We start from the raw sequence: 51,625 nt of genomic DNA, 5'->3' as shown, positions 1-51,625 counted from the left end.
GTTCACTTATATTGCCATATTTGGAATACTGTGTGGAAATCTGGGGAAATACATACAAAACTTCACTTCAACCACTATGTAAAATTCAGAAAAAAGCAATCAGGATGATTACTAAAGCAGGATTTAGAGACCATACTAACATCATGTTCTTGAAATTAAAAATTCTGAAATTTATGGATCTTGTAAAATATAAAACTGCAAAAATTATGTACAAAGCCAGATACAATATGTTACCAGGAAATTTACAGACGATGTTTTTTGACAGAGAAGGGGACTATGAATTGAGGGGAAAATTTAATCTGAAGACTCTTAAAGCCCGGACAAAGGTTAAAACCTTTTGTTACTATTTATGCGGTAAAACTGTGGAACAGTTTTACTGTGGACCTACAGCAATGTTCAGGCATTAGTCCGTTCATAAAGATGTTTCGAAAACTGCTTTTGGAAGAATATGAAACTGATAAAGTTGATCACCCATTGTATATATAACTATGCTAAATTGTATCTAAATTATATCTATCACTGTAGCTATGTTTATACATGTTCTCCTTGTTTATTGTGTGGGGTAAGTGATGATGGGAATTAGGTGAATAGTGGGATTCAATAGAATGTTGAGCATGGGGTAGGGATTATTAAGTATGTTATACTTCTTCCTACTCCATTTCAGACCTAATAATTGTCATTTCATATCATTTAGACTTTGTTTTATTTTATTTATTTTATTTTTTTGTTTTATCTGAGCACATACGTGTGTGTATTTACATATATATTCGTATTTGTAAATGCAAGTATGTGTACTTGTGTATATATTGTTTTTTTCCTGTATGTGTCTGAAATAAAGATACAATACAATACAAAATGGTTGTGCCCTTGTTAACATTTTCCAAAAACATCCAGTGAGCTGGACTGGAGTCTTTGCTGTGCCGATTCTGGCCCCGGGCCTTATGTTTGACACCCCTGTTTTAGAGTCTAAAATTATGCTCAAAAATGACTAGCTAGCCACTATAGTAAGTAAACAGCTGTAAAAATAGGGATTACAGAGAAGAGGTGAGTGTATCGCATATAATAATTTTCACTTGAGCTATGACCTCTCTTGTTGTGCTCTACACAAATAAATTATAGTTTAACAGCTTTTAGTGAGGCTGAATTGTTCTTAGTTGCATTCAAGCCTGTAAAGCAGCCAACTCCCCTAAGCACCAGCCCTGGTACTGGTAATGTTACCATCTCTGTGAATAGCAAATGGTGCCACAGCAACAATAGCTCTATTCACAGCAAGTCTAGGGCCTCTGTTCTTTCAAGGAAATGAAGATGATATTTGTAAAGTTTGACCATTTCTAATGTACAATGCACTTTTGGTGCTGAGCCAAAGTACCCCTCCTTGAGCCACTGCCCTGCCTCCCTCTCACCCACACCTCCCCCCTTTCTCTTCCCCTATTTCACTTGCTTCTTCTGCCCCTGTCTTTCCAAATCACAGACACAAGCGCCAGCTGCCCAACTGGTTTGTCTCACTGTCAGTCAAAGCACGGGGATACTTACAGTATGTCCTTACCTGCTTCTGCTGGAGAAAACCCCCTGCTTATTCCCTAATTCACGTCCTTCACTCAGCCTTTATTTAAGTATCGGCATGAAAAAAAGCTAATTTGATAATTCTGCAGACATTTGTGCTACAGCTATGATACTAAAAATGGAAAATGAGAAATAAAAATGACACTAGTTGAATGAGGCCCCCGTGTATTTGGCCATACACCATGATCAGCCAATTGGATACACCAGAGGTAATTCAGAGTTCACAGCCTACATGCTCAGAGTGGTACTAGCACATCTGTCATTAGCAAAAAGGAATTACAGAGAATAAGGAGAGGAATGTGTGGTTTTATGTGGAGAACAAGGAAGCAATAAATTAACCAGCTGAATCCAAAAGCAATGAAGTGCAAATTAGAAGAAATTGATGGAAATCTTGGGAGTGTGGAAGAACTTTGGTCACAAATCAAAGTTTTACTTGAAATTGAGCTTGCTAAGGTAGACCAGTGCATGCCAAGTCAATGTTTGACTTGGAAGCTGCTGCAGCTCAGAGCAGATTCTTAGCATTATTAATAAATGCCAGTATTTTAATAAAAGCCATGGGAGTGAAGAGGAGTGTGACAGAGCAGAGCATTATCCCTGAGTAAAACAAAAGGCTGTTGTATTCCTTTTACTGTTGAATAACTCCTCATTTGTACAAACTAAAAACACACCTATAAAAATGTCAGTTTGTCAAAAGTGCCAGTATCCTTAACCCAGGCACGTCCAATTGAAAACAGCATCAACAGGCCCTCCAGCCATTGTGATTCTTGATTACACTCGGAGGGGTCACAGGCATGCATTTTTGTGCACTGCAGAGACAAGTTTTCCTGCGTCAAGAGCCGCAAAGACAGATACAATCAATACCAGACCAGTAGAGTCTGATAGAGTCTTGTCAGTCGACGGATTAGCACTTTATTATTCAACGCAGACTTAAGTTGGCTACGCTTACAAAGAGGTAAAGCTTACTTAGTATAGCTTAAAGGGTCAACTGGCGGTCACTGCCAAATGTGAGAGCCTTATGAAAACATCAAGTACACCAAACTAGCTGCTGCTAACAGCTGGGCATGCGAGAAGTTGTGTTTTTCTTTTAAAACTTTGGGAGGAAAAAAATCCCCCAAAAAAAATAAAAATCAAGAAATCTCTACACTGTGAGGCTAATGAAGGAGCACCATGTTTGTGTGTCTCCCCCTGGTCTTTGTCCCAGTTTTCCTGCCTTCTCCCCGCTGTCTTATCAAATAAAGACCAAAAAGCTCCCCACCTCAAAAAACAAAAACAAATGCCGCTCAAATTTACCACACATCTCTTAAAAGGTAAAAGGGTGCAAAATAAACAAACTATTATTTAGCAAATTTCTGCATCAATATTTTCTGCACATTCAAGGCCAACTAACAAGCTAACACCAACTAACTAATTGTCTAGACATTTAAACAACAAAAAATGAGACTAGCTGACTAAGAGGCAGAAAACCCTCAGCAAAACACTTAAAACTACTTTAAATGGACACATTTAAATTCAGGCCCAAAAAATTCTATATTTTAGGAGCTTAATGACACCATTTATCATTTCCTCGGTAATTAAATCATATTTTAAATGTCGCCAAATTGTGCGCCCAACATACAGCCACTCGTTTTTACATCAAACTACAGCAGAACAGCGCTCGGTAGCATCATTCCACCTTTACTCGTTCACATCTTCTATTCAGAGAGCGTGCAGGATGCAGCAATAACTGTCAGGGTGGAGGTCAGCAGCATTGTAACATCTTTGAAACAGTGGCTGTTGTACACTAATAAAATAAGAATAATTTATTTAGTCAGCTAGCATGTCTGGCACGTACGAGTAAGGGGATCAATGATTAAACGCCTACCCGACTAGTCGCTCACATCCCCATATGTGCAAGTTAAATTATTCTGATATTTAAAAAATGCCACAAAGTAAAATTTAATGATATCTCACTCTTTTCTCATTGTTATTATGTTATCTTTTTTACTTTAAAGGCCACCTTTAGTTTACAGTAGTGATGTGCCGTAAGCGTCTCACCACTGGCTGCTAAAAACAAACAAAAGAAAACAAACAAAAAACAGAAAAAAAAGAAAATGATCTAAATAGTGCCCCCTACCTTGAGTTGACTCTGGTTTGGGAGCTGCAGGCAGGGGTCGCTGGGACCTTGGCTGACTCGATGGGAGTGCCATCTTGATGGGGCCCACATACTCAACATACGTCCCTGGGAAGTCGCCTCTCTGCTTAGTGCGCTCGTTGTACCCGAGGAGCCAGCCCAGACGCTCGGGGTGCTCCACGCAGCCCTCCTGGTAGTTTTCCATGGACATCAGAGAGGCCTTGCTGACTGTAAGAAGGTCTCCAGGCTGCAGATCCAAGTCCTCGTCCTGGTCCTTGGTGAACGTGTAGAGGGCACGGTACTGGAAACCTTCCGCCGCCATTTTGTGACAGAGGCAAAAAGTAAAATGGCCACCGCTTCGAGGATTTAGGATCGGCCTGAGTCCCGCTGTAACAACAGGGTTAGGCTAGACAGAAATCCACCTCTGAAACCAAAATTGTGGCTGAGTTACTCGAGTCTGGTGTTGGTACAGTGGCTTAGAGGGTCGGGGGGGATGAAAGGAGGGGAAGTCAGCCGAAGCTCAGCAGCATTTTTAAAAGTTAATAACGAGGAGCTCTGCTGCTTTTGTGTCTGCAGTGTCAGCGGCTTTACACCTGACCGGTGTTGGTGGACTGGTGCACTTTCCTCAGCTTGATACCCCGGTTGAGCCAGATGATGGAGCACAGGGAGATCGTTGGCAACATGCTTTTTCAAGCAGCAAAAACCTGCTGGCTGGGTGCTACTGGAACAGCCTGGAAAAGGGTTTTCCCAGTGACAGGCCCCGTGTCGTTGGCTCTCCACGGTTAAATCAAGTGGCCTGATTGGCGGACGAGTGCCAGGGTGGGAAGGTCTCTAATCCTCTCTGGCTCTTTCAGATATCCCACATGTTTGGGGCAGGAATAATGACCGACCTGTAGGAAATAAAAAGTGCATAAATTAAGAAAAAAAATTAGGAAAAAGATTTAAAAATATAGTCGAAAAAATTAAAGTAAAAAAAAACTATTTTTAAAAAAAAAAACAATAAAAAAAAAAGGATTAAAGGTCAAATCTATTCGATAAATGGCAATAATTAACGCGACTTATATCTATGTGAAACGAAGCCTAAAGCGGCACATGAAAATGGCGAACTGCGACAGCTCCATGCATTTGTGCAGTCTTCGGTTAGGACAGAGAGCTCGGATGATGCTGCTGCGTCATAACCAACAGCAGACTGGGTCCCTGGACAGGAGCCTCCATTCCCTCCACTCTACATTCACACACTCACAGCCTTAACTGACTCGTCACAGTTTCCACAGGAACAATAAGTTTTCCTGTGAAATGAACGTCTCTTCAACTCGCACAACAGCACGTACGATTAACAGAACCCCAAAAAAGGGGTTTTAGCTGAACTGGCATGCAAAGGAAAATAAGGACTGCACCTCGACTGTAGGGCGACCAGAATTTTCTAAGACGTGCAGAACCCTCTGCAACAGTTCACTCTCCATCAGAGAGAAAAAAGGTAGCTCTGTGTTGCCTAAGAAATATTTTGACTTCTGTCAAATTTACTGTACCAAGCCTGCTTCAGATGGGAACGTTGAATGGACAGCCAACTGAGAAACCACAGTGAACCATCACCATTCATATTACACCCCTTGAAGTCACTTATCTCATAGCTTCCACATATAGCAAAAAGGTCAGTCCATGGAAATGTAACGAACGTCCTCTGATAAAGCCGATTGCAAGGCCCAATTAAATGCCAAGTGCAAGTGCGCAATATATATCCTATAAAAGCGACACAACAGTCTGAAAATGCTAAATATTATCAGTATTAAAGGTTTGACTAAAGTAAATAAATGAAATCTGTCGGTCAATCGACCAAAAATTAAAAAAAAAAATCTACATTTTTTGGGAGTACATGTTGGAAACACTTGATTATAAAATCCACAGTAAATCGTGGAAAAATTAATGGGCAATTTTGGCCGAGTTTCGAGCGGCTGAAATTTAAAAATGCTAAATGCTAAACTGCAACTATGCTGGGAAATGAGACGGGGTGGGCGAGAAAGAGAGATTATGGTTTCCAGATTAAGTACGACATCTGTGGTCTGTGGACCAATCAAGGACAATGGTCCTACTAACCTCCCTGGACGTGATGTCAAAGAGGAAAAGAAGCAGGTGGAGAGTGAAGGTGAAAGTGGCACAATGACTGATAGAAGTTTCATCGTGGTATGGCAGTAACAAGGCATTTGGGGCAATTTTCCAAAACGTCCAAATCTCAATAACCACAGGCCTGGTTTGCGAGGCCCGACGCTGTACCAGCGTTTCATAAATGTCCATAAATGGACAGCATTTTGAATAATGTACTGCAGACGCTTAAATACAGTTGGGTAAAAGCATAAAAAATTCACCGAAACGTCCAGTTTGCAGCCGTGAATGCCAAAGTGCATGCTTTTGAACCTTAGTCTAGATTATCCTCTCCACCCCCCTCGACATTCCGAAAGCGAACGCACATTCACTGCAAAGCTTTGTGAATAAGGACGTTGTCTTTTTAATAAAAAAGGTTCAAGAGTTACTGTGATAACAGAACGCTGCACAGTGCAAAACTCACCCCACTTTAGGTTCAGAGGGAAGCCGGACAGGCTCAGCCAGACTCTCGGTCCAACATCCTTCGAGTCGAGAAGCAAGAGGTGCCAGGCTAGACACGTGGCACTGGCATACCCAACCACAGCCCGCAATCCTCACACCACCATTACCCCTAAACTCCCTCCCTCTTCTCTCCACCTGCTCTCCACTCCCCCCCCCAAACACACAGAGTCCTGCCTCCAACTGACCCCCCCTCCCGATCCTCAGCCAGCGAAAAAGTCCAGCCGTTTTTCCAGTTGCTGTAATAATTTAGTTCTTTATAGTCCGAGTCCGGCTGCAGTAAAGCAGCAAAAACAAGAAGAAACGGAGGCAGAGGAAAAGGCAGAGCGCTCTTATTCACCAGTCCTCTTTTAGTATTTAGTTCCAGAGAAGAAAAAGTCGCACAAGGTGAGAGAGGAGTCATCTCTGTTCCTGTCCTACTCTGGCAGTGTTGTAGTAGCTCACAGTTCAGCACAGCAGCTGGAAAGCTCAGTGTCTGTGGATCCATTCGTTTTTTTAAGACTCTGCGTTCAGTCTGAGCAGACAGCGGCAAAAAGCAGCGAGAAAAGAGAGTGAGAGACGGAGCAGTTTGCTATCAGCAGAGTCCAAACGGCTGAGGAAGACCACAGGAAAATAATTAATGAATAGGCAGCGAGTAACTCACTGTTGCTAGAGAGAGGGAAAGCTAATCCCGGCCTCTGATTGGCTGCTGCTCTGGCCATGTGCTCCCCAGTCACCAGAGAAACCGGGCAAATCAAGGAAATGTTCTAATATTAGAAAATGTATCTAGGCAGTGATAAAACATCTGACCTAAACAACTCCACCTTTTCCAGCACCTTTGACTTTTTTTCATCTTTGCAACTGTGATGACTGTTTGTAATATTTATTGAAGTGATGATTTAAATCAAGTGCAGCTACCCTGGGAGAAAGATGTAAAAGAAAACATGGAAAAACTCCAGACTAAGTGTGATTGGAGAAAACTCCATGAGTCACAGTGAAGCTGTGCAATGGGATGAAAGGAGATGATGTTTGTTTTTCTGAGTTCACAGGGAGAGGGATACAGTTAAAAAAAATACAATAAATAATACAAAATAAAATACTTATTAAAAACATGTCACTAATAATTTATTAGTCTTTCACTGTGTGGGTTTTTTTGGTAACCGACATTTTATGGCATTTATTATTGGTGTGATTAAATCGAGACCTACAAACTGAAGTCTGCTTTCTAAAGAAAACAAATGATGTGTTTAGTCAGCCAGCACAGTGCTGACCTGTTTGTTGCACCAGCATGCGTATATAAAATGCCAAATAAGCTATTAAAGGCATCACTGACACTGCTCGAGGATCAAAATGCCACACATCTTACATCATCATTACTTGTAAAATCGGTTTGTGTAACTGAATCAGTGGATTTTAAACAGATGTAATCTTTTATTTATTTACTGGTTGTTTTTCTAATTTTTCTAATGTTTATATACAAGTGCAGAGGCATGTGCTAAAACTCAAATGTGAACAAATATTTATCTTTTTCATGTTATTATCATTGTTTTGGGTTTGGTCATCAGTTTTAACAAAAGTAAACAAACTTGATGTTCATGATGACTAATTTGCCAATTAAGAGAAAGCGATTTCGAGGATGACATTTAAAATAGAAATGTTCATGTAGAGTATCGCTGTAGCCAATTTTTCCTTAGGACCGATCCATGATGGTGATTTAAATATATATAATAATTGTTAGATCATTAGTAATTACACTGTTTGTAACTGGTAGATTAGTTTCTATGTAGATCTAGATGCTGGTGAGCTTCTTTACACTCAAAATGCAAATTTTGATCACTTCAATCATAGCGAAGAAAAATGATGATTTCATGATGATTAAGAACTTTTTTATTTAACACAGTAAATAAATATATATAATAGGTAATCAGGTTATTTTAGTTGTGGTAAATAACAGACATGAGGCTAACATTGCCATATGCCATTTTTAGTTTACTACTTTCACCTGAACAGCTCAGTGGTCATGTCTGAGAAAGTTTATTACATTCAAGAAGCTTAACTTTGAGGAGGTCCATCTTTTTGAACATTTAAACACTTCCACGGTGGACACTGCTTTAGTACTGGATGTGCACATGTCCATGTCCCTTAGCTGGTTTAGTCCCCCTCAAACAGTGGTGCAGTGTAAGCTGTTACACCAGATGTATAACACCATGTTGCTGATTATGATTTTTTGCGGTATTAATCTTCTTGAGAGAATGAAAACAAAAAGGAAATTTAATGAGCAGTGCAATAAAAGCTCCTCAAAAATTAACAACACATCTAAAACTACTAGAGAGATTGTGCGTGAACAAACAGTTGCTAACTGGCAAGATCCCTCACGTCTCCATGTCACCAAAATTCGGAAACACTGATTACATCCATGTAGGCCAGAAAGAAAGTAGTTACTACTGCATCTGAAAGTGGCAAGAGAAACCTGTCTGACCAAATAATAATTTTTTAAAAACAGCTGAGGAGTTTAGGATTTTAGGAATGCACCCTAAGCTTAAAAAAAACAAAACAAAAGATTAACACGTCACATTACAGATCACTCCCTGTTCCACAGACAAAGTTCTGGGATTTTTTTTATTCATAAGCATTACTATCATTTCTTCTCTTTAAAACTTTCATAATCACAACAATGCAACCAAAAGTTCAGACATTTATGTGGGCACAAACAGTGTATTTGTGTATGCATGTTTTGGTACTTCACGGCCCTGCTGGGGAAGTACTGACTACAGAACCACCATGCATGCAGTCTGGCCGCAGGCCATCTGTCCACATGGATCTGAAAAATCTGCTGCGCCACAGGCAGATAGGGCGGGCCAAAAACACTGGAGCCTGCAAAGACTAACTTTCCAGACTAAAATTGGTTCTTACGAATTTTATGATTCCAGTTTCGTTCACCTGAATTCTATCTGTCGCAAATGAAGCCGAAAAGCTCACTTTGCTAAATAGAAACATCTGCTAGATTATTTAGCACCAAGACTGCACTGTTCAGGAAAGTCAACTATGCTGCAAGGCTCTAAAGTTAAAGAGGACTCGGTCTATTTATCAGAAGCGATAACTTCAATCCATCTGGTCAAGATTATGGATTTAAACATTTCCACTTCACCAAAGAAATCAAATCTGATAAACCTGCAAAGTCTGCATCACTTGAAAACACCAGACACAAACAAGATAATGTGTGCCTTTATCTCCTCCTCAACTCCTCAAAGAAAGAAAGAAAAAAAAAAAATCTCCCAAACCCTTTCATAACCAACTACATTTGACCGAAAATTGGTAATATGCAGGTAGCATACTGCAGCCTGCATCTATAACACATTTATGACAACAAATCTAATCAAATTCTAAAAGGAATCTGTTTAATCTGATACAATAAAGACGTTTTAATAATGCAAGTTATTCCTGGATTGCAGGAAAAAGAAAAAGACAAGTCCCAGATAATTGCAAGTGACCAATAAGATTTGTGTCCAGAGTGTTGTGGTTGGGAGGGTAATCGATTAGGACTTTAAATAGACTCATGATTGTCTCTGGGAAGTTAGAAAAAAAAAAATCACAACCCCACAAAGCACAGAATATGCAGTATTTCCAGGCGAGACATGACTAAACCGTCCTTAAAGACTAACTCTGCTGCTATTTTGATCAAACAGGACCATTTCAGTTTAACTTCGACATCAAACAAAAATAACCACAGCTTTAGTGCCTCTGCTGGAACTTGAGGCTAGTTTAGGTTTTCTTCACCCCCTCTGAGAGGTGTCACTCGGCATTTCAAGAAGCACCACTATTTCCTCTCTTTTTAGTGTGTGTGTGTGTGTGTGTGTGGGGGGGGGCATTTAAATACAACAGCCCTGCCAGTCACTCGGAGCATCTCAAGACATTTGAGAGAAGAATGAAAGCTTTGCCACAAGTCATGCATCACACCGATAAAGCATATAATGGAGGACTGACATTTGGTTGCATAATGCTCGATTCATAATTACAAGACAGGGGGGTGCGGGGTCTCAGCACAGTTGAGTGGCTTGTCTCATTATGCAAGTGGCACAATTTCCATTAACTCCTCGATGGATGCCAAATCCTTAAACCAGGGATGTAAGAGACGCATCTAGTCAGGCCTTCAGCTACTTTAGGCCTCCCATAGTCTGCAGCCAAGGTAAAGACACTAGTAACACATACTAGCAATGGTATACACAGGGAGTACACTGCAAATATATTGCAAATGGGTCTTTTTAGTAGCGTTAAAATACAACTAAACAGTACTAATGAGACACTGACATTACAGAATATTTTAGCACTAATTCTGGCAAACTTGACAAGTCATTTTTAATCGTTTTCACGTCAACAAATAAGCCAGGGAAAACGGTTTAAACTTTGAAGCAGCTTAAAAAAAACTTGCTCGGCATTTGTACGTCAGCGAGCGTGAGCACCGAGCAGCGCGGCGCGAGGGCGAATTAAAGTTAACATTTCACCATAAAGAGCACAGAAACGCACACGAGCGCGACAAAAAAAAAAGTAGGTCTCCTTTAAACTTTAAAAGTAGGACACAAGTCACCAACGTGAAGCTGCGTGCGCGGAGCACACTTGCAGCGCTTCCACCATTTTCCAGTACAGTGGCTGCCGTACTGGAAATGTGCAATAACTTGGAAAAACTCACCGCGGATATTTCTTGACTCTTCGCACTTTTGGGTTCGGAGCAAAAGTCGCACACAAGATTCCGAGTGGTGGCTTGTCTGCAGACGACGGCTTCTCTGTGAGCTCTAAACTTCCAGCAAGCCTTTGGTTCACTTCTTAATTCCGCGTCTTTCTTTTCGCTCTTTCTTTCTTTTCCCGTTCATAACTCCCTGCTCCAACACACAGCCATTTTCCAGCTCAGCACGGTGCAGGGAAGGAGGGCGCGTGGGAACTATATAAGAGTGCGCGGAAAGTGACGAACGTGAGCGGAAACGTCCGAACCATCAGTGAGGGGGTCACCGAATAGACTCGGAGACGAAAAAAGAAACAAACAAAAAACAAAACGGAAATTTGAAGCAGACAGTCTCCAAATCGTGTGTCTTGAGCTGCATTTAAACTAAAGAAATGTGTTCATGTGAAAAAAGAAAGCGGTGAACCACGCGCTAAATCCATGTGCTGTAATGTGTCAATTAGCGTAAAATACTTGATCATCATCAAATATAGATTATTCTTCAGCACAGCCTTGACTCTCTTGAGCTGCTTTCTCGTAAGTTCTTGAAGTAGTCTTTAGGAATAGTTCTCCAGGATTCAGAGCTCTTCTTTGGATGTTGGCTGTCTAGATGATCCCACACTGCTTCAATGATTTTGAGGTCCGGGCTCTGGGGAGACCAATCCATGACTGATTTGCTTTTCTTCCCAGGGATACTTTCACTTTGCATTGGCAGTAGGGGTGGAGGAAAAATATATACAGTATGGTATTGCAATATCTTGCATACAGGAACACCAGATATTGATATTAAATAAATAAAAATACTCTGGAAATTTTATGAACAAGAGGGCTCATCTCACCTTATTGAAGGCAACCTTTCCACAAAGACTTGCTGTCTGGCTTGGACGGACTGCAATCACTAAATGAAGGTTGTTGGAGGCTTGCAAAAAACTTCTAATTTATAAATACAGGCAGAATTCCAACATGCTGCCATGACTGTGAAGGAGTCTTTATAGATTAGCGCAATTCAAGCTCGCTGGCAGCTGTTGCATACTGGTGATTCCTACCTGTAATTGGCAGGATGTTTGGGATCATTGTCATGCTTGAAAACGAAGCTGTTGCTCATTAGATGCATTCCAAATGGTTGATTAAAATCTGAGGCTCCTTTTTGCATTCATAATTCCATCACTTTGATCTCAAACACAGCCTCTGATGAGGTTTCAGTGAACAGTGATGGATCAACTAAAGGGGATAGAGGTATCCGAGTCCTGTGTCAGGTCTTTGAGGATCTTTTCCCCATTTTTAAGGACATGATTTTCAGGTTCATCTGCTGTAGTTTTTAGATTTGCTGCTTCCTATTTTGTCTCCCACTGTCCAGTTTCCTCAAATGTTTTAAGGACCTGCTGCATACCATGCTAAGATGTTCAAAGTTTTCAGCTACACAACACTGCGTCTTTTTTTTTTTTTTTTTTTAAATTGTAAAAAGAAAAAAATCCTTTTAAAATGGTCGGGTACAAGGACTGGACTGAAAATGATTTTTTAAAAAAGGAGCCAACGCCCCCCCAAAAACTTTGAAAAGACCTTCGGAAATCATGGAGAACTATTGCTCCAGAGCACTTAAAGAATTACAAGAAAGTTTGTCTCCTTGGAAGCAAATAATTAAGAAATGGGTGCACGAAGTAAGAAAAACTATAATTTTTTATACTGTAAATGTGCAAATATTATTATAGGAGGACAAATGACAAGGTCAACGTCTTGTAGTCTTGGACTTTCCAGTCCTCTGGAAATTCATTTATTTCAAGCACTGTTGAGACAAGAGAATAACAGACAATGTCACACCAGTCTGCACCAGATACCCACATGGTAGGCATTGCACAAAGGGCAGTTTGCCACGTAGAGACAAGGGGGTTGAGTGGTGATGTTGGTGAGGCACACCAATACAAAAACACAAGTGAAAAATGTGAAGGGTGGGGGCTGTTACAGTGAATTTGTCATACACATGAACGCACAAGCCGATCAGAGACAAGGAGTTCACTCTGACGCTTCATTTGATGCAAAATGGGCTGCTGCTCAGACCTGTGCCTGATTTATAAAAGTTTAACAGGGTGACCCAACAAAAGTCATGGGATACTACAATGAAAAATAAAGCAATTCAACACTAAGAACATATTAAAATGTATATTGCATCAGAAATTTAGTGATAAAACGCACATACACACATTTCTCCCTAAAGTACAGTGAAAAAAGGTCTACGTTTTCATTCACACAACATAACCTTTATCCAAGGTTCAATATGCTGAAATTCTTTGAGAAATCCCTTATTTAAATCTCCCTTGACTGCAAAACATAGATGTGAGCCTTCACAAAAAGAGGAACAATCAACAAATTCCTCTTCTCTAACCACTTTGTTTGATTTTTTTAGTTGCTAATCCAAACAGTTCTTGGAGTAAAACAATACTACTAATAAAAAAAAAACCCCCAAAAAAAACAAAAACAAGAACAGGATTAGAAGTTGTTTTTTTTTTTAAAGTAAAAACTAGTTAAAGAGTACATAATGGAAAACCAAATACCATTTGTTTATATCTCACCGTAAAAAACAAATTTTAAAGCTGAAAGCCTCAAATTCAAGAATTCAAGGCCTATCCAACAAAACTTCCAAGCTCTCAAACAGAGTAAAACCGTGGAGATTTACTGGGATGTAAAAGATGCACAACTCTTTACAGTCAATCGCAACTTGGGATTAAAGCCATGCCACTTAACTCACATCTTACACAAGTCCGTCCACCCTTACATTTCACTGATAGCTGTTATAAGGTCCACCATTGTTTATATGATATACAACAGCATAGGTAATTAGTACTGCAACAAGACTGTTTCCATATCAAAATATACAAAAAGGAGATTACCACTGAATCATTCCTTCATCCACCCAGGGCCTCAGGTCTGCCTCTCCTGCGCCTTCCCTCTCTTTTTCCCCATACAATAATTTAACAGATTCCACTGAAGTCCACCCACATATTTGCATTGAAATGTAAACATTCATCCATAAAACGCATAAAAAAACAAAACAAAAAAACAGCCAAGTGAGCCAGATTTGTTTGTTGCATCCACTGTACAATTTCTGAATCCCACAGAGAAAGAGATCACCCTGAAATATAAATGTACTCTCACTGTTACACGGCAGCTACGACTTGTGCAAACACTTCTGCTAGACTACGCTTGTAAGGAGCTGGACGGAGGTTAGGTTCACAAAGGTATCGGAGGTCGGATGCAGCAGCCGGGAAGGTAGCCACTAAGCTTTATCTACACACCTGTGTGTTGATCAGGTTATAATTTAAACAACTTACAGACAGGTGGCAGCACGGATACAAAAACAAAACAAAAAAACAGCCAGTGGCGGTAGACCCAAGCATACATGAGGCTTCTTATGTACAACTACAGTACCTATTATTAAGCTAAACCATGCTTTGGCGCCACAGCTTAGCTGACAACTGTTGCAATGTTGTTATTTTTCTTTTGTCCCGATTTGTACATGCCCTGCGTCGAAAAACAATGACTCCGAATCGTCACGATCACAATCCGCATGATAGATTTCTTCAGAGAGGCAGCAAAAAACGTGTTATGGAACTTTTTAGCATATACAGTGCAGGATGAGCACTACAGTCTGTATATGAAACAACATCCCGTTACACACATACATACATACATACATACACGCACACACACCAGTATAAAAAAAAGAATCATATGAATATTGCAATATTGACTAATATTATCTTTGTTTTCCCTCCACACCTACTAAGACCACACTGAGAAGTTGTTGCCTGGCTTTTCTCCTGTGCACTTCCTAAAATTAGAACAGCTGAAGCGTCCGAGGCATTTATAGCAACTTAAAAAACAAACAATAAACAAACAAATTAAAAAAACAACAAAACAAAAACAAATAATCATTAAAAAGTCATAAATAAGTTTCTTCGTTTAAAACAACAAATATTTACAATTACATCCGTTAGAGGCGCCACAGTGATTTGAGAACTGAGAGAGAAATCGAGCAACTCTGAAGTAAACTTCGTTTGGCAGTCATTAATCTGTTAACAGTGTTGGAGGATGCGTGTGGTACTGAGAAATGCAGACTCTTCTTTGTTTCTGTGATGATGTGGGACTTGGTCACAGTTTTCTGGACACATGCAAGGCCTTTAAATGCAAATACGATAGCAGGTCAAAGCCTCATCTTCTCTGACCTGTGATCCCTGCAAAATAGAACTGAACAACTAACGCCCTTCTTTGTCTTTTGACTTGGTTTTCTGCGGTGTGGTACCCTGTGATCCCAGCTTGCTGCTGGGTTCCGACTGTGACGAGTTGATCCAGGATGCCTTGAACGCCTTTGACTGTGTGACAGGAAGCGTGGGGCTTAGAGCCGCCTCCTCCAAGTCGTCAAAGTTCACTTCCTGGACCGCCTCCTGTTTCTTGAAGGAGTCTCTGCGCTCTGATAGAGCCAGCTTCCTCATCACCACCATCTCTTTTGAGTGGTTGTTGGTGCTGCGGTGTTGTGGCAAGGCAGCAGAGCGGTGGTGATCGCTGCCTCCGCTGGCTGTGTCCTGGTGGCCTCTCTGCCCTCCAATGTGTAGGCCCTGGCGGCCGTGCTCGCCTACGCAAACAAACCCTGTAGCTTTGTCTCCCTCTAGGTCCTCCAGCCCCTCTCCCTCAGACAAGGGCACCTCCATAGTGTGACGTCGGGTGCTGTAAGCCTTCCTATCTCCGTGGTAACCCCCAGTCATCTTGTCACCAGTCAGTTTCTCTGCTGACTGAACTCTCTTGAGCAGTGGTGAGCGCGGCGGTTCTGCACTGCGAGGACGCACAGAATGACGAGCGATTGTAGGAGGTGACAAAGTCTTGCCGTGAAAACTGTGCAGGGACTTGGGGTGACTTGGGAGGCTAGATGGCGAGCATTGAGGAGAAAGAGATTGGGGTGGTGGGATACAGGCCAGAGGCGAAGGAGGGATGCTGCTGGTGGACTTGCAACGACCAGCTTTTGTGTAGCGACCCAAGACGTGAAGAGAACTGGGACGAGCCTGCGGTACGGGCGAGTTTGGAGAGCTGGAGCAAGGAGAAGAACTTGAATCTAACAAAAAAAAAAAAAAAGAGTTTAGATTTAGTGGATACACTTCCTCCAGAAAGAGACAACTACATCACTATAAGAACGATCGTCCTCTTCTCTCACCTCCAGAGTGGTCAGGGGCTGGGGAGCGACAAGGTGTTGAAGGCCCAGGAGAGAGGCTTTGTGTTGGTGAGCCAGAGAGGCTGTCGCTAGATGATTGGTGGAACCCCGAAGAGAAGCTACGACTGCTCTGCATGGGTGGAGGCGGTGTATGCTTAGACAGCTTCTTCAAGATGCTGCGTCGTCTGCTACAAAAGTAAATTAATAAAAAAAAAAAAAATTGTAAAAAAGCAAATTTACATCATTTACATCTGAGACAAGGAGCCAACTCGTGTTACTGTAATGCTAATCAAAGCTTCTCTAGGAGCATCACTCCGTCTCTCTTACAAAAAGCTTTTGGGAGGCTTTAAGGTTTTTAATGCACGAATCAGACTTGCAGAATGAAAAAAAAAATCTTTTTTTTTTTCCATTTGCCGACTTTATAATTGCAAAATCAGCAAATAGGAACTCTGCTATTTATCTGAGATCTAACATGAGGCTTCAAGCAGGAGTAAAACGTCCAATTCTTCAGTATGATTTCATTCTCGCCCGTGTACCTGTCTTGTCCGTCCTTCCTCTTGCTCTTTTTGCTCCGCCGGGCCATCTTGGCCTTGTAGCTTGCTTTTCTAGCAGGTCCAACCTTGATAGACGTGTTCTCCAGAGCAGTGGTTTGGAGGGTCACCTTGTTGCCACTCTGTCGCAAAAAAATAAAATAAAATAAAAAATTGAAATTTCTATTTAAATTCTTTCTTTAATTTGACAGTTTTAATCTTCCATACATTATAATGATCATTTTAAAAAAGCAACAAAAAACCCCCGAAACAAAACACGTTATCCGCATACCTTAAGCAAAAGCTCCACCACCTCAGTGTGTACGAGACCCTGGACCGACTCTCCGTTGACGTGAGTGATGAGGTCACCTGCCCTCAATCCTGCCTCGTGTGCAGGACTGCCCTCCTCAACACACTAGATCCAAACAGACACAACCTCACAATTACTGGTAAAGCAACCATCTAAATGGCTGTTGCTGCGTTTCACCTATGCAATTAGTAAAACTAGTGTTTTTGGTTTACTTAGTTTAAACTTGTTGTGTGAAAAAAATGCCATGTATAGCAACAAAGTATCACGGCAGCATAAAGGTTTCATAAATAAAGGTATGCTTCTTGAAGAAATTTAAGAGAGGTCGCTGAGTCTGCTGACTTGATTGCATCAGGCAGCTTGTCCTACAGCTTCAGGGCTCTGACAGTGAGTGCACAATTAAAATTTTCAACCCCACCTCAGGACCAGATGAGAGTCAAGCGTTTGTGAATGTTAAGGTATATACAGACTCATATGAAACTAATTAGAGCATCTCTGAACCTTGAAGCAGACCATAGTGGGTGCCACTCCTGTTCCTGAACAGAAAACTGAGGCTACAATTCACACAGGTTTACCAAAACTGGCCAACAGAAGATTGGAAAAATGTTGGGAGATGAGTCTCAATTTCTGCTGCAACGTTCAGATGGTTGACAAAGCATCGATCCATCATGCCTTATAATAACGGTTCAGTGTGGTGTAATGGTGTGGGGAATATTTTTTTGGCTGCTTGGGCCTCTTAGTACTGACTAAGCATCGTTTACATGCAGCAGCCTGTCTGAGTATTGTTGTTGACCATGTCCATCATATTATGACCACAGAGTTCTCCTATAAAGTGAAAGGCTATGAAGAAGCTTTTATAAAGGCTTTTTTTTTAAAAAGAGTGAGGAGGGTCAATTTTTGGGGTTCTATGAGTCTGACTATTGGCTTTCTGGTTGAGTGAAGCAGCTGTTGTCAAATCACGAGAATGTAAAACGAATCATACCAAATTGCATAAGCTTTGTTTAAAACCTCAGTTCAGTAAAAGAAAAAGTTTGACATGTTCCAACAGGAAACCAGCAGATGGCACAATTTCTTTGCCATGTGCTGGAAACTATTTTCAGTCATTTGGTTTTAAATTATACCTACGCATACCTAAAAACTAGCAAACAGTCTCTCAGTGTTTGCAGGTTGCTGAGCTTGGTGATGCTGATTTCACTCATTTTTAGGGCCAGCGCAGAAAAAGAGGCCATAAAGTTATTTAAACATCTATGCTTTTGATTCCCAATATAGTATAAATCTAGTCAGTACCAGATAAGATCACATACCCAGACCATGTGATGAACGGTGTAGACGTCACTGTCTCCCATGTAGACTCTGATGGCTCGCAGCGCAAACCCGAACCTTTTCCCAGAGCTGTGGATAACCACCGGAGGCCTGAGGCAGCTGACATTGACGGACAGATCGCGGCTGGGAGACGAGTCTCTGGACGAGGGGTTGGATGATAAGGACAAAGAAGATTTGGGGCTCGTAGGAGGACCTCCTGAGTCATCTAGTTAGGAGCAAAAGAGAAGCAGGAAGAAACACAGCTGAGTCTTTATAAAGTGTAAGCACTACTGTTTTTAAAATGCTGCATCCAGTAATTAAAACCAAACAAACACTGTTCTAATCTTGACTTCAATATAAATAATGTGTTTTACAATATTAACAATAATTACACAATATTAGGCTGTAGAGGGCACTGTGAATACATGAACACTCGTTTCTTGTCACCATTTTCTTTTAATTCCAAACACTTTCTATAATGCATTCATCCTGCAAAGATACCTGGGGTAATGATGAGTGAAAGGCCAGAGACTGATGCAGACTTGGGGACTTTTCCAGAGGGGGACCTGGGTTTCTCTGGGGTCTCTAACTGATGTGCGATGCGTCGAGATGCCCCCCTCCTGAAGGATGGCCTCGTACCTGTGCTGTTGCTCCGGAGACGGATGCGGCGCAGGTTGGAAACCATCCCATCTACAATAGTGGGTACAATGTGTGAGTACTAGTGTTTCACAGCAGCAAAAAAAAAAAAGTAGATAAGGTAGTTTCTGCATTTATTATACTCTTACCCTCCTCATCAGCAGGGATGGCAACTCGAGGCATGATGTCAAAGCTCTGGGTGTTGTTCATTACCAGTGGGCTGGTGCTGCGTTCCGACTGTGAGGAGCTGGATGACGCACGTGGACGGAGACTGAGAAAGATAAAGGTAAAATGCAGGTCCAATAAAAATGCAGATTTTAGCTAAGTTTCTCTTTTAGAAATTGGGCAGTAAACAACAGTTTCCTTCCTAACTACACAATAAATGTCTTTCAACAATAAAAACAAGAAGAACTGCCACTACGTTTTTTAAAAAGTGCATTACTTATAGGGCTGCAACGAGTCACTGAGTAATGTGAATGATTCAATTATTTTAAATAAAAAAAATAAAAAAATGCTTGACGCACATTCTTTGCTTCGATGCACACGGCTCTGTGGTAAACGATTTAACATTTAACAAAAGTGTTTAACATTGATAACACAACAACAATAGTGATGATGACACAGTTTAACAAGTTGATACTGAGATGTTGAGCTCAGGTTTAGTGAACGACAAAAGTGTTTCTAGTGTCCAAAACAGCAGCTCTGTTCCTGTAATCACCATTAAAACCATTACTGGGAAACAGCTAGTGAGAGTCCTTCATTGAAGCACCTGATCAACAAACTCAGACATTAAGAAAGGCCTCTTCATCCACCACCATTTATTTTACACAGCAAAAAAATCAGCTCTAAAGCTACAGAAGTAAAGCTACATTAAAATAGGAAGATGAGCTGAAGGCTGACTCCAGCCGTCCTTTTTATATGGAAGCAGTAAACACTGGGAAGTCTAAAGGGGGGCTTCGGGTGTTCTTATGTCAAGGCTTTTACTAAATTAATGAAATAATCAATAGCTGCAGCCCTAAATATTTTATTCGAAAACTGCAGCAAAATGAGCTTATTTGGTATTTTGTGGTTTTTAATCAATTTTCTTCTTAGATATCCTGTTTCTCTTTTATGGTTTAATGGTTCACTCCATTCAGCCCCACACAGGGAGGCTTCAGTAAACGCTGAATGGATATATCACTTGTGTTTACACCCGTGGGCAATGTAAAGGCCTCCATCTGACATGCATGCAAGAAAACATCCAACTGGGGGAACTTTAGAATGGCTCATTGGTTTAATACAAAACGACGTGAAAAGACCTCTATAAAATTTGCCCTTTTGAAATGGGAAACGCTTCAACCCAATACGAGAGACTATTATATTTTGTGAATACGGAGAGGGCTGTGATAGTTTTGTTCTCATAATAAGGACATCACTCTCCCTCGTTCCATGCTCTCACCTCCCCCTGTGTCCATCTGCCCTCTTGTCTGCACTCGCCAAATGTTTGTGTCCATCACCAGGGGAAAGGACTCCCCTGCCCTCCCATCGGTCCTCCTTCTCCTCGCTGTGGCTTCGGTCTGATGACGACAGGCTCAGGTTGGATGGAGTGGAGGTGGACAGGTGCTCTGTGCTGCTGTACACCTGGAGTTTAAGAGGAAAAAGGTGGCATGGATTAAAGAAGAAGGGATTTTCTTTTATCCTACAAACAACCAGAGGTATTTCATTAACCAAATTACAACACCAAAACAAAAAGTCTTGCTTTGTTCCATGAACCAGGTACTAATATTGATTATAACTCATAAGTAGTAACGAGTACCTTGCTGAAGCGGTGGGCTACAGAGGAGAACTGTCGTAGCTCCAGAGATGATTCATCATCATTTGTTTCATCGTCATCTGAGCCCAGATGACAGTATCGCTCTGATCGGGCTGGAGGGAAACATGGTGGCATGCAATAAATGATCACAAACTGGGAACAGTTTCCTATCCAAATTAAAACTACCACCATGCTGCATTGCTACAAATTTAGCTCGTGAAAGCATCCATTTTCTGAGAGCTCATTTCCAAATGAATTTCTCCTCACAGGTTTTTAACAATGCAGTGCGTCTACTTCATAAAAGGCCCACAGTCAGTAAATCCACATACTGTCAAAGTAGCTGGTGTCGTCCTCGCTCTCTAGCTGTGGGATGAATTCAGCTTTCTGCCTCAGGAGACCATTCCAGTCCAGGCCAAGGAAGAAATTGTGCATCTTTACCTCAGTGGCCCCACCTGGAGAAAGAAGTTATTAAACTCAAATATGGGCATCGAGGTCCCCAGACTTGAGTCTGAGCTTGTCTGATCCCCAGCCAGACTCTTTGTTGCACTGAGGCGCCTTGAGGCATCTGTTGCCATGATTTGGTGCTATATAAATAAAACTTAACTGAATTTCATTCCATTCTCCTGGTCTCTGGCTTTATGCTTATTGTAAAACTAGTTTGCTGCTATTTTCTATAAATTCAAGTTAATTAATAAGAAAATTTAAAAACAAGCATTTAGTTCTGTAGTGCTGTTCAACATAGGATGCAATAAGACATTAAATTTCAAGTCTCAGTCAGGTTTAAATGTCAAGAGTAAAAATGAGTTTTCAAATAACTTAAGTGTAACGGACTGCTTCAAAGTTTACCTGCAGTTACAGCAAAGGCCTGACCTGTGGTTTAACCAGCTTCCCGGTACAACCAAAAGCATCTGGTCAGCTGACCTTAATGATCTTTTGAAAGTGTGCATAATTAAAAGGCCTGAAAAGTAAAGAGGTCCTAACCCATACAGTGACCTAAACACAAACAAAGTGTAAAGTGTAAAGAAGTCAAAACAGTGGAAATTTGAAGTCTAAAACATTCAAGTCAGAAAGCTCCAGAGAGCTTATTGATTACTGTGAACTAGTCGACCTCTCTGTCTCTATGGGAAACAATTTTATCAAGCCTGGTTAATGTAAAATTCTATTAATGAATAATCTGCCAAATAAACACACAGAAGACCTCAAATCCTTCCTTATTCCTGTGCCAACTTTATTTAAATTTTTAAAATTAAATTCCTCCACATGAGGCCTTGTGCAGACTATGACCTCCTGGTAAGACACCCAGTGACACATCTGTCACAAAAAGCATGTTTTTGCCTTTTTCTGGCCACCTCAGAGTCACACTGTCCCGAGGCCCAGAGAAGGTTTTTCATCCATCAGCAATCATGCTGTCACCAACCTGTTCCCAGGCGCTCCAGAGGGTTCTGCCTCAAAAGTCTGGTGATAAGGTCCTGAGCATCAGCTGGCAGGGCATCCTCACCATCCGGCCAGATAATATCATCTGAACACAGCAGAGAATGCAACGAAGGGAATTAAAGGTATCTACAAAGCCCAGGGGACTGATGTGCCAAAATACAGAGATCTATTGCAGAATTTTGAGCGAGAGGATGACAAATGGATTGGATTTACGTGTATAAAAATAACTAACTATGAGTTCAATTGAAAGATTTCCTACCATTAACCACTTGACCAAAGAGCTGCTCTGGTGTGTCTCCAAAGAAAGGCACACAGCCCACTAGGAACTCATAAAGGATGATCCCCATGGCCCACCAGTCCACAGGCTTCCCATAGCCCTGCCTCAGGATCACCTCTGGAGCGATATATTCTGGAGTACCACACACCTGTAGACAGGTTTAAAAAAAAAAAAAAAAAACAGAGTTAAAGAGAAAAGGTGGATTTTAGATAAGCTCAAAATCAGAGGAGATGAAAAAAAAAAAGACAAGCGAGAAGAGACAAACCTGCTTGTCAATGAATTCTCTAGTATCCTTTTCAATGTGTCCTTCATACAAGTTGGTTGTCATGTTCATTAGGCCAATCTTTGAAAGTCCAAAGTCTGTCAGTTTAATATGTCCCATGGAGGTGATCAGCAAACTACAAAGGAAGTAAGCAAAGAAACGTTTCATGCTACATCAAATGCTTGCCCTCAAAGCACTGGAATTTCATCTTTAGAGAAAAAAAATATCAAAGACTCAAAGTTTGAAAATATTCTGCTCTATCTTCAGAAAGATTCCATCTCCCTACAGATCACTGCAAGTTTAAAAATGATGAAAGCTTTTAAGTTATTTAGCGCTGCCTTAAGGCGTTCACAAGAAATATGGGGAAGGGGGGAAGGAATAAGAATATTCTCCTTGTTCATCCGTTTGCCTGACTCACTTGTCAGGTTTGAGGTCTCTGTGTACAATGCCGTAGTTGTGAAGGTACTCTAAAGCCAAGACAGTCTCAGCAAAATACATCCTGGCCATGTCCACAGGCAGAGGCCCACCGATATTCTTCAACAGATTGGCACAATCTCCACCTTAAAAACACAAATGAGGCCACCATGAAAAACGCTTTCAGGTCAGGTGACTTAGACTTAAAGGTGTACCTTGTATGGTAGATATATAAGAGCTTGGTGTGCATGTGTCTCTATGTGTCTACAGTCTGAGCCAACTGTACCTTCCACATATTCCATAACCATGCACAGGTGCCTCCGTGTCTCAAAAGAACAGAACATGGAAACCACAAATGGGTTTTCAGCAAAGGTGAGGATGTCTCGCTCTACGAACACCTGTTGGATTTGATTTCTAAGGATCAGATTCTGCCTGTAGATCTTCTTCATAGCAAAACGCTGACGAGTGTCTTTGTGGCGCACCAGAAATACGGCCCTGTGTGAGAGAAGAGAGGCAAAAGGAAGGGGAGAGGCAATGACAACACAAAGAGAGACAGAATAAATAATCAGCAATCATCACCAAAGAAAGCAGGGAGATAATACAAAGAAAATCAATTGTGGGAGTCACATAGTGGTAAATATCAGTTCAGACTGGAAATGAAACTGCCCTGACTAATTCCAGCCTGAACACAAAAATACTACAAAAACACATCCACATTTTAGTTTCCACTTTTATTTAGATCTCTGTGGTTCTCGGTGCGACTGACTCAGTCAAACGCAAACAAAGAAGTCTGTCTTACTCACCCATAGGCGCCGTTGCTAATGAGCTTTATAGTCTCAAAGTCGCTTTCCAGTGGTTTCCTACGAGGAGGGGTGCAGGCTGCACGGCTCTGAATCACGCAAATCCCAACGAGAGAGAAAGAGAAAGGGGGAGAGGAAAAAAAATTACAGCTGCTGTGTTACTTTTGGAGAATTTTTTTTGTGTTAACGAGAGCTCCATTTATCACTTAAATAGCATTGAATCAAGAATAATCTGCATGCTCTGCCAAATGGCATTTAATATTTCTTTGGTGCATATGCCACAGCCGTCAAGTTCGTCACCCACCACAGTTAATCCTGTCACAGACACAATTCAGCTCTGCTTTATCAACTGGAGCATCTTTTATGCATGCAACACAAAGTGCTATAGAAAAATGATTTAAAAAACAAAAAAAACAACAACAAGAATGATGCAAAGAGTATACCAAATCCACACAGTGAAAGGCTGAAGGCTTGGATTTTGGGAACCTGCTAACACATCCAGTGCTGTGGAAAGGTATTTGCCTATTCCAAACTTCTTAGGTTTTTCACATATGCGTCACACTTCAATGTTTCAGATCAAACAAATTTTAATATTAAACAAAGACAAGCCAAATTTTCTTAATTATGATTTCATTCATTCATTCATTAAGAAGAAAAAAAAACTATCCAAACTTGCCTGGCTCTGTATTAAAAAAGGAAAAAGAAAAAAAAAGGCACCCCCCCCCCAAAAAAAAAAAAACCCAAACAAAAAACCAAGCACTTGCTCCCTAAACCTAATAACTGGTTGTGCCACCCCTGGCAGCAAGAACTGCAATCAAGTGTTTGCTATAAGTGGCAAAGAGTCTTTCACATTGTTGTGGAGGAATTTTGGCCCACTCTTCTTTGCAAAATTGTTTTTCTTTCAGCCACACTGGAGGGTTTGAGCATGAACCATCCAATGAACGGCCTGTTAAAGGTCATACCAAAATATCTCAGTCTGATTGAAGCCCAAACTTTGACTAAGCCACTCGAGAGCTTTTATTATGGTTCAAGCACTACAAGTGCAAAAGCACTTTTGTATCTGCTTTATTTATTATTTTCTTTTGGTGTTATTGAGCCATTCGGAGGTGGACTAGCTGGTTTGTTTTGAATCATTGTGCTGGTACATAACCTAGGTGATCTTTGGTTTACGCCATGAACTAATGGCCAGACATCCTCCTTCAGGATTTTCTGGTAGAATCTCTTCATTATTGTTGAATCATAACCTCTGACCTTAACTGAGGCAACTGAGGATTGGATGTCTTTAGATGATGTTCTAGTTTTTTTTGTCCTCAATGCAGGTCACTCCTGGGAACGTTCACCATTGTTCCAAGTTTTCTCCATTGTGGATAATGGCTCACACTGTGGTTCACTTTGGCAAACTTTCCAAACTAGCAGATGTCAGTGACTTTTATTCCCTTCGACTGTTTCTTTAAATCGTGACACGATGTGCTACTTTTTCAGATCTTTTAGCCCGTCTCATTTTGATGGACAGCTTCTATTTAAGTGATTTTTTGATTCAACAGGTCTGGTCGTAACAAGGCCTGAATGTAGCTTGTGAAATGAAATTCAGTTTTTAAAAAAAATGTGGTTAATCGGTTAATTTGTTATTTAAGGAGGCAATTACTTTTTCACAGAAGGTTAGGTAGGTTTAGAAGTGTTTAGTAATAAAATTTCTTTGATGATCATTTATGTGTGACAGATATGGAAAAAAAAAAAACCTAAGAAATCAACACCGTATCAACAAAGGTTGCCACTCGGTGACTTAAAAACTAGTAAGAGAATCTTAAAGCAAATAAAGCTAATCTAAAGGATGTGGAATATTTTTAAAATACGTGAGACATGAGCGCCATCTGTTCTTCCTGGGTCACTTTAGGGTTCACTGTATGCATTTGGTAACCGTTTAATGTAAGCTTATACCTGTGCAGATGTTGCCTCTCCAGTGTCATCAGACTCTCTGCTCGCTGATCTGTGAATCGGGCTAGTATGCTCCAAATGAACCATCTCTGTAACGGCAGCAGACAAAACAGATCCAACTTTATTAAACGCCAGTGCGAATCAAAGTTAAAAATCACAAAACTGTCACTGTATCTTACGAGATTAGTTCACAATGATTTATTTAAGCTAACTGCATTAGGGTTTTCAAATTTATCTGAAGTAAGCAATAATGAGATAGAAATATATATATATTTTTTTAAATCTGCACCTTCCAGGGGGTCTCTGGTAAGGCCCAACTGGCTGATTATGTATCTGGGAATATCAGTTTTGATGCCTTGTCCTACTTTGGCTTGACCCTCTGCAGCCTCCAAACGTTGGTAAAACGCCTCTGGATCAAACTCCTGGATTCAAAATATAAAAAATAAAGGAAAGACAGTTCAGGTTTCACTCAAATATACATTACTTTGTTGACATAATATGTAGAAAAGCTTCAACTATTACATCGGGAAACGATGGATCAAACATTGTAATACAATTAAAAATGCTGAAAAATGACAGAAAAATGTTTCTGCTCCAATCTGGGCTTTTTTTCTGGCCTGGAAAACTGGAGCATCACTGGCACCTTACGAACAACAGACCCAGGCTAGCAAGGTGAACTTGGCTTAGTAAACAGTAAGCTGGGTTATTATTACTGCACAAACTAATCGCTACTACAAGATGTCAACATCATGTATGAGTCAACTTTCACGCATGCATCTAAGCTGATGGACATAGTGTTATTACGTCACTCGTAAAGCTGTGATTATTACTGCGTCTGTCATTGAGTCTTACCAGACACTCCAACAGCCTGGCAGGCCTGGAGATGATGATGAGAATCTTCTTGACCAGTTTGGTGATGATGGTCACCTCCTCGCTCTCTGAGCGCTCATACGCCTGAACAGAACAAATAGTGATGGATTATTATAGTGACCTAATCCATTTGACACAAGCCATGAGCCACCACAACTCATCCAAAGAAGCTGTCTGCACTTGTCGGGTGATATTTTTAGCATCCATTTCATCCCCTTACATTGTCTGGTGGTGATTCAAGGGCTCAAGGGCTGGTATTTCAACATGTTGAATCAATACTCACTACATGCTCTGCCAGGCTTATAAATAATGGAAAAACATTTGACTTTTTAACACTCATTCTTGCTTATCTAAATCCAACAGCGCTTTGATCAAACAGCAGGTTCAGAAAGTGTATGATAGAGGTGGTGAAACAGTCAGAGGAGCGATTATTCAGCAGTCAGTTTAAAACAAACTCTTGCCCTGCTAAACACAGAAAAATCCACTCTAAAAAAAATTGTAAACACCTTTATGAAAAAGCAACACTAGCAAGCAACTCAACATATGCATTTTAGCATGTGGAGAAGGGTCAAAACAATTTCTGTGGCCACAAAGAATATATAAATTAAAGAAATTATTATATGACAAAATAATCATTTAAACCACTGTTTTGCTGTAGAATACACAATCATTACAAAACTGAACACTTGACCACTGCACACCCCTATGTAATAACACAAAATACAGAACATTATTGACGGATGGAGTGGAATCAGCAGAATATTAACAGAGGAAATGGGCCTTTTCATTTCAATGTTCAGTGTCCTCAGTGCTGCTATAGTACAGCATGCAATGTCCCAGAGGGCAACCTGAGCTACCAACAATAACACCAGCTAGAAACATCTTAGAAAGAACCAACACTCCCTGACTGTTTGAAAAAGAAAAGAAGAGAAAAAAATTCTCTGTATGAAAAAGATGAAAAATCATTTACTAAAGATGAGAGACACCCACCTCATGCAACAGCTTCTCCAATTTCTCCTGCAGCTCCATGAAGTACCTGGAGGTCACCAGGCCATTCTGGGACTTGTCCAGACAGTCTCTGGCGAGCTCCACCAGCTGGTGCTGAATGAATCCAAGCACACCATCAGCCAGGGGCAGAGCGGTGTCCGGGGAACACTCTGCAATGATGTCGAGCAGCCGACCCTCCATCTGGGCCGTCGCCTGGGAAACAAAAATGAAAGCCTTCGTTTAAACCAGTACTGCATACATTTCTAATCCATTTAGTGAGCAGTTGAAGATTTTAACTTTGATTATGAGACTTTCACACAGAAAGGGAGCTACCTTAGGGAAACGTTCTTTATAGACGTGATTCATCATGACAATCTCATTGTCAAACACCCCACAGGTCCGTCCAGGGCTTCACAGAAAGAAGACAAAGGAGAAAAAAACAAAAACCAGATAAAAATATTACAAATGTCAATTTTTTTTTTGCACAAATGCCATTAACAAATAATGGAGACCAAACTAAAATAAAATGAAAAACAACTGAACTAAGTGGCAAACTGAACTGATGAAATCAACATTTATATCTTTACTGAACAGCCATACACACAACAAGCTATAACATTTTATGACCACATTAACAATTAAAGTGTTGACTAACATTCTAGGTCATACAAACAGCGTGTTTGACACAATTCAGATCAGGCTCTCATGTGCACCATCCACGACCACACGTGTTGCACCCAGAGGGTTTCGGTTACACGCAGGGGTCTTATTAAACCCTCCTTACAAGTTCCAAATCAATGTACTGTCAGCACAAATGTTAAAAATAACAGTCCTGGGTGCTCCCTTACACTACGTTGCATACTAAAAATGACAATAATGTCAATATGCGACATGAACTTAACTCGTTCTGGGTAACCACAACAGTTGCACACGCGGTATGAATTTATTTCAGGGTAATGGCAACTGCTTAGACCACTCGGAACTATTTTGAGGCTGCAAGAAATCCTTTTACGCAACTTGTAGAGCAAATTTAGAACAACGGCGACACATGTCAATCAGCTGCTGTTGATTTAGATGCATCATTAACAACTATGCAAAGGTCAGGTAAAACCCAAGGGGGAGATTTCTCTCCGGTGTAATTGCTAGAGTTACCCAGATGTACTTATAGAGTATTAGTGTACACATGCAGTGCGAATTACTGCATGTGGCACAGGCCTGGACACGTCACCAAAAAAGCAACCACATCAACAGGCTGCCAAAATCCTCCCCAGCCTGTCATAAAAACTCTACAGCAACCTCAAAACAGCCTGCCATTGCAGCTATTCAGAGGGATGAGTCCAGCAATGCCAAGTGATGAGGAAAAGGTTTTATTCTATTCCAGGGGATCACGCACAAATGGCACAGAGGGTTTTTCCAGAGCCACATTAAATAATTATCCCAACATATTCTTTCCAGACAGTATTTAATTTATCTTTTTATAATCATGTGCGAAATATCTCCTGAAAAACCATTAAGCCTACTTTTGTTAGACTGGGCTGGAGTGGCAGCCTCACCAAACAGGGCAGTGCTCATTCACATACAACTTTACAATGTTCTAAAAAGAGCAACTACAACTACTTAAGGTGGCAAGCTTCGTGAGCTTAAACCTTAGCACAGTCTATCCCACATTTGCTGTTTAACTGTTTAACAGGTAAAGTTATTTAATTTACTATAAGCTTTGATTACTCGGTGAGTATGTAGTAAAGCAGCAGGAACGGGTAGCATGTTAGCCACGCTAGTTACAAGTTTGAGGTTTGCATTTTATACCCCGTTAGCAGATCTTCTCTTTCTGTTGTGAAAAAATGTGCATATTTAATAAAAAAATAAAAAATAAAAAATAAAAAATAAAAAAACACACACACACTTTTTTTTTTTTAAGGGAAAATTTAGAGCACAGTTCAGTTTAAATATGGCACATATGATCACACCAGTGAAGAGAAACCTTGATTTGAAACTACAATTTAGCAGCACAAGACCACAACAAGTGGCACTCTTTTCAACTAAGATCAGGAAACTAAAGCTACAATTCAAATAAGCTCAACATCAGCCGATGAAAAATTATGCCTGGTCTGATGAGTTCTGATTTCTGGTGCGAACATGATAAAGAGCTCACTGTATTCAAATGGCCTCTATAATCACCAAATCTCAACTAGGGATGGGTATCGTTCAGGTTTTATCTGATACCGGTGCCAAATCTGTACTTTTGAAACGGTGCCGGTGCTTAAACGGTGCTTAAAGAATAGAGAACACAAACTTTGTCCAAAAACCTCTTATGTTTTTATTTTTAGCAGTCTCTTTTTTTCTGCAAAATGATAAGCACCACGCATGGGGCGATCCGCGCTAACTCGCTAATGGAGATTTGCCACACCCGCAGCAGATGGCTTGTTGTGAAGTCTTGCAGCAAGCTATCAAATACGGTGCATTTCTCGGCTTTTAAAAAACGCTATGCGTCGCCAGGTGTTTCATCAGATTCGAAGTGTCACCTCCTTTGCAGAGTATCACCTTAAAGCACTTGTTGCAGGCTGCCGAGTTTGCATCTTTTGCTGTGAAGTACAGCCAAACTTTTGACCGCTTCGCCTTGGGCATTTTTAATCTGTAGCTCTGCTCTAAAAGAGCGTACGTACCTGGGCCCGCCTACTATCCTTGGAAAGCTAAAATGATTGGCTAGAATCCAAAGTGTATGACATCTCAGGAAAAAAGAAAAAGAAAAAAAAAAGCACAGAAATAAAGCACCAAAATGTGCGCTGCTTTTCGGTCTGGTTACTACCGTTTATGTCAGAACCGCCATAATGGCACCGGATATCGGTACCCATCCCTAATCTCAACCCAATGGAGCTTTGTATCATGGACGCACAGCAGACAATTGTGCAGAAACGGAGTGATGCTGTCATGTCAATATGGACCAAATTCTGAGCAATGTTTCCAGCACCTTGTTGACACTAAACCATGAAAATTTTAAGGCAGTTGTGAAGGCAAAGAGGGTCCAATGAAGTACTATTAAAGTGTATCTAATGAATTGATATGTAAGGGTATATAGAATGTACAGTTAGTATAATAAGCCTTTAATAACACAACAGTTTTATCTTTGTGCTTAAGAGGTGTGTGTGGTGAGCTGCTGTATACAACTGCTACTGCAGCACATAATTAAATCTACGAGACTGAAGCCAGTTGGGGGGATTTCGGTTCCACCCTTTCAAAACAAACGGCCCAGTGAAGTATGACAGAAATGTTTGTGTAACAGAGACAGTCTATATGCTGCATCAGCATATAGTATAGGAAAGTTACCTGAGACTGCGTGAGCGGACCCTGACAGGGGGCATGGGGTGGGCTCCTTCTTCATCTGCCACACTTTCTGGGCTCGGAAAATGTTTGAAGAGGAAGTGAAGATCCTCTTGCGTGGGCTGAAAGGGCAACTGGTGCAACAACTCCTGTGAAGAAGAGGACTGGGAGGGAAAAGTGGAGAAGAGAAAAAAAAAAAACCCAGGGAAGTAGGGTCAATGGTTAAGTTGCATTTATTGATTCTTTTTTAAATTAACGAAATAAAAAACAAAACAAGCAATCAACCACTGCCACTACCACTTTTATCCAGTTTTATTTAAATATTCATATGTAGGCGGGGCTGTGCTTTGATTATATAACATCCTGTGTTAAAAGGCTTCCTCTGGTAAGACTCACACGTCTGCTCTCTCCGACTCACTCTTTATCCTGTTAATACCGAAGTCTTAAAGACTTTCATGTTACACTGCAGATCTTAATTAGATGCACCACCTTATATGGACATGCAGAGAGTTGATTTGTGATGTAAAAAACATCATGAATCCCTTCCTACATGAAAAGAAAGACTCAGTGAACTTTATAGATTCCCCAAAGCATTTTTCAGTAGGATTTCGCCCTTTTCACGCAGCACACATGGAGACAGGCAGCATGTGTGAATGTTTTGCTTTGTTTTTTTTCCTTTCCAAGTCAGGATGTGTGACACGCTGCCTGGAATTTATGAGAACTCCCATTTGGCTAGGATCTTGTGTATCCCAGGAAGAGCAGAGAGAAGAGTGGCTCATTGGCCAGAGGAAAAACAGAAGAGCCAACGAGAAAGAAAAGCAGAGCGAGACAGTGAGAGACACTAAAAGAAAGAAAAAAAAAAAAAGAAGTAAGAAAAGAAAGCAACAGAGCAAGGACGTGACAGAGCAGTGATAGGAAGGTGGGGGTGGGGGTGAAGGGGCTACGCTGAGCAGGAAACTAGAGACTTGTCAGAATCGACTAAGAGCTGCATAAAGACCTCACTGACAGCAGGCCTGAAAGGGGCATTGTACAGGGAGGGCTGACTTCACCGTCTCAAAGCCATGTGGTTGGCCATACAGAATTTCAGCAGAGACGCAGGAGCTGGGTATTGTTTTCCATTTGAGCCAACTGCAGGTTCAGCGATGGCTTTCGAGATAAAATCCTAATAATCACCATAGAAGACATCGGCAAACAACAAAGCGTGCTTGCAGTATTCCTGAAAGGGAAAGCTGAGTAGGGAAATGATGTGGTACAGCCCCTGCTCGTTTGTGATGTCATCCAGGAAAAAGAAACGGCAAATTTCAACAGGACCGGTATTATTGTAATGATAAGCTTTATTATTCCCGTACTTTCCCCTCAGTCAAAAGAGGACACGCTCAGATCAACTCAGTTAGTCTCGTGTGATGTCATTCATTTAATGATGGACACATGGTAAATAATTCACACAACCTCTTGTGTTTTGGTTTCCCCTTTCCCCAAGTTTTTTTTGTTGTTGTTGTTGTTGAATAGGAGGTAGAGAAATATACCATTATGAGAAAACTTTTATGCCTTTTGACAAAACAACAAACAAAACAATGACAACAAAATTTACTTTTTACCACATTTAATACTGTTTCAATAATTCTAGGAAAACTTGGGGGAAAAAGGCATCTGAGGACTAATTCTAATATCCTCTCCAAGGTGGAAAATATGACACATGGTCGATGATGGAGGGATTCATCATCCTTGGACGTATCCTGTTATGGCTGCCTGAGTCATTAAAAAGGATACCAGGATCCATCTCCAGACAGCTGCTTTATAAACCAACCGGTGCCCGAAGCTCTCAGTGTGAAGTTTTCCAACCACTTTACTGTATCAGTAAAACTAATTATAATCAAAAATGTCACATAAATTTGTAGCAATAATAACGCTGAAGCGACAAGAATGCTCTGTAGATGTAACGAAAACAATCATCCAAACCCCCCGTAGACTTAAAAGCTAGTTGTAAAAAGTTGGCAGTCTGCTTCCTTGCCAAGGAGGTTGCAGTTAGTCTGGATTTATGTCGACTGCAACTCAATCTGAGAAAGACAAGCTGTCACAGAGGAAATGGCAAAAAACCCAAAACAACCAAAGACTAAAACCACAAAACTTTTCTCTACTACTGTTTATGGCGAGTGACCTGGTAAGTTTAAAGTGAAGTTCAAATTCTAAACTGTGAGTCAGTAAGATTTTTTTTTAATGCTAAAACACAGTAAACATTCCTTTTCTATGAACAAGATACAGTGAAGTAACTCTGACGAGCTATGTAATGCTGATGCTACTTCTAAAATATTTCACAACCACTGTGGAAGCTTTGTTCTAGTATTCCTTCCTTGTACGGTATGTGCAATAGGCTAAACCTAACCAATAAATAACACAAGCCAATTCTATTAAAATTCATATTTTTGGCTAATTACTGCTTTCATTTGGTGTTCACGAGAGACTACGACTGATTTGGTGACCAGTAACCACAAAATACCAATTTTAAAAAAGGTAAAAATTACAGGTAGCAGTGGTAAGATTGGTTCAGTGGAACAGATTGTTTTGCTTTTCACGTGAAAGATCTGTGAAAAGTTCCCTGTGGGGTTGCCTCAGGATAAAAACTCCAATCAAACATGCGAGATACCTGCTGTGTGGCGACGCCTTGCTAATAAAGGAGAAGACAAAAGTAGGACAGTTAGCAGACTGTCCCACAGACTTAAACTACTCAACTCTGAAACAAACTATTGAAGTGCCATTCAGTGGGAGAGAGGACACTGACGCAAAAGGAGAGGACGTTATCTTCATAACCAAAGCCTGCAGTGTCCAGCGACCAGCTGTCAGCTACAGAGTGATGAGCAAATCTTTACAGACCTAGCCAAACATTTTGGCAGTTACACAAATTTTATTATTCATACACTTTTTTTTTTATTAATGCAAGTTATTTTTCGAAGACTTCTGCCATGTCGACAATCGAGCATTTTATAACTTTTAAAAGGGTTATGTGCACAGAGTCTATGTTTACAGTGTTGACCATTCTTTTTCATAACATCGACAATTTTTGGTGGTGTTCTACAAAAGGGGGGGGGGGGGTAGAATTGGATCAGCAAATCCACAGGATGGCTTTGGAAAATGTGAAGGATTGCATAAATTTTAAAACTTTATTTGCACAAGTTTTAAAGCTTTAGCTAACAAAAGACCTACCCTGTGGCCATTCATACCACACCAAAGTAATTAAGTAACAGACAAACAATTACATGTCAAATATTTTCCTGTTTTGTTTGTTTTTCCACTATTTACTACAGAGATTTCTTTTTTCTTTTTTTCAACAATGGGTCCACATTTTTTGTGAATTGATAAAATCTTTGTTTTATAATCACAGGATAACCTGGACAGTTTTTTCGCTGTAATTTTAGACTATATGTAAACTTAATATTTGTTTCTTACAATTTAGGTCCAAGAGTCATTCCACCACATTTCTTTCATGTACTAGCATTTTGTTATCATGTAGAAAATGAGACATACAGTTGAAATCGCCCCCTTTTTTATATTCAGAGATTAAATATGTAGGTTAACCTCCCAACTTTAACTCCCCATATTAGCAGAATGGGGAGCTTCACTGGTCCGGCCAGCTTTAGATGTGTATGTAGGTCACGATGTAAAATGAGTTTGACATCCCTGAGCTACTGTAAAATCAACAATCATTTATAGGCAGATTTATGACACTTTGTAAGCTGATGGGCTTTACAGCTCAGTTAGTCAGCATCGGAAGTTTACAAGACACCACAGTCCTGTAAAGTGGAGAACTAAATGCCCCCAAGGTAGTGGTTTAGAGAGAGGTTGAATGGGTGATGATGGAAAGAGGTGACAGACAGTAAGAGATACTTCTCCGCTTACAGATACTGATGAACTTGGTGCGTTTGTGCAGTATCCAGAGGAGGGAACAGATGCCACCGACCACCTTCGCCCGTCTGCCCTACTAAAAAACACACACACACACAAACAAGCACACATAAATAACAAGCTGCTCAGTGGAGGCTCATATGAAAACCTTTACATCCTGTTGACTCATTCCAATCTTCAAAGCCTAAAAAGGCCAACAGACAACATTTGATGTTTGAGTCTTTGCAAGAAGAAGAAACAGCAATTAGTTATTTTCTTACCTTTCAGTCCGGGCCAGTTGACTACGCAGATGCAAAAAAAGGGAATGGAGGCGAGAGATGCAGATAGAAAGAAGGGGCGAATGGAGGCATGAAGTGAGAGAGAAAATAAACACTGTTTAATGACAGTGACAGATTAAGTCTGCCTGTCAAAGTCACAGTCCTGTTAGTCTGACAGAACTCCCCGCCAGTGGCTGTTTGCTGTTTCTGAACACCTGCCAAGCTGCTATCATACTGCAGCATTGAGGCCTACAGACAGTTTCTCACTATGCACACAGACACACAATGCACTCATTAACACTGCAGAAAACCTAAACCTTTCTCTACCAAATAAATAAATAAATAAATCTCCACTGTCCCAATAGTTTTCCATCCAATACACTCTGAGGAAGTGGCCCAGTTTCCTTCACGGAGTCAATCTGTGGCAACAAAAGATGGTCGAATGCAGTTTCTCTGAGAAACCAGCTCTTGGGGACATGTAGCTAAATTAGAGGTGACAGTGAAAATGAAGGGATCTGAGGGTTAGTGAGCTGTGTTACATGTATGGTTTCTTATCTATCCCTATCTGATATGTACAACATGTTGTATCATGTTGCTGTAAGAAGCCACTAATAAAGGCAAAGGTTTCAAATCAATACTGGAATCAATGGCTTAGTTGTGAAAGGAACAAAATAAATAAATCAGAGTGGACCAGAGCACTGGTCGTCCTTACTCTTCAAGGGTACTCCACGTTCACATGAAAAAATAACTGCACCAAAAGCAGAGCTACGAAGCTTTTGTGAATAACAAATAAACCCAGTGGAGCTGTCAAAAGTGCAGTCACAGCATCTGTCTACACTCTGGCAGCTTAAAAATGTCAATAAATTTAGATGAGCTGCACAAGGCAGTCCTCTAAGAAGACTTCCCCTCTGCATCCCTGAGCTCTATGGTGCAATATGGCATACTGCACTGCAGCTTAACTCATGACATTTGGGACAGTCGGTCATCACAAACATTTAAACTACAGTGTTCTTGAAAATCCTACATTCAAGTATACATGTTGCTGCTCCTTACTAAAGTCTTCTTAGAGACAGGCTACCACACTATTTTCCGCTGCTGACTGAGGAAGCTGGTTGCAGCTAATGTTCCTCTAAATCCCAGCGAGTCTATAAACGGCACGCGTGATGAGAAGGCAAGCTCTGCAGTTTTCTTCCATAATCACAGCAGCCCTGAGTAATGAGTGCGCGCACCAACTCGCCTCCTTAATTGGGTTGAGAAATGCCAAGACCCACGTCCAGTAAGTGAGTGACCCTGGGGGCTTTCAGCTGGTCAGACATGGTTCTCCACTGCCTCGATTTGAGGGGCAAAGGGAACAAGCCAGTGCATGTTCAGTTTGCGTGCACACAGTTTCCACCGAACCAAAGATCCCTTGGTTATTTTTTCTGATTTCATTTTTAGTCAAAGCGGGCCAAGAATAAAAATAAACTTCCACTGACTACATATCTCTTTTTTTTTTTTTTTATCTAATTTGCTGCCATTTCACTCCATTAAAGTACTTTTCATTGCAATATGTCTGTTTTAGTCATTTTCCACTTGATATTATTACGGAAAAGAAACTACTGCAATAATGTGCCTGGTTTAAACCAAGACTATATTAAAAAGCATTTCATTTAATTCTTACCTGCGGGCAAACTGGAAATTGGCAGAAGAGCTAGCAGAGACATTTCTGGGGCTTTCTGAAGGACTGCTACCAGCTGAGAAAACAAAACAAAACAAAATTTTTGAAAATTGAGAGGAAGCTGAAGGAATCTAAGCATATTACTAAATGCAGAATAACTGGACTGGCTTCCTAATGTTTTACACTATCAGTGTGCAACGGTCAACTTTGCAGATGGTTTTCCTTTACAAGTTCAAACTGAAACAATCAAATCTTTTAATAACAGTGATGCATACACACAAAGTTATCTAGGGCCCTTCCTGTCCTGTCCTAATCAAAGAAGGATTGTGTCAACAGACAGCAGGGGGTATTTGGTACAATCACACCATATTGCATACTGCTAAAAAGGTCATTAAAGGACTTCCACTGTCCCTGAGGACAAGTCACAAAAAGGGGGATACACGGAATGACACTTTTTAAGTGGAGAGATCAAATGATGAGGAAGCCTAGAGGGGATTACATTAAAAATGATCACAAGGAAAAGCATTGTATGGCTTTTGCACTCTACTGTGGGCACATTATGAGAAAGAAGGAAATAAAACAAAGCACCAGAGGTAAACTAGCAATTGCTTCACGACATACAGCATCAAAACAAACTTGAGACTGATGATCCTACATGAGACAGGCAATCCTGTGCTCTCCTCAACATTCCACTCTCTGTAACTTCTCTGCTTCACACGCAATCAGCGGTGGCTAAATGCAGGAATTCTGATGAGCCAATCCAATCAACCCTGCACTGAGGCGAGCAGACAAACGGGTAAAACCGAAACACAAGTACCTGTGGCGAGTGGGAGAGGTGAAAGCGGTCGTGACAGCGTGGGCGATGGGGTCCCGACCGCCAAACTCCTTCTCTTGTTGTTACGGGAACTGTGAGTGGAAAACAGCAAACAGAAGAGAGTGATCATCTGTTTTATGCAGTGTTGTAACAAACATGATCCAAGCACACTTTGTTTATCAATCTGTGGAAAAAAAAAAAAAAATCAAACTCGATCAGCCTCTGAATTCATATTTTTTTGATGTGCTGACAATAGTAATGCCACTGTAATTATGTATATACATACAAACATACACATGCATGCATGACTACAAACATGTTTGCATGTAAATATATAAACAAACCAACTTGAGTGCAACTTCTTTCTTATGCATCAGCGCTAACTACACATTACCTGCTCTAATATTTAGAGGAATTAAACTTTTTGTTTTTCTTTTAGCCACTTCTAATCAGTAAATAATGTGAAGTCTGGATTGAGCAGTGTAGTACGATCCAATGACGTCTGAGAGTATTGTCATGTGAGATAAGGGAAATATATTACTTATCAGTACCACTGGCAGAGCCTGATTAGACAATAAGAACTTTGGAAAGCTGTTTTATCATGATGGAAATAAATAAAATGGTCCAAGTGACCCCTGATATAATTGAGCAGGCCATGACACACCGTCCACATGTTTGTACTTCGGTCTTTGTGAGCTGTGAAGTGTTGTTTCACTTCTGCTGGTATTTTTGAAGCTGGTCTGTGTTGTTTGTCCTGATCGGTTTTTTGGTTTCAATTTACAAACAGTGTTCCTGCTCATTGGGTTGGTTTTCTTCTAATTTGCATATATTTGTAGAGTTTAAAATGCTCTTTTGATGCAGCTTTTGGAGTAAAGCAAACAACCTAATGCCTTTTTGGCTTACCAGTCCAAGTATAACATTACTTTAGAGTACCAGTGTTATCTTGTCCATTTCCTGTATGTTTGTATTTGGTGCCTGCAGGTTTCTGCACGCAGGTGTTAACTCCATGTTTTCATTAAGATTACAGTTATGGCTTCTTTTCAGTTTTCTTTGTCCCCCCCCCCTTTGTGATCTCAATGCTCAATGTTTCATGTCGGTAAAGTAGATCCTGTCTCCCTTTCCTTCTGGCAGTGACCTAAAATAATTGAGGGGCTGAGACGACAACAAAGCCTGACATTTCTGGGTCGGTGCAAAGGCAGATTCACAAACTATATGGCCCCTCAACCCAAAAAGACTCAAAGTGCCACAGAAACAGAAGGATGAGAGGGTCAACGTATGCCAAGAGTTGGGCTTCAAAGTGTATACAGTACACCTCCAACCACAGAAACACTGAAGGTTCGCTTTTTGCTCCTGTTAAAAAAAAATAAATATCAGCAAAAACACTCCAGAACCTGTGACGAAAGATATGAGAGCACCACTGTATCACACTGGCACACCACGTGAGCGCTTCATCAACAGCTAGCAGTCATAAGACGACTGATATTTGGGACTAACAATAATGGTTTGTATGGATCTTGCAGGAAGACATGAAACATGATGAATGTAGGCCACTGAAACAGTCCTGCGTGTTAACTATGTCTGCTGCATTTGTTAACTGAAGCCAATTTCATCAGCTCACTGTGGTGGATCGGCCACATCACTGATTGATGCATGACCCTCCAACTACATGGAAAGAGTGGATAGTTTGACATTCCACAGATAGCCTATGTTTCAGCGTGCTAATGGCTTCTTCTTCTGAAGCTTCACTCAATAGCAGTACATTTACATTTTAAAATCCTGCAATATAAAGTGCAGCTCTTGCGGTTTACACCACTGTAACGAAGGCAAATTGTGCCAGCAAACCAACAATTATGTGTTCAGATTATGACAAAGAGGTGAGAGGTAGAGACGCGACAATTTAAGATCACTATGAACTCACTGACTGCCAAAGACATATTGAGTGCATTAAGGGCTATCAGACACCTTAAGAGCTGACTGGATTTATCTGATTGATGAAAGCACGTTTACAACACTACTGTCCCACTAACCGCATCAGTGCACCGATCAGCAGTGGGCCCTGGTGTCGCTTTATGCGACAGCTGGCAGCAGACAATGCAGCCTGCCCGCACACATACACACAACAGTCTACAATGGCCACGTTTCTCTGTCGGAAACAAAAACTAGGGCGGATGTAACCGACACATACAGTGCAATGCTGAGGGGCTATCACAGACCCTCCGGAGGGATCAGATGTCTGAGCTGTGAAGCGGCTATATCAGCAGACAGTGTGGAGGTTGCCATTAAGCGCCTTGAATCAAATAGCTCGAAATTACGACGTTCAACAAATTGCTGTTTCTCAGAGACTGAACGGCACAGCCGATGACAAACATACAACCCCCCCCCAGACGTTTTGCAGCAGTTTGGTCGAGGCTAATTAACATTCGTCTCCATTTTCAAGGATAATTTTCTAGTTAGAAACAGGCTTTAGGTTTTGTTACCTTTTCGATCTTTTCATCATGGCCCCGGTCACAAAACTAGTTTTGTAGCTCGGCAGCACGGTCCAGTAGTAGTTTTGATCAGACATGTTGGAGGTGACCGCTAAATCCGATCCGATATGAGAATTAGTATCCTGTCGTTAAAGAGGGGGCATCGCGGTAAACAGTCTCCCCTGTCGATTTGGTATTATAGTCGCCGTTAGGCTAGTACGTCGACTCCAAAGGCACAAACTCCTTTCTGCTTCTTCGATACAGACTGACCCCAGACCCCGGGCAGGGCAGCTCGGCGGTGCTAGCAACTGCGACGGCCATGGTCACGCTGCTCCTTTTCAATGTCATCAGTAAAAATTTCGAGACAGCCTGTCTCCCACGAGGTGCAACATTTTCGACCGATAACTAGCTTCGACAAAACCTAAAGCGTTATTCTGGGGACAGAAACTTTCAACCACAGCAACGTCTCTGCCGCAACGCGCAGCCGCATCGCCGCGCGCCAGCAGGAGGAGGGATTTCTGATGCTTTCATGTCCTATCGGAAATACTGGTTTAAAACGCTATGACACAAATAATTCATCCGGTACAAAAATCTAAGATTTCCAACGATAAATCTTTTTTCCTGTTCTTTTTTATTCTTCTCTTTTATTGATTTTTAATAGAAACAATAAATATAACATTTGACAAGAAGTTATATCAAAATTAGAAAGACTATTTTCAGAGCGTCCAGTAGTCTTGAAGGTAACATTTTTTCAATAGAGATTATAGGGACCCTCGCGACCTTTATTGATTTCAAAGCCTATATAAAACAATGGTTCGGAGAGTTTAAGTCTTTTTTCTTACGTTTTAAAATATAGGTATTAACTGTGATAAATATATTAAATTAACTTCTTTATACACACACACACACACACACACACACACACACACACACACACACACACAAACACACACACACACTCCATGTCAGGATTTATATGGTGCTCATTTTTGTCCTGTATAAGGTTAATACAGCAATATATGCATATAGATGTATATTAGAAGACAGAAAAGCCTTAATGAAATCACCTGACTTGGCCAACAGATATCAGAGACAATGGGATACAAGGGATTTTATTGCACAAACATAACTTTGTCTCACAACACTATACTGGCAGTGGGACACGTGTAGGTAAGCAGCACAAACACATCTAGCTTCTAAAGATCTTTGAAACTGTCAGGTGAGATGAATACATATTATTCAGTGATTCTGATATTTCCTTTCATTCCCAGCTATTGAAACTATCTTGGCTTCAGCTCTAGCCCATTCCAGGGAAAGTCCCTGGACAAGTTGGAGTCACATGTATTTATTTATTTATTTTTAACCAGAACGGCTTCTGTTTGGCAACAAATTCTCAGGTAACTTTCTTCATGCACTCCAATGTATCACTGCTGTTCTACTCCTAATGTCTGAAATGAGCTGTAACGATGATCTAATAACGTAGGAATTTTGTACAGGCTAAACATTTGGCAAAAAAATAAATAAACAGTCACAACTAAGCAGTTACCTGTTAGATCTTCCTCAGCTTGCTCGCTCAGTTCAGCTAATAATATACAATGATACAGGCACTAGGATGTTAAATCAACTCTAGCACTAAATACAAAAGCAGATTCAAAGCCTGGATTCTTTCAGTAAAAGAAGAAGCGGCTTAATTTATTCTCTCACACTGAGACCTACAATGTCTCCCACTCTCTTCCTCTGTTTTCCCCCTCCTAACATTTACATAAAACCAGTCTTGGGCAGTGAGCCTGCTCTATCTTTCAGCCAAATTTCTTAGGTGCTTTAAGAAGTTCCTGCACTTCAGGATCCGAAGAAGTAAATGTTTACCGTCAGGAAAAGCAGCATGCATGCACAATAAAGCCCACATGTGACAGACAACTGACTGGCCTGGTTTGAGGCACAAAAAAAGGTGCAAAGGGGGACAAAGAGCGAAAGATGCACAGAATTGCCCAGATGACATACTTACAGATTTCCCCTACGAGGAAGACTCAGTTCTTTCTATAAGAGAAGAGGGAAAGGTTGAATTAAGAAAAATGTGATGGTGGTGGTGGGGACATCTTCCACCTTTGCTCTGAAATCACTGGCATCATCTTAAAGGTCTTCTTTTGCTGTCAAGGAGGACACCTATCATTTTGAATACACTGCTATGAATTACATTTCATGCTTACAGTCACAAGGTGCTAATAATAACGCTGCAGTTTTTCCTGGTGGCCTTGTTCTGTGTCACTCCTGTTTATTTTTTCATCGGCACTATGTAAATATCATTAGCTGCTGAATGGCCTAGTTTCTGGCGATGACAAGTGGGCCTTGTAGCCATTTAATTGCAAATCCTCGGTCCGTGAGTTTCAGCTAAGAGGACTGTAAAACTGCTCTTGCCAGTCAGGATTTGAAGGACAGGGTGGCACCATGTCACACTGCGAGAGTCTGTGCACAGAATTTGAGACTACCTGCACTTGTTTCATTACCTCCAGTGGTCTGAAAATTGAGAAAGTGACTATGAAGATGGTTTTAAAAAAGGGAGAACTGTGCACTGAAACAGCATTTCCACCATGACCATTATTTTCATTGTAACTGCATCGCTCCACTTCATTGAAATTCAATAAATGCAAGGTGGGAAAAGGCTAGTTACTATAAACAGAGACAAGGGAATGGGAACACCCAGTTTGGACTGATGATCAGTGTTACCGCCTCAACAGACCCTGGGTGGAAACAATGCAGCTTTGCCTACTAAATGAATTCAGAAAATACAGACATTAATGGAGCAAAAACAAACACTTAATTATTCTGTGAACATCTCAAATGAACATGGCACCCAGGAGAAGATGTTTCTGACAGTCTTCCAGGAACCATTGGCTTTTGTGCTCCAGATCACCAAGGCAACCAGATTGTCCAAAGCACACAGAAAGAGCTCCAAAATAAACACATAGCTAAGTAGTAGTGAGGTCAGGTCTGATATACACACCTTACATTCATAAAATGTATTATGTGTCCCCGTTGCTGCGATTCGTGGGACTCCACCTTTTCTGAAAGGATGCCCACAGGGCATGGGGAAGATGCTCAGTGCACATAATATTTTCTAACGATGCCACATAATCTAATCAATAAAGCACAGATCTAAAGAGCAACGGTGAAAGTTTTGGTTTGTTTTTTTTTTAATGAAAAATAAGCTCACGCCACATAAGCCACGCTGACATCAATGCCTTGCATCGTCGGCAAATGGCTCATCACTTTGAGCTAATCTCGTTTCCCTAGAAACAACCACAACCGCGCGCTGTCATGACAGCCAGCCTCCGTTTACCTGTAGACCGCGGCGTCTCAGGATATTCGGCTCATCCATCACTGAAGACAACGAAAGCACACGGCGGATCCCCGGTCAGTCAGCCCATTCCTGCGCTCCGTTCTCTCCCCGGGAGCGTTGGATACACTCCTCCTCCCTCCTGCTGTTGCTGCTTCTACTGCACCACCATCAACACCTCCTCCTACTCCTCCCCCTTCTCCTCCCCTGGGCGAGCTGCACGACCTACCACAAAAGGTGGCCACCACCAGTCCTCCAGTCAGCTGATCACCCGACCGGGAAGAGATGCAGCGTGTTAACCTTATTAATGAAGAGAGGGGTTGGCGCTTTGACCTTCTTATCGACGTTCTGTCATCTAGTTGTCAAAAGCTGACCGCCTTACTGTCTGTAGCTAAATGGCCTTTTTTTAACCCCTAAGAACCCAAGACCTCCCACCCCCATAAATAAAACAAAAAAAAAAAAAAAAAAAACAATTCATGAATATTCAACACAGGTGTGAAACAGACACCTTTCTTCATTGCCACCAAAATTCCCATGAAACACGCGCACTCCATTCATTTCCGCATGCTGCCATCCACGCAGGATGTTTCTCGTGAGCTTGTGAAAAAAGGAGAAAAAAAAACCCATCATGCCAAATAACAGCTTGTGCCTGGAGGAATCATGCTTTAACAGTGAGAGGATGCGCAACAACCGAGCTCTCAAGTCAAGCTGAACAGCGGGGACTGATCTGTGCCTGTCACGCAGTGACACTCACTATGATGTTTTTGTTTTGGGGTTTGTTTGTTTTTTTTCATAAAACAATGGTCGATCTCTTCTCCTGTGATGTAACACGTAAGTTTACATAAGGGGAGGGGATGTGAACCCTTCCTTGTTCTCCCGTGAAATTCACTGTTGATTTGAAACAGCTAAAGTGGAAACTTACTGTGTCAGAATAAAGTTTTGGGTTTTTTCAGCTGAGTGACTGAATACAGTGACTCAGTTTATCACACTACGGTGTGTTGTTTTGTCTTTGTGTGACTGCTTTACGGAGGGAAGGTGTGAAACACTTGACTAAAACATATCCACATTTTTTCATATTTGTTCGAAACAGCTTTTTATGAAAAGTGAAAAGTGTTTCAGACTTTTTGTGGCAGATTTAAAGCATTAGACCTTTGAATTAAATATTTTGAAATTGTTTCCTCATGTTCTCTGTATAAGTCTTTGACTTCAAACCTCTGCGGCCAGTCAGCCATGGTGATCACAGACAAACAGTAATGTGTTTGGGTTTTCTGTTTGCCTTTCTTTAAATCTGTTCTCTTCGGCAAACAAGACTACAGCCCAAGCACACCATAATCCTACAAGGAAGTGATTTCCAACCATGAGACACTGAAGATGGGTGGATTCCCCCTGTGACGCTCGGCCTGCTGTTGTATTCACCTGATTCATTTTTCTTTGAATCTAATTTAACTGGAAACAGACAGAATCCCTCTTGTGCATCGGCCTGTTGTCAAGACTGACCGTGAAAGCGTTTGGAGCTCCGCTGAAGTCATCTTTTTACTACCGCACCAGTCGTCCGTGTCTCTTTTTACTCAGTCTAAGTTTATTTTTGTTCACTGAAAAGGAAAGGTAAAGAGGAAGAGATAAAACTCCCCGTACAATTGTGAAGTTTGGTAGTTACTTCTCAGTTTAGAGATGAAATCACAGACATGTTAGATATAGAAAATATTTCACATCTTGAACAGAAAGCATTTCTGTATTATTGGTCTGTCTCAACCTTGGGTTCAGGTTTATGCTAAAAATTACGTCCTTCTCCTGACCAAATCCAGCCTCACTTAGCTAATTAAATTCTGTAGTGTAGCTTTACGATCACGAGGGGGCGCCACGGTGCAATAAGTCAATGCGCAAGCTGTCTGAAGTTGAAAACGTCACCTCGTTATCTTATGGGAATGGTTTCAGTTACAGATATGCTTGTTAGGCAACCATTGCTCAGGGGGTTGAGGAAGCGTATCTGTAACCGGAAGGTTGCCGGTTCGATCCCTGGGCAAGGTTGCCAGTTCGATCCCTCTCTGTCCTGGTCGTTGTGTCCTTGGGCAAGACACTTTACCCTACTTTACGGCCAAAGGGGCCGATGGCGCGATATCCAGCCTCGCCTCTGTCAGTCTGCCCCAGTGCAGCTGTGGCTACAAGCTGTGGAGGCAAGCTACGGTTGTGTGAATGAATAGTGGCATTGTAAAGCGCTTTGGGTGCCTTGAAAAGCGCTATATAAATCCAATCCATTATTAATGTCATAAATCGTGTCAATGAAATATTAACATGATTTATTTATTTTTTTAAAATTAAAATCTATCTATCTATGATCCACTGTCACGTTGTTTCTGAAAACTTTTTCAAACAAAAACACGTATGACATGGGTGCAGTTCAATCGAAATGACTGCTGAATTGAACGTTTCTGTGCCTGGAGAGTTTGTAAAACATATAAAAATACATATTATGTATCTATATATATGTGTAGCTATATAAAACAGCTGTATATCGTACTGAGAGTGAATTTCATCATATGCACTCACAGCTCGAACCTGATGCCCAGACGTGATGCAACGTGTCATCAGACACATATGTGTGTGTATATATACATCACACAGAAGGACACACATACTTTTACATCATTTTAGTCTTGTCTGATGACACTTTGCATCAGGTCTGGGCAGTGTGGGAGATGACATTCACTGTCAGTACTCTGAAACTCCTCAGTCATGCTGACAAAATGAGTCAGAGGGTTTTTTCCTATCTCACTTAACAATAGATGAAGACCGACAGAGAAGACTGTAAACATTTAATGACAGATTAAACCAGGATGTCAGTTAGGGTGAGTCACTTTACACCTTTCACTCGCTTTCATCCGGCAAAAACTCACCTGGGAAAGCACATGATTGTTTCATCACCTTGGTGACTCACTGTTTACAGATTCGCACACATCTCTGCAATTATAAGGGTGGGGAGAATGCTTGGCAGTGCACTGACCCTTATTACTGACCAAAGTGAGACTTATACGTGCTGATAAGGTCTTGGCAGAGCACCATGATGTATTTGTTTACTTCTTTAGTCTGTCCTATCAATCATCAGTGACGGAAACTGCAGCATTTTTGCTCTCTTGTTCAGCACAGGGGACAGAAGAGGCTGAGATCAGATATGCAGATCCATTTCGTGCTAAAATACACATTTAAGCTTAGGTCTATTGTGTGACCACATGATTGCTGTCATGGCAGATTAAGAAAGTTCCCTGTTTTGACATTGATTGCCTCTTTGTTCTTTTATCTGTCTTCTATCTAACCTTGAGATATTTACTCTGTAGGGTGCTCAACATTAAGAGCCTTGATATAGACGTAATAAACTGTCTCCCTTTGTTTATTTTTTTTATTATCTTTGCCAGAAAATGGCCAGCCCGCTTACACATGTTAGGTGAATCTCTCATCAGTTGGAACTTGCTTTTGACCTTTGACTGTACTGGGCACAGCTGCATTGGAAACATTTAGACACAGACTGGTGAGGGTCATTAAACTATCACATGCATAACTCTGTTGGACTTCTTCGAAGTGGTCCGTGTGGATCATTTATTTGCGAAAAGTAATGAATAACTGGAAATTCAAATGCTTCATCATGCTGAGGTGGACGTAACCAAATCTTATCCCCAAATCTCTTCATCCCATTTCTGCTGTCGCCTCCTTCTGTGTGTTGATAAAAACAAAAAAACTTGCAAACGATTAAAATTTTTCTTTCTTACATTTCTGATGTTATAGTTGACATCTTGTTATCACATAACACAAAATGCTACCATATTATGACATATGGCTCTGGATGAGCCCATCACAGGCTCACCTGACCAAACAGGGGTGTGGCAACACAGGAGCACTATAAATGAAGGCATGCCAGGAATTTAGTTCATAGCATAGGCAAACCTTATCCATTGACTGCTGCTGCTCTCACAAATCAGACCTACCCGGCTGGCTCACCATGTGCATCTCCCACACGATTCTCCCACTCGTCACCTGCACGCTGCTGCTCCTCGCCTCCACCTCAGGGGAAGGCCAGCTTCACAAGGCCCACGAAAACACACCTGATATGGAGAGCATGGACAGCCAGGCAGTTCTGCTTCTGGAGGCTGTGAAGACAGGGATCCTCAGCTCTTTGGGTATGGACGTGGAGCCCAGACTGACCCAAAAGGCCTCGAAAAAGGAGCTTAGGGAGATGTATCAGCTCTACAGGAGAAAAATAAGGGAGATAAGAGGAAATTCCAGCCAGCCAATGGGGGAAAACTCGCAATCCACCATGTCCACTGTGCTCTTTCCAGGTACAGATGAGAACTCTGTTAGACGGGGCCGCCCACTTGAGCCGCTGTAATAGTGATGTGAAAAGCCAGGTTAGAAAGTTGGATTACAAGAAGAAGACTGAGGCTTTTTTATAGTATAGGTTTAACACTGTGTACTTGCAAAACCTGCTATAGTGATGTGGTTACGAATACTACGAATAATATCTTTCCTAATAGTTCACATTCCTGATAAAGGCTGATGTAGCTTAAAATAGAATCTATAGTCATGAAACTGTGGTGTAAAAAAGCAAACACATTCCTGCAAGCTTTTAGAAATCATGAGCGTGACAGGCACACCTTGTACACAATGCTTTACTTTGAGGATACTTTATTAGTGTTATCAATAACAACCAATTACAAGAGAGTTTCATAAAGAATTTATTCAATACTCTTTTATTTCCCCCTTCCCAATTATTCTATGAAACAATGCTAATGATCAAAGGATGTTAACAACTTTGTTTCTAATTTTCTTTGTTGTTTTTTGTGTGTGTTTTTCTTTAGTTTCACCAGTTATAGCGCTTCGGAGGGGTTCACGGTCAGGTCCAAGCATGCGGTGGTACAGAGCTGTTTTCCAAAAGAATACGAATATTCAGAATGACTTGACTGTAGCTCGAGCAGAGCTGAAGATTTCCAGACAGGTTCTGGGTAAACTCACTTCAGTGAGGCCTGAAGCAAGGGAGGAGATTAAAATTAAAGTCAATGGGGGAAAGCCAGCAGTGTGGCCGGCTGCCTGGACTGACTCTGTAGCCCAAACTAATATCTCAAACATTCAAGATGCGTACCTGGACATCATCCCAGAGGTAGAGAAGTGGTTCAAGACTAATGGGAAGCCACTGGTTGTGGATGTAGGGGTGGCTAACAGAGGGGCCCTCAAGCCGATCTTTTCTCTGGAATTAGACCTCACACAAGCCAACCCCGCGCAGAGGACGAGGCAGCGTCGCTCCAACAAGGAAGATGACTGTGCTGAACCAGGATGGTGCTGCCGGAAGTCAGTCACCGTGTCCTTCCAAGACATCGGCTGGACAGACTGGGTTGTAGCCCCAGTCGAATACACCATGCATTTTTGCGACGGCACCTGCCCCCACAACTACAAGCCGGCAAGCATGCACACTCAGGTCAAGTCTCGGCTGCACCAGATCACCAAAGGAGGGACACCTCATCCCTGTTGCGTGCCGGCAGCCTACGAGCCCATGGTCCTCATGCACTACGACAGCAGGGGAAAATTGACCCTGACTACTTTCACTGACTTTATTGTCAGTAAATGTTACTGTGCCTGAGGAGAAAATGCAACCAACCACTTCTTCAAAATTTAAAGAAGTGTATTTTCTGGAGTGTGTTGTCTTTTTTTTTTAAGCGTTACATACACAAAAACACAAAAAACAAAGGTTTTCAATGAGTATTAACGAAGCAATTACATTTAAAATCAGAGTTATGCATTAGTTTAAAAAGCAAAAATACCTGTGCTTGTAAACATTTTCTATTAGTTATTTATTTAAGTCTATTTATGGTACTGTTTGTGTTGCCTTGTTTTTGATTTGTTACATCATTATTTAGTACTATTTAATATTTAATTGCACTGGATTGTCTGATTCTGTGAGTTTCTTTTTTTTGTATTTTGGTTGATGTCTTATACATTTCCGTTCATATGGAAATACCAAATGCTGAACTGCTGCACTTAAAGTTGTGATAATAAAATATGTTTTCTTACAATATTTCCTTGTCTACGAGCCTTTAAACACACACTGTAACATCTTGCCTCCACTGTAAAAGAGTGCAGCTACTTAACCAGCCTGTCTGAAGTCCAGATCTCTCATATAGCGAAGGCAGTTGGCAAGTTATGAAATGAAAAAAAGAAGAAGGTGAAATCCTAGGAGAAAACACTTGGCATTTGGAAAGTAAGGCAGCTGGGTGTCTCAGTTCGCAGCCACCTGTTTAAAGCAGAACTGATGCAACACGGGGGCAAACATGCCCCTGCTACAAAATGTCAAACTGATAATGTAGTATGCAAGTCGTACAAATAACAAAGTATAATACAAAAAAAAAAAATACCAACAAAAGCTTTCTAAATCAGCCTTGGCTCGGATAGCTCACGGGTAAAATTCAAAGGGTTTTGTCAGTGGAGCTAGTCACTAGTAATCCCTCCTTAGGCTCACAAGGTCCAGCCACGATGATGTCACTCTGTTAGCACTGAGCAAGGGCCGCCCTTTGGCACCCGCACCACACAAGTGTGCGGGGGCTGCCTCACTGAAGGCTTTTGTCTAGGCTTGTCTTCACAGCGGTCAGGATGAAAGAAAAGGGAGCAGGGCTTGTCAAAGAGGTGTATTTACATTAGAAAAGATAAAAGATGAAATAGAAAGATAATATTAAAAAAAAGACATCATCTCTTTTCTTTTATAGGCCAAAGGTGTTGACAGTCTCAACATCAAAATATCACAAAAAGCGTTTGAAGTGATTGAATAACCACGCAAGTAATGTAATCACTATTCACTATAAGTGAAAACTATGGAAAACTACCGTTTAGTCATATGTTGTCCATCAACTTAATGATCTGGAGGTCAGTGGATTATGTTTTTTATTTACATTTTAAACTGCAGCCAAACGTCTTCTTTTTTTTTTTTGGCAGAAGGAGTTGTTACAACACTATCAGGTACTAACCTGAAGTGGCTGATAGTGTCAGGTCAAGGCGTGCCAGAGAAATCAGGCTGTAAAGAAGAGATAGTGTTGAGCTCTCCTTAATGACCTTGGCGCTGTGTTTAGCAGTGTTGGTCAAGTTACTTGAAAAAAGTAATCAGTAATTAATTACTGATTACTTCCCCCAAAAAGTAATCCCGTTACTTTACTGATTACTTATTTTCAAAAGTAATTAATTACTTAGTTACTTAGTTACTTTTTAAAAACACGATTTACAACCTGAAGAGGTGATTCGGGGTTCCACGCACACCTTCACGATTAGTGAATGTGTTCGGCTATATATACTCACCGAGTATTATCCTTTTATAAAGTTCTTAATGTGAATGTGTATATATATTTTTATATATTACGGTTGGCATGTTAGGCCTGCTTAACTGTGTGTATAAAGTGAATTATATATGACACTCCATCTAAAGTTTAGACTGCTGTGTGTATAAATATATTATTGGTTACAATGTGTTGAAATATACATTAGAGGTCATCGTTAAATAATAAATAGCTAGTGTATATCACTAATGAGTACAGTAATGTTTGCATGGTAAGCTTAATAATGTGTGTCCTACTATAATATAGGTATATTAATATGTGGTTGTTGTACATATAATATAAGTGATGTTATACATATGTGGTTGTAATAATACTAATAATAACTGGCTTTGTGGTAATATATATATATATTTGACTGTGTATATATATATATATATATGTGTGGTATATATATATATATCATATATATAATATGTGTGTATATATATATATATTCATACTAATATTTCTGCATGGCAGCTGGGCCTGGGGATTCTTGTTGTTTTGTAGTGCTTATTCTACTGGAGGCATTTAATGAAGTTTTGGCTCACTAGTACACGTAGTGATCAAGATATGGTATGTGTGGTTCGACAGATTGTAAATGATCACTATATCACATATAATAGGTACATATCCATATTATATACTATGGAGGTTGCATATATTTGAGGCCTACTGTATGGAGATGTATTAGACGATGAATAACTTTACTCTAGTCTTTATTATTAAGCTTTTTTAAATTGACCCATTTACTGTATACATGAGTAATATGTCATAATTCTTGGTTAATACGCATGAATGGGTGGAACTCATACTGAATGTTAAATAAG

General features: G+C 40.8%; 3 protein-coding genes across 12 annotated transcripts in view; 1 reads left to right on the top strand and 2 right to left on the bottom strand.

Moving 5' to 3' along the window:
• The window catches only part of pik3r2 (phosphoinositide-3-kinase, regulatory subunit 2 (beta)), a 32,818-nt gene extending 21,641 nt beyond the window's left edge, over positions 1-11,177 (bottom strand). The window contains exons 1-2 of one of the 2 annotated variants that reach the window (XM_005920634.3): positions 10,938-11,177; positions 3,677-4,563 (exon numbers count right to left, since the gene is read on the bottom strand). In XM_005920634.3, coding sequence (XP_005920696.1) covers positions 3,677-3,995 — 319 coding nt within the window. In that variant the 5' untranslated portion in view covers positions 3,996-4,563; positions 10,938-11,177. Of the gene's footprint in view, positions 1-3,676; positions 4,564-6,236; positions 6,371-10,937 lie in introns of those variants that run through there. The other variant, XM_005920635.2, reaches the window with a different exon arrangement.
• A 1,519-nt stretch (positions 11,178-12,696) lies between these two features.
• Positions 12,697-43,836, bottom strand: mast3a (microtubule associated serine/threonine kinase 3a). Of its 9 annotated transcripts, XM_005920644.3 has the most exons (28): positions 43,456-43,832; positions 42,124-42,155; positions 37,657-37,745; positions 36,843-36,915; positions 35,186-35,206; positions 34,920-35,001; positions 31,032-31,189; positions 28,041-28,116; positions 27,711-27,920; positions 26,703-26,804; positions 26,140-26,272; positions 25,854-25,939; positions 23,919-24,004; positions 23,402-23,610; positions 23,120-23,261; positions 22,705-22,837; positions 22,422-22,587; positions 22,146-22,247; positions 21,058-21,180; positions 20,732-20,841; positions 20,375-20,556; positions 19,086-19,207; positions 18,802-18,990; positions 18,303-18,526; positions 16,984-17,106; positions 16,698-16,834; positions 16,165-16,349; positions 12,697-16,065 (listed from the first exon to the last, which is right to left on the bottom strand). In XM_005920644.3, exons 1-28 carry the CDS (start codon positions 43,492-43,494, stop codon positions 15,215-15,217), a joined length of 4,185 nt encoding a protein of 1,394 aa, XP_005920706.1. In that variant the 5' UTR covers positions 43,495-43,832; the 3' UTR covers positions 12,697-15,214. The 9 variants fall into 9 exon arrangements, with proteins under 9 accessions (XP_005920706.1, XP_042075908.1, XP_014188577.1 ...); XM_042219974.1 differs by lacking the exon at positions 35,186-35,206 and having other exon boundaries at positions 16,165-16,346; positions 34,920-34,998; positions 43,456-43,836; XM_014333091.2 differs by lacking the exon at positions 35,186-35,206 and having other exon boundaries at positions 34,920-34,998; positions 43,456-43,833.
• A 3,428-nt stretch (positions 43,837-47,264) lies between these two features.
• LOC102289468 (growth/differentiation factor 8) lies at positions 47,265-49,984 on the top strand. The gene is made up of 2 exons (XM_005920648.2): positions 47,265-47,780; positions 48,300-49,984. The coding sequence occupies exons 1-2, from the start codon at positions 47,444-47,446 to the stop codon at positions 49,073-49,075; spliced, it is 1,113 nt and encodes a 370-aa protein (XP_005920710.1). The 5' UTR covers positions 47,265-47,443; the 3' UTR covers positions 49,076-49,984.
• The last annotated feature ends 1,641 nt before the right edge of the window (positions 49,985-51,625 follow it).

This window comes from Haplochromis burtoni, unplaced genomic scaffold (assembly GCF_018398535.1).
Source record: "Haplochromis burtoni strain Fernald_Lab_line unplaced genomic scaffold, NCSU_Asbu1 Contig_41, whole genome shotgun sequence".
Lineage (NCBI taxonomy): Eukaryota > Metazoa > Chordata > Actinopteri > Cichliformes > Cichlidae > Haplochromis > Haplochromis burtoni.
The sequence above is the reverse complement of the archived record's forward strand: the minus strand, read 5'-3'. Positions and strand labels throughout refer to the sequence as shown.

Bases quoted from the DNA above. Each gene is read 5' to 3' on its own strand.
- mast3a (XM_005920642.3), bottom strand. From the start codon at position 40,216: ATGTCTGATCAAAACTACTACTGGACCGTGCTGCCGAGCTACAAAACT. The intron at 23,611-23,918 runs GTGAGTAAGACA...TCTCTCACACAG, and splicing joins ATTAGCAACGGCGCCTATGG to GGCCGTATTTCTGGTGCGCC. The intron at 23,262-23,401 runs GTACAGTTGGCT...TGTGTTTTTAAG, and splicing joins GGTTATGGAATATGTGGAAG to GTGGAGATTGTGCCAATCTG.
- LOC102289468 (XM_005920648.2), top strand. From the start codon at position 47,444: ATGTGCATCTCCCACACGATTCTCCCACTCGTCACCTGCACGCTGCTG. The intron at 47,781-48,299 runs GTACAGATGAGA...GTTTTTCTTTAG, and splicing joins GTCCACTGTGCTCTTTCCAG to TTTCACCAGTTATAGCGCTT.